This window comes from Asterias rubens, chromosome 3, assembly GCF_902459465.1.
Source record: "Asterias rubens chromosome 3, eAstRub1.3, whole genome shotgun sequence".
Taxonomy (NCBI): Eukaryota; Metazoa; Echinodermata; class Asteroidea; order Forcipulatida; family Asteriidae; genus Asterias; species Asterias rubens.
The window spans coordinates 4245281-4299877 of NC_047064.1; the positions used below are offsets into that span (position 1 = coordinate 4245281).

Below are 54597 nucleotides of genomic sequence, written 5' to 3' on the forward strand. Positions count from 1 at the left end.
AAGTGCAGAATGTGATGTTGATCCCATTGTCGAAAATTATTGGGTGCCAGGTATCAATTGACAAGTGAGAATGATTATTTCTCAGACATGAAGTATGATTATTTTCCCCAATTTTAGCACAATGTCGCCCTCTTGTGATCGACTACCAAAAGTGTCGCGGAACAAGCTACGGGTGCACTTTTTATCATGAGCCTTGTGGCTATTGAAATGGTGTTCCCGTTGAAACTTATTTATACAACTATTGGATTTTGATAATGTGTTGAAAGTTGCAGATTATAATTAAGAGGTGACATCTGGACTATTCCAGTTCACTCAGCTTCGCCTCATTAAATAGAATAGATTCCACCAACGTGATTCTGCAACAATGCACGAACTAAATGCATTTTGTTTATTTATATAACTCGTAGCTCGTAGACTGTTGCATGAAAGGTAGAATGTGTGTTGGTAACAAATTAGTCTTGGCCCAAGACTATAGTGCTCGATATTGGATAGTGTAACTGCGCGCAGTTGTAAATCGCTAAAGCGCGCCCCCTATGGTATGGTTGAACTAACTGGCGAGCTTCAAATCTACTACACTGGCAAGCAACTATTCCCCGTGTTCGTAAGCAGTATTGAAACCGGTATTGATTGAACATGTTCAGACTTGCCCTCCAAGCCTCGATGTGGTAAATTAAATCATACCGTATAATAGAGGGCGCGCTTAAGCGATTTACAACTGCACGCAGTACACTATCCAATATCGAGCACTATAGTCTTGGGCCAAGACTAGTATCAAATAGGCAGCGCCTAACGACTTGTCATCAAGTCTATGGTGATCGACGAGTTTAGAAAGTACCACCATTCTACCACCACAATTACACGCTCTGTTGACCATAAATTACCCCACTCCCTCTGGGACCAAGAAACGTGAAACTTGTTCCCTTTTTACCATCCCATGACAAAGGTTTTACTGGTAGGAGGCACAGCCAACCCAGCCTGGCCGGAAAACGTTAATTATTTTCGTTAAACTTGGACCATCTGTGGACGCAGTATACTTTTATGATTCTACCACAAGTAAACCCTATCGTTGGAGGTTCCACCAAGGATTGGGTTTCAAGATGGCTGTTTTTTTTCTTCAGTGAAGTGGACATAACCTTACAGGCAGAAAGTATTCGTTTTTCTGTAAAAAGGGCTTAAAAACGTTGGTCTATGTGTGCACAATGAAAATGGTCATGTTAGCTGATACAAAATCTTCAGGGATCGCGTGTTCATTAATGTACTTTGTAACCAATTTTAGCTTGGATTCGTTTCCTTTAAAATTGTGCTAGTACTAGTAGTACACATGCAGTGATGAGGTAACGTGGTGAGCAGATTGCGAAGAATACGGGGTTATATCCTTCCTCCATGGTTATATAGAGCCATTGACAAGGGGGACGAAGATCTGACGTGTCGCTGCCAAGCTGGCTAGTTGATACAAGTTCTGTTGTTCGAATCCCGGTCACAATTTATTTTGCTAAGGGGCGACTTAAAGGAACATGTTGCCCTTGATCGGTCGAGTTGGTCTTTGAAAAGCGTTTGTACCCGTTTGTTGTAAGCATTATTGGTAGGAAGATGTTGTAAAAGTAGAATACAGTGATCCACACAAACATGTCTCGAAATTGCACGGTTTTCCCTTTTACCTAGTACTTAGAAGCCTAATACGGTCGGCCATTAATTTTATGGGAGTCAACTTTTGTGACTCCCATAAATGGCCGACAGTGTTAGTTCGCAAAGTAAACAGAAACCATGCAATTTTGAAGCAACTTTGTATGGATCTATATATCCTGGCTTTTATAAGATGTATTTTATAAAAACAAAACGGTTACAGACGCGTTTTATATAGACCAACTAGTCCGATCCAAAGCAACGTGTACTTTAAAGGGTGATATTGCCGAGGGGTCAAATGAATTGGCATTCGTAAATGACATCTTCAAAGAAGGAAATTACACAACAGAATCCGTCTAAAACTCAGAGCTTATGGTACAAATTTTATTGAATAGTTCAACAAAAACGAGTACAGTACAATAACATAAAATAGTTCATGAAACGAGGACACTGTATAATTATTCACTATAAAGTAAAAAGTCGATGAATATTATTTGCTTGTTAAAGGGGCCATAAAATACAAATTAAAGACCTGTCTTTCGCGACTTCACAGCCGCCATGTTTTACAACAAGTTGGGCAAAAGGTGGAAGGAGCACAGCAACTTATCCTTTTAAACAATAAAACAGGTGTTATCAAAATAATTATCCATAATATCACTGTTAAATCAACGTGCTTACCCAAAACAAAAATTACAAAATATTCTATATAAAAAAGTTCAAGCTTTTTAAAATTAAAACTAAGGGCAAATTTGTGGCAAGGACCCTGAGCCATACATTTGTTGATACACAAGGTCGCCTTTACAAAATGGTGCCCAGTGTTGTAAATAATGGTTGTAAACAATAGAAAGGCCTAATACAAAACAAAACACTGACGTCAATAATATTGGGCCCTCTAGCGACAAAAGAAACACCACTGAGTTTCAAAATAATTAATGGCTAGTCGCCTGCTTAAAAAGGAAGTACTGTCACTTCTGAGTCCAAGTCAACGTAGTCAGTTAACCAACCCTATTTGCCTTCATATAGCTGCAGCAGATATTAAACTATAGTACATTATAAGTAAAAGTACTGCCCAACATTTGAAATGGAAGGTAAAATATTTTTTTAAGGAAACAAACTCTGTAGACCCTGTAAAGATTTCATCGAAACACCCTGTAACGATTTCATCTGTGTTTTCGCTGTTAAAAAGGGTTTCTTCCAAATGAGGGTTTAAAGGCAGTGGACACTATATTGGTAATTGTCAAAGACTAGCGTTCACATCACAGTTGGTGTATCTCAACATATTATGCATAAAATAACAAACCTGTGAAAATTTGAGCTCAGTCGGTCATCGAACTTGCAAGATAATATTGAAAGAAAAAACCCCCACCCTTGTCACACAAAGTTGTGTGCGTTTAGATGGTTGATTTCGAGACATCAAGTTCTAAGTCTGAGGTCTCGAAATCAAGTTCGTGGAAAATTACTTCTTTCTCGAAAACTATGGCACTTCAGAGGGAACCGTTTCTCACAATGTTTTATACCATCAACCTCTCCGCATTACTCGTAACAAGAAAGGTTGTATGCCAATAATTATTTTGAGTAATTACCAATAGTGTACACTGCCTTTAAAATGCAAAGAGACTGCTGTTGGAGACACTAGGTAGCAGACTTAGCACAAATCTACTCTCCTCTTGTGCGCATCCTCACAAAAGTTCGCAGTCGTAATAATTAATGAACAAAATAGAACCTGTTATGTCTGCTGTCACCTAACGTCTCTCACAAGTTTGTTCAGATGTTACATCGCTTCAATCACCATTGTGCGTTGGGTCGTGCGTACAGTCTAGTGAGCACAGTTTGCGATAATAATACACTCTAAAAACTAAAGAGTTGAATCCAGCACTTGCATGAGTTCGGTGAGTGACTACACTTTGAAAGTGTTGAATCCAGCATTTTACATGTTGAATCCAGCATTTTAAAGTATTCAGTCAACAATTTAAGTGCCAGTTTAACGTTTAAAACGCTGATCCAACAATACCAAGGAATATTTTTGAGAAATTGTTGAAATAGTACTTAAATTGTTGAATTAACCCTTTTTGCGTTGGATCAAACATTTAAATGCTAGACTTAACAAACAAAACTCTGGATCAACAATTTCAAAGTGTAGTCACTCACCGAACTCATGCAAGTGTTGGATGGACGCACCAACACTAGGTCTAACAAAACGAATCACTTTGAATAAAAATCTCCCATCCCTTGTCCCTTCAAACTAAAAGAATCACAAGTTTTTGAAAAGAATACACTGTCTTAGTTATGAGTACTAGATTTGGAGTAGGCATATATAAAATGACGTCATATACATGAAGCACAGACATAAATTTATTCTTGATTTTGGACACTGTTTTAAAACAAGAGGCCTGTGTACTAAGCGTTAAATATATCACATGTATCTTTACATAACAAAAATTGTACTGTTTTTTTTTCTTTTAAATAAGCGTCCCGTAAGACGATGTTTAGTATTTACATTCCACCACACTCATAGTAATAAGGCCTGGAAGATGCACTAAATGGGTAAAACAAATGTACATTTTGACGAGATCCAAACTACTACATGGCCGGAGCTCCCGATGGATACTTCAGTTGAAGACTGTTGGGACGTCATGTGCGGCAGCGGCCCTTACCAGGTAAAACCCACTGTGATGGGCACTCAGAACGAGTTAAGCGTTATTTGAAGTTTACCCGAGTCTGCTGCCACCTAGCGCTCAAAAGCCTCCACTTGATGAGTCACACGTAACTCTACTGGTTACCAAAGTTTAACAATTAATGCCAGCCATTAAATCTGAACGAGAAAGAAATCCTAGATTTGTAAGCAGACTTATTAGGCACACATCGTCAACTAAAATAGAAAGTCACGACAATTTCTCCCAAGTTTGATATACATTTCCCCTTTCTGTGTGAATCAATGAAAAGCAAAAATGGGTATTTTTTGACCCTTCACCGAATCGTGTGGGATCATTGAAAACATTTCATTTTTTTTGCACTATAGAGAAACGTTTTGCTATGCAGCAAATATTTATAAACACTTGACAACCATTTGAAATATTTTGTTTGATTATTCAACAACTGGGAGTCTGACAAGTAGTAAAGGCCGATTGTCATCCAAATACATTATTTACAGTTATTGAGTATTGACGTTTTCGGTTTTTTATGTTAAGTTCATGAGAACAGAAATTATCTATATTTTAAAGGTCCACCCTTAGCCGTGTGTGCGGCACCTAAATGTAGCCCGAGCCCTAAATGTAGCCTGACCTAAATGTAGCCCCAAACATGTACCTAGGCCGTGTGCTTGCCGTTAGGCGGATGTTAAGACATTAAGGGCGCTACACCAACAAGTTAGGGCCATGTCACACAAGGCATCTTCAATTTACAGGCAACCATTTTCAAGCAATCTTGAGAAAAAATGCCATTCACATGTCAATGTTTTTGTTGTTGTTGACCGTAAGATGTTGTTCGAACAAGCCTCGGCTTCTAGATGATGCCCCCATACTTTATTAGTATATCATTTGCCTTGCACAAGAACCTTGTTTATTGGTTACTTCAGTCTCTATAATTTACTGTTATGGCTTGTGGTTGTGTACCGTTTTCATGAAGCATGGAAATAAATGTGAGTTTGAATTGGATTAAATAAGAACAATGACTCATTGTGCTGCCAGACTGGTCCTGTAGCATGCACTGTACGTTGCCTCCAAGTTGCCTGTAACACAGTTGCTTCGTGTGACTAGTAGGCCCTACGCTAGCTTGAGATGGAAGCGTACCAAAGTGGTTAATATCTATTCATGGTGAATTTTTGTCTTCTTTGTGAGTCATCGGAGAGTGGTAGTACTGATGAAGATGTGTCAGTTTGGGGACAAGCACTATGACGCTATTTGATTAAGTTCCAGTTGCACCTCGTCTTCGTAAGATTCCTTGAATCCGGGCTTTGGACTTATCACATGTTCATGTGGCTACAAGTAACATCGTTGACCTGTCTGCAACGAGATCATCACTGTCTCGGCCCTCTAGCGACGACAACTAGCTAAGTTGTTGATGCCCCAACAATGAAATAAACACAGATTCCACAAGTCAACAACCACAATGGAAGTGTAGCGAAATGAACTTCGGTTTGAAATGCCAGTCCTCATGCCAGCGGCAGGGGACTGAAGATGACAAGAGTTATTGAAGTACAGTATGTCCTCATTTATGCGGCAGGATGAGTTTTATGAAGTGCACCCAAACTGTTCGTGCACAGAGCAGGTATGCATTGGTGGAGGAGGAGCGAAGAAGGTCCTAGCAACTATGTCCTCATTCTCATTTGCCAGCGGCAGGATGAGTGTCTGGAGTGCACCTCGAACTGCTCGTGCACAGAGCGGATCATATGCATTGATGGAGGAGGAGCGAAGAAGGGCCTAGCAACTTGTTTCTCCTCACAGCCGATGATGACTTCATCTTCCAAGGTTTATATACAAGACCCGAGCCAAAGGAGGAGAGTTTATAAACGCGGGTGCTTTTTTTAAAATGGTAAGAGTTAGAGTTACCAACAGTCAAAGTCCGACAAAAAAACATAATCTTCACTTGAAATCGGTTTCGGGATTCCCGTAGCTATCAGGCGGACTCAGCCCACCGCTGTCCTCATGGTATCCGTTCATCTCGTGTGGGCTTCTGAGTCCGTTCCTAGACGTGATCACGTGTCCGGGCATGGTCGCTCCTCCGGCGGTGAGGGCGCTAGAGCTGCCGGGTGGGAGACCGATTTTGGCTTCCATGGCCTGAAGTCGCTTCTCGGCTAGGTCCTTGTCGCGGGCTCCTTTGCATCGTTTCCACTTCATACGTCGGTTCTGAAACCACACCTTTACCTACAAACAACAACAACAGAATACAACTTCATTATTACAAATAAAACCGACTTGAGGCATTGAGAACACAGGAACCAGTTGCCAGTTTTTTTATCAAAGAAAACTGTTCTGATGAGAAGAATCGGGCTTAGTTACTAAAGACAGGTTTAGGAGCTGAGAATTTCTCAACATTTTTGCCAAGGGCGACGCTAAAAACATACCATACTTTATCACACGCCGACGCAGCCATCAAGCTGTAGTTTAAACAATGCCTATAAATAGTGCCACAAGGGAATTCATGTTGATTTTAAATAGCGCCCTCTTTTGATTTGGGAGTAGCGGTTGGTAAGACACCAGCAGTAGTCGAACCATCGAACCATAGAGAAATTTCGAATTAAACATAGTTTCGCAAAGGGTAAAGAAAGGGGCCCTTGTCTCATCGAGGGGTGAGAAAGGCCTCATAAATAAACGAAAGGTGAGAGTAAGGCCTAAATCAATTTAAGCAGAACAACTTGTGAAATCGGGTGAGGCGGGGTACCAAGCAAATCACAACGACTATTGATTATGGCATTTTGGCCGGTAAACTTGTTTGTATGTGTTTGTTGGTAAACATGACTTTTACATATCGTGCCAGCGTTTTAACAAAATATATGTCTTTCGATCACAGTCATGTTCTGCATTCTGTTCAGAAGCAAAACATGCCGAAATAAACATTGTACGGGCTTGCCTCATCAAAATAATCTTGGTAATATAGATTGTTTTTTTGACCCGTGGAGGATCCTACCTCCATGCTTTGACGAAAATCAAGCCAACGTAAAAACACCATCGCGATCGGAAGACAAGGTGAATATTGCCTATGATTTCTAACAACATCCTAAAACATCGAGCTAAGGATAGTCTTTTTGTACAATACTAATTCATGAATCATGTTGCCTTCGTAGCTTGGTATGCTACCGTCGCCTGGGACATTTCACAGGCAAGGCGCGAGAGTATAACACCCATGTTCGCTCTGTTACCATCATACATTGTACCGTGTTTATCGCATATCTTCATGGTCCCTTGTTTGCGAAAAACCTGGCGATGTGAATAAATCAAAGTTATTTTTCTTGGGTGCAATAAATGTTTCAGGAAAAACCCTTCACCCAAAGGAAAATTTGTCGAGCATGTGCCAAAGGGCAGTGGAGAGTCACGTACTGGGGGAATGATGCGGGAGTTACGCTGACCCCAAACCCGGTGGAGAAGACCGGAGTGACACGGTGAAGAACAAAACAGCCTTTAAAAATCAAAATAGTCCCAAATTGAGTTGAGGTTAAACACGCCATGTCACCCATATCACATTATAAACACAATAAATGCCGAAGATTGTGACACTAATTTGGCAAAAGTAAGATTGATGACCGGTTACGTCGATAAAGTCACCGGGAATTTAGGGGAGAGAATGCGGGGTTGGCACGTACGGATCGACGGCGGAGTGCGCCGACACCGGCCCCGGTAAGGTGCGAAGGGAATTATAGGCCAACAAATGACACGGAGCGGATACTGTTACATAATAAGACTTTTCACACTCAAGATGTCAACTTTTCTACACCATCTTGAAACTAAAGAAGAGTGGTGTAATACCATGGAGGAAGATACTGTACAGCAAAATGAAATTTGATATCAATGCCAAGGACAGTGACCCCAGTGTAGGTGCTTGGAGTTTTTTTTTGAAGAATTACATGATACATGTATGTAAATTGGTAAACATTTTTTGACTCAATCTCAATAGGCTAATGTTTAAAAAGTTCACATTACCGTTTTTGCGTATAGTTCTAGCGCATATCCGGACTGCGAAGTATTCACTTATAAGGAATACATTCAACCAGATACAAAACGACACTGGCAACTTCTGATCAACGGTGAATATATAATATACGAGTTTTAAAGCGATTTTTGAAACTGCCCCTTAGACAAACACAGTTCATTTTGCAGCTACTTGGAATGAGCTTTGATTTGGAACAAATTTCACGAAGGAACAATATATGTGAACTATCGGTCCTGGAGACAAACTGGGGCTATGCCTTCAAAACAATGACAAGTTTAGAGGAGAAATTTTTAATTTAGTTCTAATTTGAACAAAGATCCAAAGTTTATTGTAGAATGGGAGTTATCTGATCACGTGGGCGAGTGCACGTGATTGGTCTAGCAGCTGTTTACATTTTGAAGTCCTAATCCTGTAATCCCCAGAGACATATTTCTGCCTGAAATATTGTCATAGTCGAGAAAAGTCGTTTGAAGAACCCCAAATTAATCACCATTGCTTGTTTTGATTGCCGCAATCTGTATAAACCCAATCGACATAAATACACGAAATTATTTACAGGAAAATAAGTAAATTCGGATTGCAAAATTGAAAATGTTGATACACTTTAATAACTCCAACGCTATACGTCTCACAAAAAAAAGTCAGGACAACATGAAGTCAGTGAAAAAGTTTTTTTTTTTTTTAGATTGATGATCGTAACAACATTCCAACATGCATACCGACATCACATTTTAAAATCGAAAGCACCAATTGCAATGATTAGACCTTCAAGAATGTCACATTAGTTTCCTCCAGCAAACAAACTATACCCAGTCTTTATGCATTTACCCTCTCTTCAAGAGAACCTCAACAATAAAATTTACAAACAAACAACAACCGACCCATCAAAACAGACAAAAAAGAAAAACTTGAAAAAACATCTGCCACGCCCGAGAGAGTTTTGCACAAATATTTGTTGCTTGCCAAGTTACATTTTGTGCGATTAATCCAAGATGATTGTTTGCGAATTACATCATTGCAATAACATAAACGAAGTCGAGACACGTCTCAAAATATATCACTCCAAAATAATACAAAGTTGTAAAACAAACAATTATGACACTATAAAACAAAAGGTCGGGGGTTCATAGTATCTTGTCTCTACAGGGAAATTAATGAAAATACGAGAAGGTTGTAATTAGTCGAAACTGTCACCCAAGTTGCTCAAATTAAATCTTATCCATACGTTTCTTTGCGCCGTGATCTGAGAGCAAACCGATGCAGTTCGTCTCGCCCCGTTAATGTAAGCTATAATTTGACCAATTAAGTGTATCGGTAATGGCGCCGGCGGCACGGGCACAGCAAAGCGGAGAAACACGCCGTTGACCAAGACCATTTCCCCCGGGACCTCGCTCGCCCTTGTACGGTCTGCCTGCTCGATGTTCATGAACGACATTAGAACATATGGTTAGGGGGACGAGCAGCATATCCCTACGGCCGTACAGACGATCAGTTATGTCAGCATGATTGCTGGGAGCGTATAGAGCAGGTCTGGTGTCCTGGCGTCTCGCATGGAGAGGTAATGATACACTAGAGGTATAGACGGCGCTGCTATGATGAGTCACAAGTCAAAAGGTCCCAATGAGACCCGATCATCGTCATAAAGACCCAATCCTCCAGTGTATAATCCACGAATTGCTTATATTACATGAACTTGACGTTATGGAAGCCACGTGGGTTGATATAATGTAGCCAGTCGTACTAGACAAACAACAAAGCTGCGTCGCATTAAATACGCCAAATGCCAGGGCGGTTACTTAATCAGCCAAAGTATCGCTTTAACATCTCGTGTATTTCATACATCATTGCTTATTTTAAGCAATGACAAAATCTTGTTGCAATGGATGGGGAGATACTAGACCGAGTAAGTCATACCATGCCCAAATCGGTCTCAGACTGCGCGTGTTTACTCATTGAAGATTCGTCTTGCTGTTCAGCTACTGTGGTTAGTTGAGACGCGCAAAAACACAAGTAGGCCCCAAAACACAAAACTGAGAGCTGCAAAAATAATGATACTTCCTTAATATACAACTATTTCATCTTAACTGAGACGTTCTTGCCTATAAACATTAATTTTTATCTACAAAATAATTGTTACTCCGAAGCAGAAATAACAACCAAACAGAAATTAAAAGATATACGTTATATACAAGATATAACTAGGACTATCGAAACGAGCATTTCTTCAAAGTTTAAAGGCACTTGATGCAGATCTTGAGTGAACCAATCGAAAATGTTGTCGCATGCTTTTTTTTCCCTCTCTCAAGGATACATCTATCGTTCTTGAACAGAATATAGACCATGACGGTGTAAGCTTGAAACGGCGAAAGATTTTCTAAACTATATAAAGCCCGGACTACATCTTGTGAGTTTTCACCACTATTAGTCTCTTCACGTAACGCACAACTCTGTCACGATGGTCACTGTGAACAAAATATTGGCGGGAAAACAACGTTGATTAGGAGAGTTACCAAAGCAAGTAAAGAACGCGTGATTGGAATAATACTTTCTTCACCTCTGTCTCAGGCTGCATTTGATGTTGGAAACACCGTGCATAATGTTCCCTGCTAAACAAATTGACAAGGGAGTTACAGCCGGAACAGGAGCCAAAGCCGAGGTTTAAAAAGAGCCCCAAAGCCTAAGCCGGATCCATGGTTCCGAGAAAGGAAACCAAAGTGTCTTCAACGTGCGTGCAGACAACTGCTATAGCCAAAAAGTTGTTATTTATGGAGCCACAGCCCAGGCCGAGGTTTGAAAAGAGCCCCAAGCCTAAGCCGGATCCAAATGGTTCCGGATCCATATGATTCCGAGAAAAGGAGCCAAGTGTCTTCGACGTGCGTGCGACAACTGCTAGCCAATCGGTTGTTATTTATGGAACCGGAGCCCAGGCCGAGGTTTGAAAAGAGCCCCAAGCCTAAGCCGGATCCACATGGTTCCGGATCCATATGGTTCCGAGAGAAGGAACCAAGTACCTTCAACGTGCGTGCAGACAACTGCCAGCCAATAGGTTGTTATTTATGGGTTCAAGTAATCCAGCTTAATCCAATAATTGGAGTGATTAAGAAAACTGCTCGCTGATGTCTTGAAACGCAACAGTCTTAACTTATGTTTCTTCTTCTTACAAATTGATACCACAGGGAGAAGGAGGTTGCAGAGGGGCGATGGTATTCTCATTGATCTCATGACCTCTCAGCGGATATGGAATAAATTTCTCAGCCGTGGATTCTCTCGTGTTTGTGATTCGAGATGGTCGAGAAGGAGTTGTGTACTCGGCATCTAAAATTAGAATCCATACCTTCAACCTTCCAGGTGTCTCTCAAATTAGAGCCAATCGCCTTCTGGATTGGGAGCCTTGAGATTAAAGGGATCTTCTCTTGTAATTTTTGGATTTACATTTTTAATGAATTAGAAATTTGTTTTTTAAAAAGAGAGCACCGCGCTTTTTCGTTCGTGCCGCGGGTATTTCTATTTTGAAAGTCCGAAACGATAACACAGACATCCATAGTTTTCTTAGACTTTACCATAACCCTTAGGCATATTCGTGAATTACAGTAATAAACATTCTACACAAAAGCGCACCTGAGGGTTTTTCCCTCAATTTAAAAGTTGATTTCTTTTCACAGAATCTGCTTTTAAAAACAGAGTACCGCGCTCTTTTGTGCTGCGGATTTTGGAAAGTCTGGAGCGATAATGCAGACATTCACACTCAACCGTAGTCCTTATTTTATCAATTCCTGGAATGATCATTATAGACTACATCCAACCTTGGGTGTTTTCCTTGATTGGAAACTTGGTTTTCGCCAACAAAATTAAATTTCGGATTAATACAAAATTGGTAGGCTTACAACAAATCTCAATGTAATAACAATATTTGACAAAACCAATGTTTAGAAATAACCCCGACAATTAGCTCATCAAACGCTGTCTGCATTTGAGAGCGATCACCAAATAAGGTGAAAAGTTGGACAGCAGCCTGAAAAATATGGAAGTTCCAAAAACAAGACACCCCCCCCCCCAATTTCACTGTAACATATTTAATTTAAATTATAAAAAATTACTTTTTATATATATATGGACAAGTGACTGATTTATTGTGTTTTTTGTAGGGTCATCAATTAAGCACTTAGATACTTATTTCGTTAAAAGGTGTCTCATCCCTTTAAAAAAACGACAAGGAAAAAAACCGCCTTCATTCAAAATCCGGAAATGGATTTAACAGTAGATCGTATTAACGGATTCATCCGTCAAAAGCATTACGCCAATAATGATCGTCGTTTTGGTCAAACTATCAAATCAAATATACATTGTATGAAATTGTGGACGAAATCGTTCCCTGTATGTTATAATGACTCCGTTACACGTTTACATAATCTATTACGGGGACGTACTGAGACGTATACTACATCACTATTACGCGACAATCTAAGACGTAATTGTAGATATCATGATGTGGCATTTTTCCCCATTTTGAGACGTAACTTGTGTCCTTTTTTAGTCCCGACAGAGGCAATTCCATTTGACTATGATTTGCCTTAGAACTCCACGCGTAGAGACATACTTTTGAATTGATTGCACACCGCAAATCATTTGAGTAGTTTGAGGGGGAAGGAGGGTTTTACCAATGTTCACAGATAGGCCTCGATTTGAATGATTTCTAAATTGCATATAACAAGAGGGGAAAAGAAAAAGCAAATGAAGATACTGCTTCTTTGAAATTTATGTGTTTGCAGAATTTGTTTAACAATTCGACCAGTCATTTATGTTGAATGTCGGCCTCCGTACTGTTTCTTTTCTTTGACTGTATTTAACTTACACTACTCTGTTCGCTATTACATTGTAAATGCATTCTGAAATGCTGTGTTTTTGACAACATGGAAACAAATGTGAATTGAATGGATATTATTTGAACTAATCAATTGGGCCCACAACTTAATATATGCATTAACAAGTTCGATCAGTTGTGTAACAATTTCAGACAAAAGCAACCATTTTGTAATTGACCCGAACAACAACTGCTGTCTTCACATTACTAGAACAGCGTTGAACACCATAGTAGCTTTTTTCAAAAACTCAACACGATGTGCTGAAATGTTCAGTCCATATCGCATTTTCGATCTTCAAGAGCATTGTGCCGAAACCTCGAACATTCTTGCGACCATTAACGTGCATTGACTGGGTGACATGACTTAACACCTAAACGTGTACGGATGCCCTCAGTTGCAATTAAACTTGCATCAAGTGAAGTTGCCGTCGACGAATGAACAAATTTCATGACAGAAAATGTGTACCACTTTTTTTTGCACTGTGAATAAGGTTTACCGTGGAGCACTTTTATTAATCAATGGCGCTCTTCTCAAAAAGAGCGGGAACAGAGCGATGGCGAAAAAACATCAGCCGAAAAAGCCGCGCTGCCGCCCTGTTCAAGAAACGAGACAGAGTGGATGGAGTGATGAGAGGTGGGTCTCAAGTTGAGTTTACTTCCGTGAATGCTCTCACTGAATGACACGACGAAGAGGGAAGCAAGAGTGGGGAGACTGAGCATGGAGCCGGGCAATCGAAAGGGTGACAACGCGGTCCTTGCTCCGCGGAGTGCCCTGATCACACAAACATCCTGTGAGTCTGAATTGGTAAGGGTGCACGGGGGGGGGGGGGGGGGGGGCAAGCTAATTATTTTGTCTGATTGCTTTGTTTTTAAAAAGGCAATGTCACCAACGCATTTTCGTTTTGGTAAAGAACACCCTTAAGATGACATTTCAAATTTCTACATCGGAACATTTCAAGGGCACCAAGGCAATGTCAAGGGGGCATGGAGGCAATCGCCTTTCATCCATGAGGTATCGGGCAACAGTACGATTTATGTATAAATGATTACAACACATAATCTGAGGAACATAGCCATGTTTACATTACCAACATATTGTCACAGTCTGTATTTATATATCGCCTTAAGGTCACATATGTCAAAAATCTTACATGAAATCGAAACGTCATGGCCCTCAAAATCAATACCAACTTCCTTGACTCTTTCCAGACTTTGGATTCTTTTCGGAAGCAAATCCAGCGAGCAAAGCGTCCTCTATATTCCCTCAGAACACCACGAAACTCTGACTGGCATGACTTGTTTCCCCAACTCCACTTTTTCAAACCATACTTGGTTTTTCCACAAATCCACCGTATTTATCAAACAGTTTCGCCTTGAATGCAAAATCATATTAAATTCAAAGACATTTCACATGAGTGGTAAGCCGATTGTGTAATCATGCATGAAGCAACAAACCTGTGGCAATTTTTGCTCAATCCTTTGTGCGAGTCAAGAGTAGTGAACAACCATACACATTTTCCAGCATAAAAACACATCACCCTTAATTGGTTACATCAACCGAAATCAGGCAGTTTTCTCGAATGTGACTTCATTTCAGATTGAAATATTTCACAGACAAAAATGGTTCTAGCATGACCTTCCATAGGCTACTCATTCAGCTTTCTAAAATTCAAGGTTTAATGATGTTCTTTATCCTTATCAATCCGGTAAAAACACAAATAAATAAATAATTAATATATTGTACCTGTCTTTCTGTCAAGTTGAGCGTGACTGCTATTTCGTATCTGCGCAGGCGCGTAAGGTAGTTATTGTGGCTGAATTCCGTCTCAAGCTCCCGGATCTGGTCTTTGGTAAACGCCGTCCGCTCTTTCCTTGGTTTCGAGTTCAGGTCGAGTTTGTACCCCTGATCTCCGCTATTGCCTGCAATCAAAAGCAAATAAAAACAATATTATATTAAACTATCATGAACATAATTCATATCTCCAGCTAAACAGCAGAAATTCCTAGCAGGGACTCAGTCGCAAGTAAATACACTTTTTTACCTTCTGGAAACCCACTTTTTCCAGGAAAAAGTTTCATTGTGCTCGGGAGGTTTTGTGTCGATTGTTTTGATTCTGCATATTTTTCTGCTCAACAGATTTTTAGCAGGGAACCAGTCACGAGGAATACAAATTACATTATATATTTGTCTCGCTGGTAACCTGTATCTGCTAAGCATTTTTTTGTTGCTAAGCAACTTGTTACTGTGTCCTGAATTGGGCCCTGAATATGCTGTATGTTTGAAGTAAGCGTCAGGTTTTATACCATGAGTTTTTGGTAATCATTCCAACGCCAGTATAAAACTTGAGCTAGGCCCAGTCTACCAACTGGCAGCCATGGCTACAGCTACGGCTGCGGCTACCACTGGCCCACCGCGTTATCAAGCGTCAAAGTATCATATAACGTCCTCAGCAACACCCTTAGCAACATTTGTAGCCGCATCATAATTTCCAATGGTCTGTTTCATTATGCCCCATTTTGCCTCCAAGTATGAAATGAATAAAGTAAACAATCATGTCCGGAGCAATGAAAGTATAGGTTTTATTTCCAAATATTATTTCACCGAGTGTGTGTGATTCTGCTCAGTTCACACAATCTGATGTAAGGGGATACCAATAAGTTACAATACCCAAAATGCTGTTGCTGGACATGACGGCACAAGTGTGTTGTGTCCCCCCTCCAAATCCCAAGAAGACCCGAACACATATTCCTGTCAGAGTTGGGCAGCTGTTACAACATCACTAATGCTGTTACACCACCGGTGTATTTGACACTCTGTCTTCTCCAACCCTTGCACAATCAATCGGCCCAAATACTCGCTTATTGTTTTCACAGTGTAACAGTGGTGTAAAAATTTAAGGGGGAGCGAAGTGGCGCGAGAAATTAACGCCTCTTGTTTATGAGTGCCTTGCGGTCACGAACGCGACGCGTGCCAATCTATTTTTGTTGTTGTCAAGTTGGTGTCCCCCCGCCTAAAACACTTTCCATGTTTATGTTATCAAACAGCTAGGGTCCATTCCTTTTCATTAAGGGTCCTGATTATATTTGAAACAAGAAACCAATGTTATTCTATGATTCATTATTGCAAAATGACAACAAGTTTCGGGTTCGGGTTATGGTAGGCTATACTACTGGTTAGTGTTGCAGCGGCCTGCAGACGCTACTCAAATGACTTTACTAAATTCACAAGGGATGAATAACATAGGCCTAAAGTTACCAACATGTATATTTATTGGACACACCACTTGGGTTTATAGTATATAGGCACGGTTCGTTGGCATCTGATGTGGTTGTCTTGAAATATGGAACCCGAATTTGCACAAAGAAACTGCAGAAAATAATTATTGTGTGCGAGATATTCCCCACGCACCTTTTCTGACAGTGACAGGTTCTGAGTTTCAAAAGAAAATGAAACTGTCCAAAGGTCACACAAATGTTTAATGATCCCCTTGCTGACACTGTGTCAGTAAAATCATGGGAACAATGCGGGTTAACTATTCAGTATTTATTGATTTCAAAAGAAAAGAAAAGAAACAATTCAGACAAAAATTGTTTAGGCGTATTGCTTGTGGTTCAATGAAGTTAATATAAAATTTAAAAAGCAACACTGTAAAAAAAAATCTGCTTTAAAACAGTCGACAAGAAATTGAAGTTTAGGATATGGGCCCTTTTTCATAAAGCTGTTTAGCGGACAATTCTGCTAAGCAAATAAATGCCTTTGCTCAGCAAGAAAGTAGTGGGGTGGTACCAGTCACATCAATGGTAAATGTACGGAGTTTTGGCTGGTAACCTATTGTTAGTAGTGTTTTCTAGGCTAAGCAAGCTTTTGTGCTAACATGCTTTATGAAATCGGGCTCTGTACACAAAAATAACAACCCAGAAATTTCATCAACTTCCGGTAATATTAAACTCATCAACTGAATATTTTCACTAGACAACCAAAATTTTGTCAAAGCTCCCTGCGCATTATCAATCTATCAAAACCAAACCCTCATGAATATTATCCCTGAAAATCTTGCCCAAAGTAGCCTGTGTAAAAACTTTAGGGGGCATCGACACGCTCGACCTGTCTGCTTTGCATGCGGCCAGCATAGAGCAAAGAACATCCAGTCACCACAACGAAGTATAGAGCAAAGAACATCCAGTCACCACAACCAAGTAGGTATACACGCTCAACCCGCTGCTGGTTAGCGGGGCGCATGAACGCAAAGCCGCGGTGCATAAGCAACACGACTCCCCCGTTATTAGCGGGTGCTGACACGCTGCCAGTCACCCGTAACTGTTCTGCGACTGTGCGGGTGAGATTTGAAGTTCAACGACAAAATGAGAGTTTTATAGCCAAATAGAGACATACTTTGAGCTTTCGGTTGTCTGCTCAACAAAAAAATGTGGTTAGTTTATGTGCATATTATATTTAAAGCGTTTTGAAAGTTTGATTTCTAATTAAAGCCGTACAAGATTAGGGAACAATTTAAAATGTCTCACGCAAAATAACCATTGACTTAAAAACTTCTAAATTCTTAAATGATAGATACCAAACTGTAACTATAACAAATTTGATCTGCCTTAGGATGTTCATGGAAATATGGGACGGTTCGCACTATTTACCCCCCCCCAAAAAAAACAAATAGCTATATGAAACTTCTTAAATAAAAAAACCCAAAATGACACGTGGTAAATGCACAAAGTTATCGTCTTGTTACTCTATGTTCCGACCCATAGATCAATAACTATCCTTTTTAGGACCATTGTCTACAAGCTTTTCTTCTTACGTTCCCTCCAAACGATTTACATTATGTAACATTTTGTGATGCACTTTCTTTGGTTTAATATCGTGGACTGAAACTGGATAGCAAAGTCTTTCTCCAAGGTTAATCATTTCAAGTGATCAATTTGTTAAACAATTTGGCTACTCTACAAAAATTGGGAACCCCGCCATGATATCAATTTCAAAATGTCCAAAAATAATGTCCCCAACAAAACAGCTGTACTTCAGGTCTTAATATTTTGTGGAACAATAAATTACGTCTCCCCAACACAAAAATGATTTATACGCTAGCGAGGTCCAGGTACATGTGATATGGGTTTACAGCGAGCTCAGGAGGGACTTTAGCGGATGTTATTAATATTTACCAATTTCCGAAAACAAAAAGGAACAAACTGCTTACAACAATGGGGTGTGTTGACTGGGGGAAGAGGGGCGGGGGAACATACTGCTCTGTGTTCTTTTAAAGAGTACGATATATCGTAGTTTTTAACCTGGTTTTTATCACTTACAATCATTATCTTCGTCTTTTTAACTACTGTCGTGTAATATTTGAGTTTGATTATTATAGCCTACATAAAAAAAATTACATTGAATGAAAAACACTTTGGTCGTCAGTGTCATTTGGAAAAGAGAACAACTATGTAATAACAGTGTAGTAAGGTTTGCGGTATACACCACGTATGCCTACAGTACATGAAATCTCTGCTACGAAGTAGTACAAGTTATGGTTCTTTTCCCAAAAAGAAAAATCTAATACAATACGTAAAAAGACAATACTTCTCTTTTCCCATTAATGTTTAAACTTTCAGATTAAAGGCAGTGGACACTATTGGTAATTACTCAACATAATTATTAGCATAAAACCTTACTTGGTAACGAGTAATGGGGAGAGATTGATGGCATAAAACATTGTGAGAAACGGCTCCCTCTGAAGTGCCTTAGTTTTCGAGAAAAAAAGTAATTTTCCACGAATTTGATTTTGAGACCTCAGATTTAGAATTTGAGGTCTCGAAATTAAGCATCTAAAGGCACACAAGTTCGTGTGACAGGGGTGTTTTTTCTTGCATTATTATCTCGCAACTTCGACGACCAATTTTCACAGGTTTGTTATTTTATGCAAAACGCCATGTGTTCCAGAAACTGATAAATAAATCCCCCATTTTAAACAGCAATTTTGTTTTACCCTGCCAACAACTGACATCATATATCCGCGTTGACAACAACCTGCTGCCTGGCGCAATTCCGTTAAGATTTGACAGTAACAGGTCAAAGGTCAGACCCCAAAATGAAGGACTTGGAAATTGGTAGAGACATGCAGTCGACGGAGTGAACATCTGCGAGAGTTTTTTCTTTCTTGAACCATCTTGAACTGAGCACAAGTTTTGGTTCCCCTCTCAACGGAATGCCCACGGGAGCAGGATATTCACCGCTACGGGCTTACAAGAGAGTGCCTCGCAGCGACACTAGAATACAGGGGTCTACGTATTATTGAAGGTAGCCGCATTCTACATACGAACTATTCCTCCATGAACTATCTTAGTGGTGAACCAGCAGCCTACATGGGTCTTGTCATTTTAAACACTGCACTTTTTAAGTAGGCATATACAGGATTTATTATGGGGGGGGGGGGTGGAATTTTCAATGGGAGGGGTGAGGTGTGTGAGGTGGAAAGAGCCAGGTAAAACAATGGAATCGTGACGTTCTGAAATTGTCAAGTTCAGCTTTCCTTTCCTTTATATAAATCTGAATTTGAAATTCGAATCAAATAAAATCAAATTAAATTAAATCAAACAGCCTTCTAAAAGCCAAAGTCTGATCAACGCATACATTATTATATTACGCGAAGATTCGTCATCAAAACAGAATTTGGGACAAAACAGAATTGCAATCGTTAACTTTTAAAACCAATACTAGAAGCATGACATTGATTGTTGATAATGATCCTGGTTTTGCCGAAGGCAATTTAGGCCTAGCCTACATGTACTTTTCAAAAAAACTATTTTGTCCACAAATATTTACCGCGCATTCTTGCACGCCATTTTTGTGCTGCACTCTCGGAAGTGAAAGTAAACTGGTATCGTTTTACAGTATGCCCGGGTCACCCAGCCTTAGGGCATTTAACTGACCGATTTAATATTTTGACTCAAAAATTTACTTTATTTTTGTTTATTTCTTCTCTCCTCCTTCAAGGTTTTTTTTCTTCCTTCTTTTATTTCCAAGCTAGGATTAACCAGCAAGACAGACGCCTGGCTAGATTTGTTCCAAATAGTCTGTCATCGAGGATTAGTTCATGGATTCATTTGGCAGTATACATAGCAGCTAAAGCACCCCCTCGAAAGCTTTGCCTCCCCGGGTTGTCAGACTCCTGAAGAGTGTCTCTCTGACAGGCACACCAGCTCGACCTCGAGACAGACACATGGGCGAAATGGTTGGCCTGACAGTGTCCGAGTTTTACCGTCATGGGATGATTGGGACTGTAATAGTCACATATCAGTTCAATAAACAGATCACTTTTATATACCTTCTTAAAGTACTCTCTCATATATGCCTGCATCATTCCTGTGCGGATGTCGCTTGTAAATACTATTTCTTGAGACGTTTTTCAAACAACAACAATAAGTTGAAAGATAACCTTTTAAAGATTACAATTTTCGTTTGTTTTTACTCACGTATGTAAATACAACAAATTGTGTATTTTTTATTTGTTTCAACTCTAAAGACCAACACAGCCGGAAGTGAAAACACGACGGCCATTTTGAAGGGCGCCCACGTGGAACGCTACCATACCCGTTCCAAGGTTCCTCAACGAGCAACCAACTTCACTTGGTTGTATCTTCTCCTGGCACTATTCGCCAGTCTCCGCACAGTGGTACAAAAACGAAACGAGGTGCATAAAAACAGAAGAACTGAAAGTTACAGGAGTAAACAAACCGCCAATAATACTACAAAAGTGTCCTAACAACTCCCGCTGGATTACACATTGACTACCAAAACACTCCAAATGGTTGTACGGACACTATACCCCTGCAGCGTAAACCGTTAGAAGACGAGGCAGTGCGGTAAATACTGTATATCTACATTACACCTCGAAGGCACAAAACGATGAGTGATGACAACTTATGGAAATATCTCCACGATCTGAGGTTGACTTGTCAATTTCACAGAGCCCAGACTCGTATGAAGGAAAAGACATGTTGAAAATGAGGTTTTGAGTAATATTGTTTCCCCAGCACAAATATTAAGGGTGAATCACACATGAAAAAAGGTACACAACAGCTTTTACAAAAAACACGCATATTTTGAGAAGCACCAGGGCCCACTTTCATAAAGCTGCCAAGCACAAACATTTGCTTAACATGAAATTTCTTCCTTGATAAAAACAAGATTACCAACCAAACTTTAATTTGTTGCATATTGCTTGTTGCTGGCATTCAGCTGCTGTTTGCTTGTTCTGAAAATCACGTGGAAATTTGGTTGGTAATCCTGTTTTTATGAAGGAGGACATGTCATGCCCAGCAAATTTTTGTGCTTACAGGCTTTATGAAACTTGGCTACGACACACGCTAAGTGAACTCAATACTATTCGCGGTTGAGAGCCACTGCTGACAAAACAGTCTGACACTGAGATCCAGTTCTTATAGGAGGTACATTTTAATGCTGACAATCATGTCCACCTTTTGAAAGACGGTCCTAGAGTTGTAGATTCCAAGGACCTTTTTTGAACAGTATACTCTGAAATGCAAGAGAAGTAGATCCAAAACAGCCTGACTTATAGTGTAAACGCGCTTCTCCTTAAAAACATTAAAGGCATTAAAGGACACCTTTGGTATTTGTCAAAGACTAGTTTTCTCTCAACGTATTCACAAAATAACAAACCTGTGAAAATTTGAACTCAATTGGTCGTCGAAGTTACGAGATAATAATGGAAGAAAAAACAACATTGTCACAACGAAGTTGTGTGCTTTATACGTGCTTGATTTCGAGACCTCACGCACGAGGTCTCGAAATAAATTCAAATATTTTACTGAGAAATTACTTCTTTCTCAAAAACTACGTTACTTCAGAGGGAGCCGTTTCTCACAATTTTGTATACTATCAACAGATCTGCATTGTTCGTTACCAAGTTAGTTTTTATGCTAACAATTATTTTGAGTAATTATCAATAGCGTTCAGTGTCTTTAAATGGAAACGATATTGTATAGTGCGAGATAATTATCCCAAGCACCATGAACACTCCTGACCCAACTAACATTTCCACCATCAACATTCAACCACGAACCGAACATGGACCCAACAAATAAACGTAGTACGAGAGTTCATTCTCCGTAAAAGCATCTCAAGATAATGACAGATTTATGGCGAGAAGAAGAGGGGGGGGGGGGGGTAGGTCTACATGCCGCAGAATCAGTTCATTCACAAGGAGAGTGTGTACCATTAGACTTGATTCAAGTCTCGTTCACGTCCGAGAGGTCCCTGAGCCCTCAAAATGTAGCTATACTGTGGCACAATATTGGGGGAGTTTTCTGATGTAAGGCGATGGGACTAAAATAAATGAAAGGACTCTCACGGGATGGGACTTGAGTCAAGTCTAGTCTAGTTGGTATACATTGACCAGAGGTATAATTCCTAGCGACGATGGGGACTCGTATATTAACAGTTGATTCATGGAGGTGCAGCGGCGAGCTCGACTACCCCTCGCAGCCGCGGCTGAAAAATCAGAGATTGAATTCTCTCGAAGAAAAGAGAAAAGAAGAAAGAAGTTTACAGAGATCCTAGCCAGGGACGACGTCTGAAGCTTTCCATAGACGCTAGCGAAACTGTCCTTCGTTATTGATCTGATTGCCAATATAGTCATAAAAGTGCCAGAGAGACACATATTTGAGGATGAACAGCGCCCTGCCTGACTCCAGACGTGTTAGGCCGCAGAATCCAATAAACAACTCCTTTTAGACAAAATAAAAAAAAACAAAAACAAAAAAACAGCGCGGCGTTGATTTTTTTTTGTGCGTGTGCATTTTATTGGGGTTGACCTCACCATAAATTACGAAATACCGGGAAAAACCGACGCGAAATGAAAGTGATGGAAAGCCGAGTTAGTCCAGATCTAGTAATACATAGAAGTGGCCATGGGTTTGTGTATATAGAATCGAAGCTAAGGTAATACAAACAATGTTAAAGGCAGTGGACACTATTGGTAATAGTCAAAGACTACCCTTCACAGTTGATATCTCAACATATTATGCATAAAATAACAAACCTGTGAAAATTTGAGCTCAGTCGGTCATCGAACTTGCGAGATAATAATGAAAGAAAAAACACCCTTGTCACACGAACTGGTGTGCGTTTAGATGGTTGATTTCGAGACTTCAAGTTCTAAACTTGAGGTCTTGAAATCAAATTCGTGGATAATTACTTCTTTCTCGAAAACTATGGCACTTCAGAGGGAGCCGTTTCTCACAATGTTTTATACCATCAACCTCTCCTCATTACTCGTTACAAAGGAAGGTTTTATGCTAATAATTATTATTCTCAAGTGAGAATACTGGTCTTTGATAACAACCAAAGGTGTCCAGTGGCTTCAAGTCGGAGGGAAAAGAACACAATTGTAAAATACCTTCGTTCTGTTTTCTTAGTGATATCCTTTTTGTAAAAATTCAACCTTGAACAAGTGATAACAGAATCCAGTTTTACTATCGACATTCGACTGCTTAGGGCCTATAGCAATAGCAAATGTTCAGCATAAGAGCTTTAATAATTAACCATAAACATCTGAATTAATTTATAGTATTGGGAAAAACAAATGTAGTAATTTGGGCAGAAATTAGTGTTATTTTAACACCCTTGACAGGTATAAGTTTTAGTTCTTATTATCTAGCCAATTATATTATGTGACAACACCCATTGTCTTAATTTAACAATCCATAATTTTTTTTCAGTGAATTTAATATTTTTGTGATCGTAAAACACTTTTTTTTCCCCTGCGAAATGAAAAGCATGAATGGCTAGGCTAATGGACCAACAAAGTAATAATAAAACTGTCAAATAAACAAACCATAAACCATCATTAATATTTTGTCTTTAAATTAACATAAGGCTAGGTTGAACGAGCGGTAATTACAGGCCAAACCAACGGTGTTAAGTAGCAATCACCGCTACGCAATCAACGCTATAGGTGGGGTTTCTGCTTGCATAAAGCGGCATAAAGTCACTAAAGCGGCATTGAGTCGCTATAAGCAAAAGTAGGACCCTCATTGGTATCTTATGAACCACTAAGCATAGACCTACTCGGTATCATCCTGCATTTATAATATAGCTATGTGAAGTGGCAAATCACCGCTATAACGCAAATCCACGCTATAGTGAAACAAAGGTGGGGTTTCTGATACGCATATAGCGGCATAAAATCGCTATAGCGGCAGAAAGTCGCTATAAGCGAAAATAGGACCATCATTGCTATCTTATCAACGACTAAGGTAACACGATACAACGCTGCATTTACGAAAGCTACTTACGGACCTACAAAGTAATATCCACCGAGGGGCCAGATCCATTATATACCCGAAAGAAATATGAGAAATATGGATTGCCCCAGGTAACGAAGTGCCGTTTCGACCCAGTTCCGTCATCTTGAGAGAGACAAATATCTAAGACACGGAGGGAAAAGTTAAGAAAAGATTTTTGGCCCTGGGGCGGTTTGAGCGAGTCTTGTGACTTGACACATCTGGTAGGCCCTACCGTGCGGCTCACAGGGCACTGAGGGGGAAGATAGCGTCGAGGTTACGAGGATAGTAAAGGTTCACAGTTCTTGATGACCCTCGTACTTTTTTTCTTGTCTGGTGCCAAGATTGTATTTTTTTTTCTCTCACAAATTTCACACATGTTAAATCCCTCAAATAAGGGCTTTGGGATGCACGGACCAATAACATAAAACGTGTTCGACTTGTGTGAAGTGACTGCACGCGAAATTTAATTTTATGCCAAATTTTCTTGGAAGCTGAGAAATATTTGTAAAAAACAACAACTTCGGACCTTTCTTCGCTCAAACAAAACCCAAACAAATATTTAAACACGTTCAGAAACCACAAAACCAGGTAAAACCATTACATGTATTTTTACTGGAAAAGATTAAACCCACTTAGTTACTGTTTCACACATTAATTTTATATAATGTCTCTTGAAAATAGACATTGGCACGAACATACCCCCCCCCACGTCCCATAAAACCCCAAACAATCAGAAACAAAGGACGGAAATTGTTACAAACAAAGCGTTGCCCTTATGCACGTGGTCGTACTGTCGTTGTTATAGCGTCCCGTGTGCAGGCCAGGGCCGAGTTCGCAGCACAACAGACCTTGCTTTGAAACAAAGCCCAATTTTACATAGCTGCTTAGCGGCCGATTTTGTGCTTACTGCGCGATTTCCAGTTCCTAGCGCTGCTTACCGTAAGCACACGAAAAGGCGTTCTAACCTTTCGGTGCTTTTTGCACAAACATTAATGGGGTAACAATACAAATCCTGGGAACGCGCAAGATGGCCGCCTAACTTTCTTGCTAACCTGTGAAATACGCTTGAACCTTGGCAATTTTGTTCTACAACAGTAAGTAAGCACGACAATTTGCTTACCGTTATTTAGCTCTATGAAACTGGGCCCAGCTTACATGCAGCTAAACTGCTAAGTCAATTACATGCTAACCTGAGCCCAATTTCATAGAGCTGCTAAGCACAAAAATTTGCTCAGCATGAAATTTTTGCCTTGATAAAGAAAAGATTACCAACCAAATTTTCATTTGTTGCTTATCATGAAAATCGAGTGGAAATTTGGTTCGTAAACCTGTTTTTATCGAGGCAAATATTTCATGCTAAACAAATTGTTGAGCTTAGCAGCTCCATTAAATTGGGCCCTGATTGGCAATTAGTATGCTTACAAAATAAATTTGCTTTAGCAACTTTAGGAATCTGGTTCCCAGTATACGGCTGAGACGGTTGATAATATGACTTGCCACCTTGTCTGGTAACCTATTTACCGCTATGTGGTGATCACGGGGCCGCTAATTTCAACCTAAACAAGAGGTCAGTCTATTTCCCTGAAAGTCTCGTGAGATCACGTGAAGTCTGTTTATGTGAGCAAATGCAAGAAGGGGTGTACTCGGTGATCACTTTGATGACGTCATCGACAAGGATAAGGTACAACCTCGTTGTTATGGGGGATCGAAAATCAATCACGGTTGTTAGTGTCCATGAGGCCCACTGTACTCCGGTGCATTTTTTCTTGTGCAGAAAGTCACAACATGAGATTAATAATATAAAGTTTTCTCGAAGATGACAACCTTTCAAGTTTAACTGTTTCTCAGGTGGATCGGTGGCCGTAAAAATTCAAGCTGTTCTATAGAGATAACAACTATCACGAATTCATATTGTGTAAATCGGACCAGTGGACCCCCCCCCCCAGGAAAGTACTGAGTAAAAAGTGTTGTTACCGGTACGGCTTACTTTTATTGCATACACAACAAATTGTGGTTAGCTAATAACTTTTTCAGTGACCAGCCAGCGGGACAGGTTAGCTTGTCATTTCACCGCAGCTCGCCAGTTTGTTCAATATTAATCCAAAGTTCATGGTAAATAGGGATGCTTTTGCAAAACTGAAATAGTAGCCAGCTGGAGTTTTAACTGGAATTTGTCAAGTGGACCCACTGTCAAGGGAGAACGGTGCTGAAATCCTTGAAACATACACGGAAACCCATGTTGAATCCAACAAACGTTTCCGAATCGAAAACAGTGAAGGTTCCTGTACACTATACACATGGGTCATCATACATGATTGTTGTTAACGACAAAAGCAATATGTTACAAAAAGCTGTTCAGCAGAAAAAGGGGCTCGCATGATTTAACTGCTAACGTCCCTGCCACACCTTGAAGTTTTAGCCAGCGTATGCCGACGTAAGACAAATTATTTTGAAAAGCTGCACGGTATAATCAGAGCCTGCTCAACAAGTTTTTGTTCTGCTTAGTTTACCTGTTTATCTGCTAAGCGAAAAAATAGCGGGGTACCAGTTGGAAAAACTTAAGTCTGTCACTTTGGCTTGTGACCAGAGTCTGCCAACGAGGTTTTTCTGTACTTAGTAACTTGCTTAAGCTAAGAGGCTTGATGAACTTGTGCCTGTAAATTTCTTGTTTTTCTTTTAGCAAACAACATTGCTTGGCAGTTTTCCTTGCTAAGCTAACAGGAAGTAGGGCACCATACTTTATACCAATCTGGTTGGTATAGCCCTTTTCTGCTAAGCAGAATTGAATGGATAAAATTGTGCCATGGGAACTAACATTGACAGGAAGCAAACTGGGGTGGATTTCACAAAGAATTAGGACTAGTCTTATCTCCAGTTAGGACCAGTTACTCGTCCTAACTTAGGACACTCCATGCAATTTGTATATCTCCTAGGACTAGTCCTAAGTTAGGACAAGTCCTAACTCTATGTGAAATCGACCCCTGGTCACGCAAACTCATGTCCATGAACATGTACATTGGTACAACGAGATTCAGGGTATACATGATTGGACCTTTCCATGAATGTTTGTTAACAAATTTGTATTGCATTCAGTAACACAAACTAAGTTTAAAGGCGCTATAATTATTGGAAACTAGATGATTAGATTGAATGCTCTTCCACCGATACCAATATGCAAGTACCTTTAATCCGGTCGTTGCCTGGTGCAGGGATCGTATGCTTGATGATTATGGTGATCGGAATTGATGTACAATTTCATGTGTGAGGAGAGCAACGCATGTTCATATACCCATTGAGCTACAGGCCTATACCATAGGTGCATGCGTCCCCTGCGATTTGGACCGGGGATGGGTAAGGTCAAGGTGATTACCAACGCCCCCGACCCTGAACACAAATTATGAATATCGCTTAAAAAACAAGCCGAAGGTGAGAAAAAAGACATGTCTCTATAAATATCATTTCGCATTGGCAGTTTTTTTTACAGACAGTGTTGGTCTGGTAACACCAATGTATTTGGTCTTTGGTAATACATTACGTAAGTGCCACTTTATCTCTTTTTGGCAAATTTTCAAAAAGCATCCCTCATTGATCGCAGGTTCCTAAATCTGTTCAGAATAGTTCTCAAACAAGTAGGCCTATATCCTAGTCTCGTAGTGCTGTCTCAGAGGTAGTTTGTATAGGTTCAATATTAAGTCTTTTTCAATGGGTTATGGAAATACTGACATTGCACCATGCACATCTTCGGAAGAAAGGTGAATGTTACTTTAACTATTCTCGAATCATTAACGAACATCTGTGCACATTCATGCATGCAACATCACCGAGTAGAATAGCCGATGGTTCCACAATGACAATTTCAATGTCGGCGTCTCACATGTACTGGCATTAAAGAGAGGCATGTCCCTTTCTAGTGTACGAATAAGCCCCGCCCCTCGATTCTGAACAACCTCGAACCCGTGCGTTCTCCATATTTACGCGTTGAACTGCACTAGTTTTCCTCTGCCCTTTTATCCCGAGTAACGTAAATGCCCGCAGGAAAAAGGAATCGACCAGACAAGAAAAATAACCATGGCCGCTTTACTCTTTCGGGAAAGTGGATTGAATAAAGCTTCTGGGCCCAATTTGATATGGAGCTGCTTAAGCACAAACACTAGCTTAGGACTACAAAATTATGAAAAATCAGCTAAAATACCATTCTACATGTATCATTTGTGACTGGTATCCTCCTTATTGTTTCTTTATCAAAACCTTTTTAAGTATAAGACAATAATGCCTACTGTACAAAATGTAGCAGGGAAACCAGTTGTAAATCAGACACGTTGCCTGGCATTTTGGTTGGTGACCTTAAAATGTCATGAAGAAGCTGCTTAAGCAGCTCTATGAAATTGGCCCTGTTTTTTTACCTCTATAAGATTTGAGACACCAATTTTCGAAATGTTCCCTTTTTGGGATGATTTCTGATTGATATTCAATGTATTTTTATTCTTAGCAGTACATACCTTTCTTGTGATTCCCCTTCTCCAGTGATCCGTGATCCTCATGACTGCTGTCCATCAGCCCGTTACTTTGCGCCGTCGGGCTCGGCACCGACTCAGGCGACACGCTCCCTCCCATTTCTCGGACTTTTGACGCTTCAGCCATTGCCGAAGACGTTACAGTTAAATAGTCATTGCGTGCTGGATGACACAGTGTCATATTGGCCACGGTGTGATGGGCCGTACTACCCAAGTGGTCGGCCGTGCTTGGGACGTGAACGCCCGGCCAGTCATGCTGGTGCGAGTGGTACTGCGTCGTGGGTTGATGGGAGGGTTGATACGGTACGCTACCCAGCGGCAAGTAAGCACTTGTTATCGGTCGCTGTATGTCAACAAAATAATTGTATCATTTTAATTACAAATTTACAACATTGTTTGTTTCTAAGTGCATATATTGATATATCGAGGGAAATATTAAGTACAGATTAAAGCATTTATTGATAGAGTACATTGGCATAACTGAGACGCAAACATAAAGTATTTTAATTTTAAAATTACTAATTACTTTGATTAATTATTGTTGAGCCCCAGTCCTGTGAGGGTAGGTGACACAGAAATGTAGAGATACGTCGACAGCCTTATTAACAAGGTGTGCGGTCACACACTTTCGTGTCTCTCTCATAATATGACTTTTTGGTTTTGAATAGAAAGTTTTCAGTCCAGACTGAAAATATACTTTTCTCCTGAAGACAACAGAGCATACTTGTAGAAACGTAGAGTTGTTAAAGTGCATGCTATTTTCAAAACCACAACGACCCCGGCCAATGAGAAATTAAACAGGTATCTTTCAAGAGTGTTTTCCGACCAGATTATCTATTTATGCCACAAATGAATACAGAGGACAGAGGAGGGAACAAACAATCCCAGGGCAAAAAGTTAAATCTGCCCGTAAAAAGAGTAGAAAACCCAATCAAATTAAACAGCAGGTAACCATAGGTAAATTGAAAGGGAATGGAAGAACAGAAAACGGAGAATACCAAGTTAACATTAATGGCATTAGTACAAGGCAAATGATTTCCTCGATAAAACAAACACGTTGAACCATTAATGACGCCAAACTGTTTAGAATAATAGATTAGTTCCACGCAATTTGTAGCGTCACCACCGTGAACCATTCACCGCATTGCTCTTAAAGGGAACAATAACCGAACGTATGTTTCCGCTTATACAAAAAAAAAGACATTGTTCCTAGCCTCATTCATGTAAAATATAGTTAATGGCCTGACGTTTCGACCCTAGCAGAGTCTTTCTCGAAATGCTAAATGACACAATGTGCAAGTAGGCTAAAACTAAGTTTACCTGTTCATGTTTGTTGTGTTGTCATTTAGCGTCAAGCCATTAACTTTTTTTTGCATTTGTACCATCGGTCCATTTGGTTGGTAAGATGTTTGCAATAGCTAATTCTATAGTCTGATTCAAGTTAGAAAAACAAAGAAGAATGTGCTCCAGATAGTGTGACAATATCTATTGTCAAAGTTATGAACAAGTAATACCACGCCCGATATAACATCCCCCGGAGGGAGCCCCCCCCCCCCTCCATGGTCCTATAAACAAACTCTCTTCCCCTCGGGTGCAGAAGAGCACACCCGCCGAAAACCCACTCCAAAAACACAGTGAACTTGTGAAGGCACACGGCTATATCAAACACTGTTTTTGCCAAACAGTTTGATAAACAGAATCTTAATTATTTTGCTGCAATTTCTCTGCTGCAAGTTTTCAGGAAAATCAAACAAATCAAAAACGGATATGCTAGAAATCCAATAGTATCACAGTTTGACACACAGTGTAGTACAGCAATTTTTAACTTTCATATTACCTTTCATTGTCAACATTAGGCTTACAACAAGAGGCGCAACGTTTTGCTACCAGATTCTTTTCAAATGTCAACCAACAAAATACCCATATCTCGTCATACTTCAAACCACCGTTGACAATGGCAGGCCCATCAGCAAGCTATTGTTTTAAACTCACAACTTAGCACATGCGCAGTAGAGTGTATTGTTTGTCCTTGGTCTGGTGCCGGCAGTATGATTGCATGTTAGAACACATCCGGAGTCGTGGTTCGCGGCTTGTGTACTTTTACAAAGGCGACCTTCGTGGTTCAATCCACACGGCCATAAAAACTTCTGCTCTTCCTACTTCATTATTAATAAATCTCAATGAAACTTATTGCCCGCCAAAATAAGAAAAAAACTTGGTTTCCGGGGTTTTACTCCAGTGTTGTTGAGAACGAGGCCCGTTGCGGAATAAGCGGAGGAAAAAGCAGCGCCAGGGAGGCTGGGAGTACGACGGGTGTAGCCGGCGTCTTGCTCGGGCTTCGCACGCTTTACTCTGAAACCACGCACCCACGTGCTTTTGTACTTCAAAAATAGCATCTTACGCACCACTTTTTTTAAAGTTAATTTTAGCATTGGTAGACAAAAAAGGTGGTGGCAAAGGTGTGATTTGTCACTTGTGATTAAAGTCAGTGGACACTATTGGTAATTACTCAAAATAATAAAATCATAAAACCTTACTCGGTAACGAGTGATAGTATAGAAACGGCTCCCTCTGAAGTGATGCACTTTTTGAGAAAGAAGAATTTTCATCGAATTTGTTTTCGAGACCTCAGAGTTAGATTTTGAGGTCGCGAAATTATGCATTATGAAAGCACAAAACTTGGCATGGGTGTTTTTTCTTTCCTTGTTATCTCGCAATTTCGACGACCAATTGAGCTCAAATTTTCACAGATTTGTTATTTTATGATATTTGTTGATAGTTACACATTAAGTGAGAAGATTGGTCTTTGAAATTTTACCAAAGGTGTCAATTTGTCTTTAAGTAAATTATTGACTGAGCTTATTCTGACAGTTAGGCCTATCCATAAGTGATACAGTAAATATGATAAGCATTTAATACCCAAATTGTCTTCGATTGTACTGTGTTCAGTCGAGTTAATTTGGAACACTTCCAATGAAGACTATTTTCCATTCAGAATTTGCGTTTGCATACTTCCTCATTAGGAGTATTATTGTTGGCATATTATTAATAGAATTATGATTATACCAATATTTTGTATAAATCAATATCTATGTTTTATCCGACAATGTGAGCTTCGCCTACATAATTCGTAAATGCAGCTTGTATTAACTTAACTCTGTTATGTGGTAATTATACATTGAACTTGTACATATATAACTAAAATAACTCATATTTCCTTCTAAATGTTGTTGTATTTTAAGTATTTATTTAATGTATTTCAAATAACATCCCAGCACAAGCGCAAGAAAAGGAGGGATATGGTATTGCTGTTGATAACGAACAATATAGACCTATATTCCATAAAAGAAACGGTACAAAGACAGCAATTAAATAGACATTTATCACGCTGTCACCTACTTGGTCATGTGTTTCCAATTCATTCAAAACATTAATTGCGCACGGCACCAGACTATTACTTCGTCCAGCCTCAGTTTGGTTGCAATGAGTCGGAATGGAGTAAAATCAAGATGACCACACCGTGATAAAGGTCTATTATAGACAACAACACTGAAATAATAATATTGAGACATTAACCGAGAATGCATGATCATGCTGTGCCCGACGGTTCAATCCAATTGGCAGTGAGTAGACCCAAATTATTCCAACGCAACTTTTTTTTTTTTTTTTACGAATTGTAAATTATCTCATCTGGTCACAGTGTAGTAAGTAACTTTGTAAGCCGGGATCTGGAAAAACAGAGAGTCGTGAGAGTCTGAATCGGATGGAAATTACAAAACAAGGTGTTCAACCTACTCGCCCGAGACGGGTGTATAATGTGAATGGCAGATAAAACAAGGGTTTCCGAGAGATGTGTAATGTGAATGGCAGATAAAACAAGGGTGCCCAGACAAGAAAGCACCAGCACGGTGGCGCTGTGTAAAGCCGTGTTCAAATTGAGTGGCTACGGCTACGACTATGGCTATTGGACACGGCTACAATGTTGACGAATATTGGTCCAGCATAGTCACACGAGGCAACTTAAATTTGGTTGAACTCGTGAGGCTACCAATGGCGCTTGTATGCAAAAAGAAACACTTCTTTGACAGGACAGGAGTTCATTTTCCCAAAAACACCAATTAATGTAACTATCTGATCTGAAGACGAGTTGTCCACACTGTACTGTCCTTTAGTGGTTTATAATGTGATATAACACTTTGCTCAGCAATGCAGATTGAGAAAATAGAATAAGCAAACTGCTTACCAATACCAACAAACAATAATGTTGACAAACATTGGGCCAGCCTTGTCACACGAGGCATCTCAAACTTTGAGGCAACCAAGAAACACTTTTGACAGGACATGGGTTCGATTTTATAAAACGCTTATAATATTCATCTCAACACGAGTTGTCAACACATGCTCTTTGTGATTTGTATTGCGATATCAGACTTTGCTCAGCAATTAATATTGGGAAAAAATTTAATTAGCTGCAGTTGTAAACCGTTTACCAGGCAAGAGGACCTCTGTTTGGGTCGAAACGTCAGGCCGTCTACTATTTCTTGTGCATAAGATTGATAGGGGCCTACGCAGCTTATGAACTTAGGTAGCTCTTTGTGAAACTTGCCCCGGGAGCAATTCTTCCAGCAGTGTCTTGACTAACACCCGTATTTAGTGTCCAACAATTCAAATGTTAATGCCTTCTCTTCTTCGAGATTACTCGGGACTGTAAGTTGCGTCGTGTAAAATGGCTCTGAACTCGGATGTCAGACTAAAGGAAAAATATCATGCCTAAAACTACCGGGTTACTATACCGGGGTGGCTGTGAAAATTGAATCAAACTTGGTGGTGTGGTTCCTTGGATAAACGACGTCGAGGTCGATTAATCGATTAAATATTGTCTGGATTGATCTGTTTGTGTACTGTCCTTTCATCGATGTTGCAATTTGACACGAGAACCTAGTTCTCATGGTTGTCAGAACAACTGACAACGGTATAACATGTCTTGAAGAATGTGTTCATTAATGTATTCACTTATTACGAGAACTTAGTTCTTGTGGTTGTCAGAACAACTGACAATGGTATAACATATCTTGAAGAATGTGTTAATTAAGGTCTTCACTTATTGTCGAGAATGTATCATGCCTTAGCGGGAAAAAATCCCCAAACGACGGCTCAAATTGCAAAGTTACGTAAGGTTCCTGCTAAAGAGAACCTTTAGACTTTAAGCACGAATTTAAGCATTGTTTCGCTAGTTGATTGGTTGTTGTTTATGGTAAATAAGATGGATCGAATGCATGTACTAAATCCCCTCTCGCAAAGCATCCCAACGAACGTCAGACATCCCCAGAGAACATCCGTAGACCCCCCCCCCCCACTTCTCCCCCACACATTAGTACACCTTGGTCCTTGCCAAAATAAATACCACAGTGCAATAAAAACACATCAAAAGTACCGTTGCCACAAAATAAATTAAAGGAGGGACCATAAATCTTTTAAATAATAAAACTTCCGTTGGCTGCAAGTGCGTATGTGTCAGGAACGTTTACCGTCGGTGCGCGGCGAAGTCCGGGGCAAGTGTGGACGGCAGTTCGGCCCCGTCGTCGTCCCGGTGGTGGTGGCTTAACTGGGCGTCTCGTTAAACTATGTAATTACTTCATGTTTGCAAAAAAACAAAAGGCGAAATATTCCCGTAAACAGGTCCGGGAATCAGGTGGTTTTGTGGAAACCGTTTGCAATTTTTTCAATTTCTTTGAGAGATGGTATTCGAAGACAATTTTTAACGTTGCTGAGTTTAGCATCTTTTAATTAAAATGAAATTAGTTTAAAACGAAGACAATTGTGAAGAGACGGACGGGTCCACACTTTCCGCGAAATGTTCTTGAATATTGTGCCCTCACATAATCACTGTCCAAAAAGATATATAAAGAAACAATACATGCGAAAACTTCAGCTTATTTTCTGTCTAAACCAGTAAATTAATTGTGCTGTTGCGTTATGACAATTCGCAGTCAAGGTAATAAAACATCGCCCGTATAATAAGCAATTCTTGTCGAATTCGTTAGCGTATTCGCTGTGAAAAAGTCGCCATGAAAAGTACGTTTCACGTTAACGGGTAGAATCACGGAGTAAGGAATGCTCATTGGTAGAATATACATCATTGAGGAAAAGTATTTCCAGTCCTGCTTTTTTCAACCATCAAAACAGTGAAAACGGTATCAAATCACGATAAATATAATTTTGTCTTCGAGTTGTTCGACTTGGCAAATCAAGTGTTTGGGGAAAGAATCATTATTGCATGCTGTTAGTTTTCAGCAGGAAGTCACTCTTAGATAATTAGAGTTAGGGCCAAGTTTATACAAAGATTAAATAAACTTTCACTTTGGAAATCGCCTCTACTTGCTCGACCATTACTGGTCGTTTCGTTTATAATGATGTATTTCTTTTAATGTCTTCATGGTGTTGAAGTTGGGCCTTAAATGTCGTTTCAATAACATAAATGATTTGGCATAGGTCTGCGGAACATCTAAATAAATAAAGTTTGGGAATGTGAAATCTAAGTCAAAAGACTAGGAGTGTGTCTAATATATCGAGTCTGATATTCAAATCGTAAATTAATTTTTTTCTCTCTCAGTGATCAAACTACAAACTGGAAAGCATAAACATCCATCAGAAGAAAAACAACTTGGTGAAGCTCCATTTTGTTATGATTGTTTTGCTGATGGAATTGTATTTACGTTGTGTCAGCATGGAAGAATAAAATAAACCAAATAATTTCCAGGTTATTTGAAGCGAAATTACAAAAAGACAAGAAATAAGGTTTCCACTTAGAAAAAGAGCGTTTTGCCTTTGTACCGAAATAAATTTAAAACACTAAGAATTGTCGAGCAAATGAAACGTGCCGAAAGTTAAAAACCGCATGCAAAATTGTCAGCATGTTAACAAACTGCCTTTATTGTTGGTTGTAACCACAGAAACAAGCTTGTGCTTTTTTTTCTAGTATGAACTTCATATCAGTAAACTTTCAAAATAAACAAATTGCGTTTTCTATCCTAACTAATCCCATACAAAATGAAAAGCTTGTTACTTTCTCGAATCTAAAAAAAAGATAACTGAAACTTAAATCTAAAATTTGGGGTCCAATCGGCCACTTGAAATCGAGCCTCGCATAATTGTTTCGTTTTCCTTTTTTTCGCATAACAGAAAGCTATCGTCATGAAACAGGACTCCCTCATCAAAACTCCAGACGTGTAAGTCCACACTATACTAATCCAACCACATGAAATGAAGACCCTATTTTTATGATAGATACAGTCATTATCCACCTCTTTCCCAGGGACTTCATCAACAAAGAAAACCACCCCGAACATTTCATTTGAATTAAACACGGTTCACAAGTTTTCAACCTCGAGTAAAACGGATACTCAGCTTTCCTAATGGTCGTTTATAAATTATCCTTAATTAAGTTAAAACAACAGCAGTCACGTTTACAGACATTGGACACTATTGGTAATTGTCAAAGACCAGTCTTCTCACTTGGTGTATCTCAACATATGCATATAACAACAAACCTGTGAAAAAATTGAGCTCAATTGGTCGTTGAAGTTGCGAGATAATAATGAAAGAAATAGCACCCTTGTCACACAAAGTTGTGTGCTTTCAGGTGCGCGATTTCGAGACCTCAAATTCTAAATCTGAGGTCTCGAAATCAAATCCGTGGAAAATTACTTCCTTCACGAAAACTACGTCACTTCAGAGGGAGCCGATTCTCACAATGTGTTATACTCTCAACCTCTCCCCCATTACTTGTTACCAAGTAAAGTTTTATGCCAATAATTATTTTGAGTAATTACCAATAGTGTCCACTGCCTTTAAACAAGATATAAGTTTCTCTATGTGTCAGTTCTGCAACCTACATAAAAGTTTCCCTCACGAAAATTATTATCAAATGTCCGATATATGATGAATTTTTGGTTTCAGACATTAAAATTTGACAATCAAAGCGCGGCGAAGCTATTGAAACATTAGACACCAGTATCAACTAGATTAGGCTGTTCTCTCAAAATGCTTTATACGTTTTTATTGCCATTACCAAACGTACCCCTTTAAGGGTAGACAAAAAAGATCGGCCAATATTTGTCCTGATTTAATCCTATACTGTAATTCTTGTATGTGTTGTTCACGGAATTTAAAGGCACTGGCCAGGGGACACTATTGGTAGTAAAAACCTAACTTGATAACGATCAATGGAGAGCTAGTGATAGCATAGAACATTGCGAGAAACGGCTCCCTCGGAAACAACAACGTTTTTGAGAAGGAGGTTATTTCTCACTCAAATGACAAAATACTTCAGCTTAAGCCTTTTATCATGCATCTGAGAGCACACACATTTTGTTTGTACAACAAGAGTGCTTTTTCGTTCTGTTATTGCAACTTCGATGACCAATTTAGTCCAAATTTTTACAGGTTTGTTATTTAATAAATGATTTAGGATACACCAAGTGAGAATACTAGTCTTTGACAGTTACCAAACGTGTCCAGTGTGTGGGTTTGGGTGCTGCTAAAGGATTGTCTTTTTGCGATTGGACATTTTTTGTTGCCCTGTTTCATCAGTGTCAAGTTAATTGCAGCGGTGTGTTCCCGCGGGTTAAATCCCTTAGGTTACGGGTCTTACTCGCCAGCCACAGGCCTTGCATTTATAACAGAATACCACCACAGTTCCTGCTGTATATGGATTCTTGTCGTTGGTAAATGCTTCAAGGGGGCGTTTTTTGGTAAAGAATCCGTGGGCAGAAAGACTCTTGGATCCTAAACAGATGCCAGCCCAAAAGCCCTACTTAGGCGACCATGGCCCTGGACTTGAAAAAAAGACCATCAGGATAGATTGAAACCGGAAACATAACTCCCAAGTACAGAGAATGGTGGATCATGGAATTTCCTGCGCTCCAAACAGACACGGCATGTTGCAGTGCGTTGTTTGATTGAATCTGGGCCAAAAACAAAGTCTATAAGTCTCGCATTATAATGCCCAGCATAATCCGTAGTTGACAAATTGATGGTACGGAGAGACATGGACGAGAGTGGTGGAGACACGGGTAAATCGCGTCCAAGCCACGGCAGAGCCTACCTCAGTGTGTGCTCTTGATGATATAGGTCCCGGGAAAAACGGAATGAGCGCGTGTATTTATAAACTGGTGAAACTGTAAACTTCCAACATCTGTTTTTGTACTGAGTAGTATATACACGACCTTGTAATATCACACAAAGTGCAATGAATGGAGATATGGAATATTGCTACTGTGTTTCAGACACGGACTAATGAGCAAGTAATAATATACGACGAGTGCACAAAGACTGTACAATCCAAGTCTTCATCACCCAATAGGTATTAACGAAATGTTACCAACTTCAAATGTGACAACAATTTTTATAAAGAGAACACAGTCTCGCTGTCCTGCCTTTTAAAAATCATGGTAGCTTGTGCTACAGGGACATGCCACCCCCAAAACTAGCACCCTTTTTAATTGTAGGAATCATTTGCTGCAACTCATTTTCGCATGAAGCAATTGGAAACGGCACGAATCTACAAGTAAAAACAAATTACTGTAAAGTTGTTAACATATGGCTCATTGTCAATTTGTACTTGGGGTAACTCGGTTCATGAGCCAATATTAAAAAGTTCCAATAATGGGATCATTTGTGTTTACCTTTCATAGACAAATGCCCATGCAACAGTGAGTCACCACGTCTGTATACTTAAAACAACAATTGTCTTTCTGTGTTCTGTAATTCCAATCCATGATTGAAGCAATGCAATTTTTATGTTCTTTTTTGTTTCGCAATTCTATACATCACGTCAAAATCTTCCTGTCAAGCTTTGAAAGTGGACGAAACTATAAATTCATGGGCCTAGGGCATTTTTGCTAAACTATCAAGTCAATTTCATAATCATGGTAGACCTACCTAGCTGGTGTTGTCGATTAGAAACCTGTGCCTATTATAGTTTGTTTGTGTAAACAATTACTCATATTCATGATAATATAATTATTTGGTTTGTCAGTCAAATGTCTAAACAGGAGTCCACTTTTAAATGTTGTCAAACATTCAGTCTAAAAAAATAAGAAGTATAAATACTGGTAACATGGAGGAAGAACTATGATGATGTAACGTTGGTATCTTTGTTTATAATTGGTATCTATTGTGCCTCAACACGGAGCTCGGAGGAAGCTCGGAGGAACCATGGAGGAACCGACCTCAAACTGTGCAATAACGATTTAGTTCCTTTCTTGAAAGCAATCTTCTATGTTTTGAGGGGGTACAACCATGGAGGTTTGTTCAACCTCATAATCATCACATACAGTCTTGCAAAATATTGGGTGCATGAACTACACACGTTTTCGATTAACTCTATCTAATTCTAAGACATCAAACAAACAATCGTTTCTTTACCTGGTATGGTGCATGTTGAAGCTGTGATCCCGATGATAACGAACTGGGGTAGTGATGCAGGACGGGCGCCGCGCTGCCCCCGTACAAAGAATGCTCCATCGCGCTGCGGGCAAGATCATCCACCAAGTCCGGACTTTTATCAAGTACTCAGATAAAACTGGTCGCCCCTCGAGAAAAAAATAAACGGCCGGTCGTCGAGCTCAGATGAATTTCCCCCAAGAAGTGGTGATACGGTGTATGTCTCCTATACAAACCTAATGAGGATCTAGTCTTTCTCGTGGTGTAACCTCAAAATAGCCAAAACCGTAAAATATGTCAACACACTGTTAACAAATACACCATTCGCAAGAGAGACTACGACCACGACCGTCCTTTGTGTATGAGGAGCGTGTGCGTCGACTATTTCTCACCCCGAGTCGCAAATATAGAAATGATTTAAGTACTTCGAATTATAAGCACGTACTGGCTTGTGATGAGCAAAATGAAAAAGCACAAGCAGTTTGAAACGTCGAACTGGACATTATCACCAACATTGTATTAATGACAAGGGGAAAAGTGTGTCACAACAAACCGTTGTGGAATGGTCATAACAATTGCAGCTTCACAGCAGTACTACTATCCCATGCAACCCAGGCAGCACACACACAGAGCTACAACTTCCCCATTGCCAAGCGAGTTTAGGTCACTGCTCCAATATGTCATTGCGCCTGCGTGGAGGCACTGGTTTGGGCTCAGGAGCGTATGGCGACCAACTCATTGGTGAAATCCCTAGACACCAAGAAGACATAGGATGTGGTAGTAGCTGGCAATATACACTATTTCCAAACACATGTGCTTTCGAACTGAATCAGAGAAACTGCACACTTGATTCACCGACTGTGAATTTTAACATTTTAGAGTTGCTGTCAGTTCAAAAACATTGCTAGGGTCTTGCGCGTCGTCGAGCAACGCGTAAGTTTCAAACAACCCCTGAACACTAAGAGAGTTTTTCAAGAAGTGGGCCATTTTCGAATAGACATTGAGCCATTTTCGAATTGACATCTAGTTGATTAAAGGCGAGAGCTGGTTAAAAAGTTAGCTGAAAAAGGGTATAGAATAATCACACCATTGCCGTTAATTGACAGCGATTCAAAACACACGAACCTCACAACTTGTTTACTTAGGCGCGATGGTGATGGAATTGTGTCATTTTGGTGCGACACTAAGTAATAAACTCTATGGTAATATAGAATTCGGCACACTCTCAGAGAGAGCATGTCATAAGAACAATTTTTTGGCTTCAATTCCATCGTTGATTTGCCCTTTGAAGAAATATATAGGTTACATAACAGGCAATGTCAGCCATTTTGAAAATTGCTCGTTACTCCACCTGTATTTTTTGAAAATCGACGCCAATAATTGAAATGAAGAAGATTTATTAGCCTATACAATAAATCTATGTGACTGGCTGCATTGTGGTGTGCCTGATTCTTAAACTATTTGCTCTGCTAGTGTTGTCACCACCTTGATTACTTTCCTTGTATACCAGCAATGAATGCTAACATTCATTATTTATGTACAAAAATGAACCAGACGGTTTTGCTCTTCAAGCCTCGGTTTGGTTACACTTATTTGACTGATGAGAAAAAGGGGTCTAATTTTTAATATCTGTCTTGTCACAGAAAAAGGACCAGGGACCTTTCTGTACGGTCTTGTGCATAGAGCACGCAACAAGTGGAGCCACATGCCTCCAATGGATCCACGAAGATAATGTTATCAAGAAGAATGGGTGATATCTCATAAATCACTTACCAGTAGAACGCTCTGCTCGAGTCGCTAAGCTGGATTAGGGAGCGACATGGTTGTGGATCATGGATGGATGGTCCAAACTAAAGCACGGATAATTTGGACGTTGTAGGCCTGCAGTGATTATACACATTGAAAATAAGAAGGCATCACAACATCGTCAACGAGATATTGGGATATATTTTGTTTCAAATCGTACCAATGTTGTGCACACCTTTAAACCAAAAATTACGTCACAATTGTTTGATTTTTTCTTTTCATGTTGGTCATTATTATTATGGCGTAAGTTTTCCAAAGAAAGTCAGAATGGACTTTGGCTATAGAAGGTATATAGTCGCCACATTGTCAACAATACATTGGGATAAATTATGTTTCCAAAAATGTTCAGGGCATATTTTGTTGGTTTGGTTTAACAAGGAAAGAACCACTATAGTTTTCAATGAACAGCTCCCCATAGAAACCCTGTATACTTACAATAAAATACACAGGAATACAACACATCAGTATGCTTACAAAATCATAGTTCTGTATTACGACTTCAAGGGTTAAGCGAATCTAGGGAAAGGGTCAGGATGGGGCGTGGGTAATCGAAGGAAGACGAGGGCTCCCGCTGGTTCATCATGACACATTCGCGAAGAGGATATTTGTGTACAACTCTTTTCGTTTCTAACAACTTGCCCTTTCCCCTTACCTTATGTTCGGACTTAGGAAGTCCCTTTTCGTATATTATTCACTTTCACATTTGAGTATTGCCAACCAAATAACAAAATTAAGTTATTGGACACATTTCAGGAGTATTTCACTATTGTATCTTGAGAAGAAGTAGACCAAAAATTTCAAATTAAAAACGTTATTTCCACGAATCTGACCGTGTTCGGGCGGTATTCACAAGACGGAAGGGGCACTGGTATTGGTATGGACTTTACAGTGCACACCAAACTCTACACACACGCCCTCCTCCTCTACAATTACTAATCGTATAAGTTGACTATAACAGGATGGTTGGTTCGAGTCCATAAAAAACAACTTATTTTGTCGCCGTTGTTCCTATAGATACAAAATGATAGAGTATTCTACAAATACTTCATTACTGTGGTCACAGGATAAAATTCTTTGAACATGTCGACAAAATTCTGGGTTTTCTTTTTTTGTTGTTATGTTGGTGCACGGCTCCGTTTCCGCTGGGCCGTGCCCTCAGCGGGTGCTTGATAGGGTTTTAATGGTGTCCCAACGGGCACCAGCGGCCGGCCATCAATCATGGGGGCTAGCTGTGTACTGTCACCGTGGCCAGAGAGGGGCCAAGATACCATCCGCTCTGGAACCTTTTATAGAACTGGTTCCTTAGTATGGTTCCCTCCTTAAAGCGGTGGACACTATTGGTAATTACTCAAAATAATTATTAGCATAAAACCTCACTTGGTAACGAGTAATGGGGAGAGGTTGATGGCATAAAACATTGTGAGAAACGGCTCCCTCTGAAGTGCCATAGTTTTCGAGAAAGAAGTAATTTTCCACGAATTTGATTTCGAGACCTCAGATTTAGAACTTGAGGTCTCGAAATCAACCATCTAAACGCACACAAGGGTGTTCTTTTCTTTCAATATTATCTCGCAAGTGCGATGACCGATTGAACTCAAATTTTCACAGGTTTGTTATTTTATGCATATGTTGAGATACACCAACTGTGAAGGCTAGTCTTTGACAATAACCAATATTGTCCACTGGGTAAACCTTTGGTAATTACTCCAAAACATATTACCATAAAAACTTACTTGGCTAGTACCACTGCAGCTGTTGATAATTCATAACATTTTGAGAAACGTTTCACTCCTTTAAGGAACATTGGAGGAACCGCTCTGGAACCTTGTATAGCAACTCGTTCCTCGCCACGGTTCCCTCCTCAAAGGCACTTGACACCTTTGGTAATTACTCAAAATAATTATTAGCATACAACCTTACTAGTAACGAGTAATGGGGAGAGGTTAAAGGAACACGTTCATGCCTTGGATCGGACGAGTTGTTCTATAAAAACGCGTTTGAAACCGTTTGTTATAAAATGCATATGTGGGAAAGATGTTTTAAAAGTAGCATACAATGATCCACACAAATTTGCCTCGAAGTTGCGTGGTTTTCCTTTTACTTTGCGAACTAACACGGTCGGTCATTTATGGGAGTCAAAATTTTGACTTCCATAAAGAGCCGACCGTGTTAGTCGACGAGGTATAAAAGGAAAACCGTGCAATTTCGAGACATGTTTGTATGGATCATTGTATTCTACTTTTACAACATCTTTCTACCCATTATGCATTTTGTAACAAACGGTTGCGAACGCCATTCAAAGACCAACTCGACCGATCCAAGGCAACGTGTTCCTTTTAAAACTTACTTTGTAACGAGCAATGGAGAGGAGCTGTTGGTGGTATAAAACATTATGAGAAACGGCTCCCTCTGAAGCAACGTAGTTTGGGGAAAGTTAAAAATGTTAAAAGATTTCATGAAGCCTTTTATTATGCATCTGAACGCACACAAATTTGTGCAATATGGATGTTTTTGTCTATTTTTTTTCTCTCGCAACTTCGATGACCAACTGAGTCCAAATTTTCGTATGCATATTTGGGGAAACATCAAGTGAACATGTCTTTGCCAGTTTCTAAAGGTGCAAAAAAGGTCTTTGGTTCATATCTCAACTTCTGAACTCAGATTGAACCACGCAAACAACATGATATTTTGTCACATTTTTGTTGTTCTTCATATTGACGCGAAAAATGGCTCGCTTTAAACATCTGCTGTTTAGCACATTGAAGATTCTTTACAAATAAAGTATAATGCTAAAACCACGTATTGTTATGTAGTACAGCAATGAAATTACATATCTTCCTTTACAGCGGTTTGTTTGAAGTAAAAGGTTAAGTTAATTCGCGCATTGCTATTGTGAATGTCATGCTCGCAATCACTGTGGCTAATGGCGTTGTTTTTGTGGTGGATTTGTCTTGAAAACACATAAACAAAGGAGGGAACCACTAGTTAAGGCGATTAATTCAGTTAATCTTCGATTAATTATGCCTAGTTTGATGAGATTTGTTTATTGTTTTATCAGCCATTGGTCTCAGTCGGTTGTTTACGCGGTTTGTGTAGGTTCTCGCGTCATGCGTAACCCGCCTGTGGAACATTGGTTGGTTGGACCATGGAGGTACAAATGGTTGGACCCAGAGAAAGGACCGTGGTTCAACTACCGTATATTGAGGGGGTATTTCTAAAACAAACCAAACTTTATGGGGGGGGGGGGGGGGGGGTGGGGGACTGGGTGAAAGTTTCACTCTGAAATCTCAATTGTGATAAACTTGATATCAGTGTCAATCATACAGAAAATGTTTTCATCATACAGAAAATGTTTTCAGAAGACACGTCGGCATTTCGTCGGCTGAACTAAGAACAGACTTTAAATGTGCACTAAAATCTATTTACTGACAGAACAATTAGTTGTTGTTTTCACCAAAACAGGATCACCCTTCAAGTTCAAGTCCTATTTTGGCAGTTAACTTTTCACCAGGTATAGGCCTATGGCATTTATTATAAAGTATTGCAAAATCAGAGAACGGGAATAAAAACGAAGTCTCTCAAGAAGAACCGAACGATGAACTACCGTAATCCCTTTCAATCGTTCAGCATTTTTTGTTATTTATTTCAAAAGCAGCTTCGTGGAATCGTGGCTGATTTTTCTGAAAATCATGGTCCTGTTAGGTGGGATCATGGAGAAGGGTGGTGGGAGGGGGGAGGTGGGGTAGGTTGAAGAAGAGTTGTCGTCCCTTTCAGAGGGGTGTGTTTAGCATCGTCCACGGTGTAACCTTCGACTTCAAGCGCGGTAGTTGTAAACTTAAGGACCAAGTAAGTAATTTGTGATGGTGCCAGGGGCCAAGAGGACTGGCAGTTGGCCCGGATAGTATTTACGGCCCCCACCGAAAAACGAGCGGGGTAACAGGTGACTGGCCCTCAATGCCCCATATATCTCAATCACACTCCGATACATTAAAGGAGCAGTACCTGACCGATATTGTTGTACTTCTATACCTTAAAGGGGCAGTATATTTCTCCATGTTAGGTGCATGCCGTCAGTGTCTCCCGGAAGCCGAGTGCATGACAAATAATTTCAGCATCGAACATAAATATAGGCGTCAATACTCTCGACTTGTGACTAAAGTCGTGAATATTGACCCCAATACTTGCGCACAAGTCGTGAATTTTGACAAGAACATTGGCGAGAAAAAATTCACGACTTTGGGCATGCAGAACTCGTGATTTGTGTCCGAAATGTTGGCGTCAATGTTCACGACTTGGATTCCAAGGCGTTAAGTTTTGCTTAAACAGTGTCGTCAATATTCAGGACACAAGTGCATTTTGAAAAAGCTGTAAGTGACACAAACTTGCTAAACGAACCCAAGGATACCTTGCCAAGCAAAAAAAAAAAAAAATGTTTACCGCCAAAATTCAATGTGCATTTGATAACTAAAGACCACTGCTCCCCGTTTAAACCTGTTCAACTCCTATCGATAAAAATGTAGAAGCGCAAACTGATTAGCAATAAACATGTTTGATCTCTGCTGAACTGTAATGGTGAGTTTTTATTATCTCAGTGTTTAAAACTGATGATAAGGTAATCCCTTATCTAAACTCTACTCCTGAAAATGCTATGTGATGATATACAACCACAGATGGACACTTTGTTTTTATCACTGAATGGCGTTAGAGGGGATTTAAAAGTATATGATCATTGATTGTTAACATGATGATGATTTATCGGCTAAATTGTCAATAAAGATACAGTAAAGTCACCTGTGAAAGTTCAATTGAATACAGTGTCTAGTCCTGTTCAGAAATCAGCTAAAAGAAAAACTGTCAATGTATTTTCATCAAGAACGTCGACAATTCCTTGCTCTATGGTCGAATCCACCCAGGTTTAGCGAAGCGACAGCAGTTACAAATTGCATCTGCGGTCGCATCAATCACAAGATGGACATCACACAAAAAAAAAAAAAAAGTTTTGAAGTATCAACATTTTCCACAAACTTTAATTGATTTCTAAACAACGGGAATGTGCCAGACGACTCCGAAGTAATTTTTAGCATCATTACCTTCTAAAGTTAATAACAATGGGCTGTCGAATATAATCTACACCTTTGTGTTCGATGTAATTACAGTATGACTCTACCTTTAAGTTTACCCCTCCTCGGTCAAAACGAAAGACAAGAGGTATGAAGGTATTAAATCACTAAAGTATAGTGGATAAATCAAACAGGATGACTCGGCGTTTACTTCCCTTAATGACAATCTACACAGGGAAATATTTTACGAGAATTTGAAAAGAACAACAGGAATGACAGACACCCATGAAGACAAAGTAAGAGAACACTGTGTGCTCATCTTCCAGACACACAAATACTTTGTCAATCGTCACAGAAAAAACCCCAGAAGTTCGTAAGCAATAAAATGGTTCCTGACAAAAACAACATCCGTCGATTTCACCAAACTCTTCCTAACTTATGGATTAATCTTAGGACTTAAGACGAGTCCCAGTCCTGCACTGTAGCATGCATACCTGTGAAGTAACGTAGTTTTCAAGAAAGAAGTAATTTTCCACGAATTTGATTTCGAGACCTTAAATTTAGAATATGAGGTCTCGAAATCAAGCATCTGAAAGCACACACCTTTGTGTGACAAGGGTGTTTTTTCTTTCATTATAATCTCGCAACTTCGACGACCGATTGAGCTCAAATTTTCACAAGTTTGGTATTTTATGCATATGTTGAGATACACGGAGTGAGAAGACTGGTCTTTGACAATATTACCAATAGTGTCCATGTCTTTAAACTCGAGATAGGATTAATCCTAGTGTTTCGTGAAATCGTCTGCAGATGACAAGTTTTCCCATTCCCATGTAGAATTGGACCTTCCTATGAAATATATTGACTTATGAATGGCAGAAATCAACACTTCACGCTCAGCTTTCTTGAAACACAATTTTGAAAAGTTTGTTACGTCCTCCTTCCGGGCATGGGAACTGGATATGGGCGGTCCACGAAAATAGCACAAAGACAATGTATACTGGACTCGGAAATTAATGGATTTAAACAGGACTGGTAAGGATATCTTTCTTTAATTAAAGGCAGTGTACACTATTGGTAATTATCAACCTCAACAATGCATAAAATAACAAACCTGTGAAAATTTTAACACAGTTGGTCGTCGAAGTTGCGAGATAACAACGAAAGAAAAAACACCCTTGTTGCACAAGTTGTGTACTTTCAGATGCTTGATTTCGAGACCTCAAAATCCAACTCTGAGGTCTCGAAATCAAGTTCAATCTAGTGAGAAATTACTTCTTTCTCAAAAACTACGTTACTTCAGGGGGAGCAGTTTCTCACAATGGTTTATACTGTCAACAGCGCTCCTTTGCTTGTTACCAAGTAAGTTTTTATGGCAATAACTATTTTGAGAAATTACCAATAGTGTCCACTGCCTTTAGTGGATTTATACAGGATTGGTTAGGATATCTTTCTTTAATATTACATAGCAAAGTAAACACTTACTTATTACATAAGCCTTGATTTAGAAACGACAACCCGAAAAATGTCTAAACAAAATACCCTCCTTAGGTTTGAACGACGTAGCTTCCGCCAGAGTAAGGGGTGTTTTAGAGTGACCCTGGAGAAAAAAAGGGTTTCTGACGTAACATTCTCAGACCACATTAATTTCTGAGACCGCTTTATACACACACAGATGAGTCCGTGACCAGATAGAGTTCGTGACGTAGGCATTTTTCATAATATTATGTCATATTTACGTTCATATATAGTCATGGCCTTACTCTTAAGATGTTTTTTTTATTAACATCATCCGGTGTTTGTTGTTTGTTTACAAATCCGAAGGAAGTATTGCAATATTTTGTGAAAGCCGCAATTTTTAAATCCGGTTTAACCGCGCCAAATTCTCGGTGTGTCCGGATCAGCGAGTCATTGCTGCATAACTATGGGGGCGTTTGTGCGACCTTTCCGGATTCCCGTGAAACACATTTCTAGACACACTTATGAATGAACACCTCTTGACAATGTAGGCGTATTATGCTTTCAAAGTAGGCTATATCTTTACGTCAATGAAACTTATGATCTATTAAAAACACTGGACTGTTCTGTTCCAACAATATTTATAAAAAAAAAAACATGTGGAAATTTTTCGTTGTAATAATCTTCCGTCCGTTGCGGTTTGGTCGGAACCGTTATACGTCAGCGCTGCTCACGAAACAAAAACACAGACGCTCGAACTTTTTCCTGGTCAGGGTCGCTTAAACCCAAAACAAACCACACCAGTATTTTTTTCTGAGAACTTATTGTAATTGATCCACCTCATAATGTGTTTTTTCAATCAGTGATGGTTATTTCCGCGGGAACCAATTCAGAAATGACTCCACTTCGTTAAAATGTTCAAATCTCATCTGCTACAAGCATACACAGTTTGGGAACCACGCAGTAAAATTGTTCATTACATGGCATGACTGGTACCCTGCTTAGCAAAACTTTTAAGCTTAGCATAGAAACATTGCACTCTACACTATATCGATAGAGAAAAATGCACTTTCAGATCTTAACAAATCCCTGCTCGGAGGTCTAGTTGGTACGACACTGCTCTAGAATTGCTAGGGTCGTGGGTTCGAATCCCACCCGAGTAAAAATGCCTGTGATTTTTTTTCACAGGACTCGGGAAAGTACTGAGTATACAGTGCAACACACATCGGTGTATATGGGTAAAAAACAAAAAAATAAATAATATTCTTTATCCCCGATGCAAATTTAACATCTATAAAATCCCTGCTGCTTATATTGATCGACACAACCGGGGTAAAAACAGATCACATGACCGTGCGCATGCAACCCCCCCCCCCCCCCGTTTCCACCGAATTTGAATGTGCATCATGTCTGGTGTAGTCAACAAATATGAGAACAATGAGTTCTTCAAAAACAATGATGGGATTACCTTTTGCAGAAAACAGTTTTTACATATATAACAAACATAACATTACAACCTTGTACGTGCATTCCTTGCATGAGATGAAGTATAACTAATACTGTACATTAATTCAAATTCCAGAACATATCAACTATGTAATGAGTGGGTTTTATAACCATGATCACACGGGCCATTAACGATATTTAATGACCTCATTACATTCATACCATTACTCTGCAACGTGCTTGCTGCTCTGGATTGTTCTGTATTTGGTCTGCAGCACTGCATCATTAATTTATACAAAGCTTACACTTTACACTGCTCTACTTTGTATTACTCTGTTTGTATCATTTCGTGTTGCTCTGTTGTCTCTTCTGTTTGCACCATTATTATCTAGCAATGCTCAACTTTTACTGTTTCTTTTTGATCTGTATTCTGTTCCACTGCTATGCAATTACTGCAGAGTTTACGATGTATGTACTTATATATAAGCAGACTGTTCTGTTCTCTTCTGTTCTGCAGTGCATTCGTCACCGTTTACATCTGACTTATCTTTGCATTGGCCTGCAATACGTGTTCTTTTCCGCTCTGCATATATCCAACCTTTTACACCGTAACTATTTATCTTTGCAGCATTACTCTGTATTCTAAAACGCATTTCTTGTGTTTTTATTTAATGCTCTGTAGGCTACCATAATGCCCTTTTCTGAACCGTTTACACGTCTTTCCATTGGCATGCTCTGAATTCTGCAATGCTGCACGTGTGATTTTTATCTCCCACTGTTCTGTTATTTTCCGCTCTGTTGCATTACTCTGCATTCTGCAGTGCTCTACATGTAAAGGCCTCCGTTTAATCTTTGCTCTGAAACTGTGCTTTTCTTTTCTGCTCATACATAATACTGAATACCCTTGCATTAACATGTTAAGGTCCTCAAATTTTAAAAGCTTTCATCGGTCGCAACTTTCTCCCGTGACATTCGAAAAAAGGAAAAAAATTAAAACCAACTTTTCCCAACTACACTTTGGGGGGCCGTCCTTCCTGATTTAATTGTGTTATTATTCCGACGGTAGACCATGACATTAATAAAGGCATCAGACCGTAACACGGCAATAACTGGCGGGCCAAGGACATGGTCTCAACGCTTCAATGCCATTCCAGATGATCTGATGAAACAATAATACATGGTGTTTCATCAATGGTCACAGTTTCTTCATATTAGTCAAGATGGTGGACTTGACTCAAGTCCCAATCCCGTGAGAGCCATTTTATTTTCAGTCCAAGCGCCTAACCAGTGCCATTCGCGAGACTACAATAGCTACATTATGACGGCGGATAAAGGGACCTCTCGGGGACGGGACTTGAATCAAGTCTATCAAGATGGTGGCCTACTGGATTTTGACGCTTGCGTATTTTTAAAAAATCTCATAAAAAAATAACCGCAAAAAATGTTGTTCGTGGATTCATTTCATTACTATCAGTTATCTGATAATTTGAAAACAAGGCTGTCAAGGTAAATTGTATTTTGAAAGCGAGGCTGTCAAAGTCAATTGAATTTTGAAAGCGAGGGTTCCCACATAAGTATGGTAAGGTTGTTGTAGTTACGCATAGATGATGCCTGTTTCGCTACCATGGGCAGCGCGCCGTATCGACCCCTCTCGTCACTTATATGAGCAAGCAACGCAAGCTGGGATAAAATGGCGCGGCGAGATCGATCACTCCTGGGAATGAGGTTGAGATGATACCCACTCCACGTCTCACTAAAGACGGCCATCTTTTACAGACAAATCAATCTTTGTTATGCATGCGTTATGTGTACGAACCTAAAGGAGCATTTGCCTAACGTGGAAAAAATCAGGTATTGTTTCAACTTTGAGGACATGTTTTTAGCTTGCGCCAAGCGTCACTTTCTTGTGTTGGCACTGCATGCGATTCATCGCGCCTCGATTGACGTCACGAACAGCGCCCTCTCGGGTCGGGCTTATTTTCAAATTTGTAAATAACATGGAAACAATTTTTATTTAAACCTTAGTTAATTGTTTATTCATATTCCACTCATCAAAACACATATTTTATGGACAAAAGCTTTAATTTGACAAAATACCACTTCCAGGTGACTTTAAGTTAGGAAACAGTGTAACATAGTCCATAGTTCTAAGCAAGCGAGCAAGCTGGTGGGTGGGGAGAAGGGAGGGTGTTTTGACAGGGTCTAATATTGTGAAGGATACCTAATAAGCATATAGTATCTTTGTCGGAGAGGGGTGCTCATTTTATACTTGACCCCCTGCGCTGGAATATTTTATTGGCAAATTGAGCACACAGCACGAAACTCGCAATTACTCACTGCTGTTGATCGAGATGGGTTGTGTGTGTTCAATTGGAACCGGTGATTACCAAAGGTTCAAGTTTAAATACACATCAAGCGCTCCACGACAAGTCATACGAGCTAGGGTTTTTGTTAGAGTGTGGTGAGAGTTGCCAGAATCAAAGGCATCAGGAGAGCTAAGCATAAATGAGCAGGATACCAGAAACAAATTGTATACGTCGAATGTTACTTTGATTGGTAATCTAATTCTGCTAAGCATAATTTTGTTTGGCTTAGCTGGCTTTTTCGCTTTAAGCCTCTCTGAAACTGGGCCCAGGTGTTGAGTTTGATTACGCAATCAATTATTTCAATGATATCTCAATTTAACATTATTCCATTCCAATTCAGAAGACAACAACATCCGAGCCAACAACCGGCAGATGTTTTGAAGGGACTGAGAATACCCAATCTCATCAATCTTTAAAACTTTCTCCCCATTTCTCATACAGGGTATCATATTCCGTCTTAGATACCAGATACCGGTCTCACCTTATGTCTTCTCGGCGGTCAAACCCGCGCCGTAGCCCCCAGCCCTTTCTCCCGGGGTCACTGCCGGGTCGTCGAGAGGAATTTCGCCGGGAGCAACGGCGCGGATGGCCGGGGACTGATTTCAATGGAAGCCGCCGCTCTCGGTGCTCGGGAAGATCAGCCGCACCACACGGGGCGGTCTTGTGATCTCCGGGTGCTGTGCCGAAAATCGTCTGGTCCTTTGACAATACATCTTGTTCGCAAGAGGGAGATGGATCACAAGAGTTGTTGTGGGATTTCGAGGCATACCAGTTAAAGAATTTGCTGTCATTGAGTTATTGTATGGGGGACAATGTTGCAGAGAGAGGAAACGATGTTGGGTGCCAAGTCAAAGGATTAAGCCTTTATCGAGTGCTTTAAAATATATGTCTCCACAATCTTCCACAATGTCAGTACATTTACTTTATAGGAGAGGAGCATCAAGTATTAAATACAAGTTTAGTTGAATCACATAAGAGAAACTAGACTCGGTTTCAAAAAGTTTAAGTAACTTTTGACTGTAAGTAATAGGTTAATTTCCTCACCCACCAACCGTCAGCACCTTGAGTCTTTTTCAAATAATGCTCACGTTTTCAAGCGTTCTTTTTCAAATACTGGGCTCGATTAATCGGCGCTGTTTGGGGCCCAACCCCCAAGGATTTTGTGTTTGCGTCGCCCTGTAAAAAGCGAGTAGTACTAGACTAAGCGTATAATCCCATAGTGGGCAGTGGCATGAAATTGGGCCAAGTTGTCTTGAAATATTTGGACTATTTCTTGTACAACTCTTGGTAAATTCTTCCCGCCAAAGATATACATTCTCCTTCCTCACCCCAACACCCTGTACAAAGATGTTTTCAAGATTCATCCCGACTGCCCCTGGATCTAATAACTCCGCTTCCCGTACCTTCAATCTACAATATTGACCAAAATCCCATACTCTGTTTTTATTCATGTGTTCAAATCAGCAGGCCGTTCATTTTATATTTGGAAAGAGCCTCATAAGTTTAAAAACCCAATGCACGTAAATGGTTTATTGTGAAACCATTCGAACTAAAGCAACCTATTAGTGGCCGAAACAAATTCAAATTTACGTACGTTCAAAATACTTCTGCACAGTATGCATACGATAAAATTACCACAAAAATAAATATTTAAAAAGATGATCAGAAAACTACATATTTTACTTTAAGGTATAATAATAATAATACACCATTGTGTTTATTAGAAAAAAAAACATACGTTTTTGTCACCCGCGGGAGCTAAACGGTTGCACAGACAACCCAGTCTTCTTCATGACAAGTTTGTATTATTACCTTTATCTGCCTTGTGAATCGTAAAACCTACAATCACTCCCAATTTTGTCGAACAGTCTTTGATTGTTTTTCTGGATGGATAAAACAGAAGTCCAGAGGCAAGATTTCAAAGATACAGATGTTTTCAAATCATTCGAGGAAGTCTTCCATTACCGATATCAAATCAAATCACGCGAGAGACTCTCAGTAATAATTCCAATTTCCTCAATGACTGCAGCAACAATTAAAAAACAAACAAAAACCTTCTTTGCAATGTACTTTTAACCTCGGCGGGTTCACAATAACAAAGACCCCTACTGAACTTTTTTAAAGCCAGAAAATATGAAAATTAACACCCGTCACAACATTCCCTATATGACTTTTCTGAGGACCGGGGTTGAGTTTCAGAGAGGGGCGTACTGATGAGTTTAATGTTTTCACGAGGGTTTCAAGTTTCTGCAGCGAGCTTTAAATGTTAACGAACCGTTGACTTGAGCAGATTCACCGGGGTCCGGGGTTCGACGAGGCTGCAAGATACCGTGGGTAAAAAAAAAGCTTGCTTGCCCGAGACGAGTAGCGACCAAGTCGGCCATTTTTTTTAAAGACGCTCGTTGCTAAAAACGGGTAAGAGAAAACTGTAGTTTTTGTTCATCATATTATGATAATTTTCACTCGTAAGATTGAATGATTTATTTGAATGACTCTGATTGTTAGCAGCTTTTATAGCAGCAAGTACTACTGTGATGATGATATCATAAGCTGTTTTACATGAACCAAACGACGCGAGTGTGATTGAATGAATAATTAACCGAACTATTTAAAGACAAAGGACACTTTTGATAATAATGAAAGAAAAAACAACCTTGTTACACAAAGTCGAGTGCTTTCAGATGCTCGATTTCGATACCTCAAATTCTAAATCTGAGGTCTCGAAATCAAATTCGTGGAAAATTACTTCTTTCTCGAAATCTACATCACTTCAGAGGGAGCCGTTTCTCACAATGTTTTATACTATCAACAGCTCCCTAATACTTGTAACCAAGTAAGTTTTTAGGCTAAAAATTCTTTTGAGTAATCACCAATAGTGTCCACTGCCTTTAATACGAAAACACGTTTTGTTTTGTGTTAATTATAACGTGGATACTTTTATTGTTACGGTATCATTTCAATACAAATTAGATTTGTTTTGTGAAATAAAATATGAACCCAACCTTTTTAGAATTATCCTGCGATTGATTATGATAGTTACAACAATAACTTTATTATAATGA

The 54597-nt window shown here is 39.7% G+C and overlaps 1 protein-coding gene across 1 annotated transcript; it reads right to left on the reverse strand.

Moving 5' to 3' along the window:
- Positions 1-5494: 5494 nt before the first annotated feature.
- On the reverse strand, positions 5495-39969 carry LOC117288398 (homeobox protein MOX-1-like). Its single transcript, XM_033769243.1, has 4 exons — positions 39382-39969; positions 28939-29296; positions 14874-15049; positions 5495-6485 (listed from the first exon to the last, which is right to left on the reverse strand). The coding sequence occupies exons 1-4, from the start codon at positions 39478-39480 to the stop codon at positions 6204-6206; spliced, it is 915 nt and encodes a 304-aa protein (XP_033625134.1). The 5' UTR covers positions 39481-39969; the 3' UTR covers positions 5495-6203.
- Between the last annotated feature and the right edge of the window lie 14628 nt (positions 39970-54597).

What these genes read in the sequence shown, in the direction of transcription:
- LOC117288398 (XM_033769243.1), bottom strand. Translation starts at nt 39,480, where the DNA reads ATGGAGCATTCTTTGTACGGGGGCAGCGCGGCGCCCGTCCTGCATCAC. An exon ending in GAAGGGGAATCACAAGAAAG is followed by an intron (nt 15,050 to 28,938) that starts GTATGTACTGCT and finishes TTTTGATTGCAG; the next exon opens with GCAATAGCGGAGATCAGGGG. An exon ending in TCAACTTGACAGAAAGACAG is followed by an intron (nt 6,486 to 14,873) that starts GTACAATATATT and finishes TGTTGTTTGTAG; the next exon opens with GTAAAGGTGTGGTTTCAGAA.